At 43.3% G+C, this 72,089-nt stretch overlaps 2 protein-coding genes and 3 long non-coding RNA genes across 5 annotated transcripts; 3 read left to right on the top strand and 2 right to left on the bottom strand.

The window, feature by feature from the left end:
* Nucleotides 1-21,835: 21,835 nt before the first annotated feature.
* Nucleotides 21,836-22,874, top strand: LOC115393975 (mitochondrial intermembrane space import and assembly protein 40-A-like). The gene is made up of 3 exons (XM_030099098.1): nucleotides 21,836-21,857; nucleotides 22,155-22,253; nucleotides 22,510-22,874. Exons 1-3 carry the CDS (start codon nucleotides 21,836-21,838, stop codon nucleotides 22,872-22,874), a joined length of 486 nt encoding a protein of 161 aa, XP_029954958.1.
* Nucleotides 22,875-29,619: 6,745 nt separating this feature from the next.
* LOC115393997 (uncharacterized) lies at nucleotides 29,620-60,953 on the top strand. The gene is made up of 3 exons (XR_003931994.1): nucleotides 29,620-29,677; nucleotides 60,618-60,728; nucleotides 60,898-60,953. It is a non-coding gene; the product is annotated as an uncharacterized LOC115393997 (long non-coding RNA).
* Nucleotides 46,524-49,042, bottom strand: LOC115394001 (uncharacterized). The gene is made up of 4 exons (XR_003931997.1): nucleotides 48,937-49,042; nucleotides 47,562-47,627; nucleotides 47,375-47,406; nucleotides 46,524-46,611 (listed from the first exon to the last, which is right to left on the bottom strand). It is a non-coding gene; the product is annotated as an uncharacterized LOC115394001 (long non-coding RNA).
* On the bottom strand, nucleotides 49,445-50,336 carry LOC115394002 (uncharacterized). Its single transcript, XR_003931998.1, has 3 exons — nucleotides 50,247-50,336; nucleotides 49,620-49,648; nucleotides 49,445-49,516 (listed from the first exon to the last, which is right to left on the bottom strand). It is a non-coding gene; the product is annotated as an uncharacterized LOC115394002 (long non-coding RNA).
* Nucleotides 60,954-61,452: 499 nt separating the features above from the next.
* On the top strand, nucleotides 61,453-62,985 carry LOC115393963 (NLR family CARD domain-containing protein 3-like; the record flags this gene model as incomplete). Its single annotated transcript, XM_030099082.1, has 1 exon — nucleotides 61,453-62,985. A coding segment is annotated over one exon (1,314 nt), but the record flags the coding sequence as incomplete, so codon positions are not given.
* Nucleotides 62,986-72,089: the final 9,104 nt, after the last annotated feature.

The following is a 72,089-nucleotide window of genomic DNA, read 5'->3' as shown; positions in this document are numbered from 1 at the left end:
TGCTTCGTCTCCCTCCTGCAGCCCCCAGCCTCTCCCCCTCTCCTCAAATGTAAACACAGCAGAGCAGCGGTAGCAGCAGAGCGTCTCGAGTGAACTAAACATGTCGGCGGTGGCCGACAACGACAGCGAGACGCTCTATCCTCACCCGAAAAAAGTGTGTTTAGCAACACTGACTGTGCGTTGAAGCTCGCTGGGTAGTAGTGGGGCCCCATTAGGTAGGTTCCAGACGTGTCATTGTAATGTGTCCGGGGGGTTTCAAGTTGTGTCGCTGATATCCGCCGTCTTCTCCGCCGGTTCCCTTCTAGCAACTAACCGGTGAGTACTCGGAAAAGGGCCCCATGCGGGGGATTTTCGACACGTTGTCGTTGCAGCGTCTCGTGTAGCGCCTTAAATCTGTCACTGAAATTGACTTGTGTCAGCCGTTCCTCGGGACCCCCTTCAGCTCGGGGCCTGAGCCAGTAGCGGCGCCTCTGGCTGGAGAGAAGCAGCTGCTGCTCATTCCGCCTCGGATTTAAACAAACAAACAAACAAACAAACAAACAAAAGTTCTCGGCAGTGTGGTGGTGGTACAGGACTTCACCCCAACAGGGCCCGTGGGTTTTCATAACCCACCAACCCTATGTAAATTACGCTTCTGCTGTGGATCCTCTGTTAATCAGCTCATCAGATTTTAATTAGTTGAGTGTAACTACACTTTTTGTGTGCAGTTGTACAGTCACTGTTCTCATATTGTTTCAACACCTCATTTGACAGGTATTCTGAATGTAATTAATCTGGGAAACGAGAGAAAACAAACAAAAATAAAATTAAAGATGAATCTAAATGTTTGTACCATTATTAGTTAAATTTTTACTGATATCGTGATAATATCGTTATCGTAATATTTTTTGCCCACGATAATCGTCAAGAGAAAATTTGATATGGTGACAGCCCTAGTTCTAATATATATAAATGACATCTTCAAGATCTCCACAACACTTAATTTTGATTTCTTTGCTGATGATACAAATATATTTTGAACAGAGGAGAACCTGGAACAACTCACAAAGGAAATGTCAGAATTAGATCAATTGAAAAAATGGTTTGATACAAATAAACTGTCATTAAATTTGGATCAAACACATTTCATTTTGTTTGGTTCCTGTAAAGAGAACAAGGACATTCAAGTTGTCATAGAGGATGTAGAAGTGGAGATGGTGAAGGAAATTAAATTTTTCGGGGTGATAATCGACCAAAGCATTGGCTCTAAACCTCACCTCTGCCAAGTTCAAGTCAGCAAGGAGCTGAAAATGTTCCTGTCAAGTCCTGTCAATGATCTGTCCTGAAGAAACGTGGCTCAGCACTGTGTGTCAGGCTCTGGATGCACTGATCATACTTGATGAAGATCAGAGCTCAGTGACGGTTTATATCTCTTCATGAGGTCTGATTATTAGAAGAATCCAGAAAATGACCACAGATGATCATTTTGATTGAAGACTTTTGATTTGAACATTTTTAAACCAGAGAAAGAAACTCAGAACGCTGTGAACAGAGATCAGTTCAGTCAGAATATTAAACACACACACACACACACACACACACACACAGAGGTTCGTATTTCTATCCTTGTGGGGACCTTCCATTGACTCCCATTCATTTCTCGCCCCAAACCCTAACCCACACCGAAACAAAGTGTAGCCCTAAAGAAATGTTTTTGCACTTTTACTTTTTTCAGTAACAACAACATGGTCAAGAAAACACTGTTTCTCCTCATTAGGACTGGAAAAAGGTCCCCGCACGTCGTTCCAGGTTTTCCTATCATTGTGGGGACTTTTGGCCCCCACAAGGATAGAAATACGAGTATACACACACACACACACACACACACACACACCGTATTAGACTCAAACCCTCAACCTTCCTGCTCTGAGGCACTAACCTCTGCTCCACCTGCGGCCCGTCAGTCTTCACTGCTCCATGACTCCAGAACTCCATGTTCTCTCCTTCATGTCCACATGAAGCCAAAGTCAAACCAGAGAAGAAGATCTGAAGCTCTGATGTCAAACAGTCCAACAAAGTGTCCTCTCTCATAACGTCCTGTCCTCTCTGTGTCTCATTACAGACTTTATGACTGTGGACTCTCTGATTCTCACTATGAAGTGATCTCCTCAGCTCTGAAGTCTGACCCCTCCCATCTGAAACTTCTGAACCTGAGTTACAACAAGCTGCAGGATTCATCAGTGAAGATTCTGTGTTCTGGACTGGAGAGTCCAAACTGTAACCTGGAGGCTCTGTGGTCAGTTCACTGTCTGAAGTTAGAATCTGTTGAAGTCAAATGACTGAGAGGAGTTTAGGAGGATTCCAGATGTTGGAGGGACAGAGAGTGGACTGAGCTCTGCAGCATGTTAGTGATCAGCATGTTGATGAGAGCTCTTCTCCTCCTGGAGGCTTCAGCTGTTTGGACTTTACATTTCTAAACTCTTCCAGTCTGAACCTTCTTCAGCTCTCAATGACTTCAACATCAGACTTTGTCCTCTAATCTCACTTCTTTCTCTCTTTATTCAGGTTGGAGGCCTGCAGTTTGTCAGAGATCAGCTGTTCTTCTCTGATCTCAGCTCTGAAGTCCAACCCCTCCCTCCTGAAACATCTGAAACTTCTAGACCTCGGTTGGAACCAGCTGCAGGATTCAGGAGTTGAGCAGCTGTGTGGTTTTCTGGAGAGTCCACTCTGCAGTCTGGAGACTCTGTGGTCAGTTGACTGTCTGTTACTGTTGTAGAAGGAGAAATGTTTGTCAGCAGCTGTGATCTGAGACTCTGATCCTGCAGTGAGAGAGTGGACTGAGCTCAGCAGCAGGTTCCTGATGTGTGTGTGTGGACATGAGGAGGTGTGTGACTGTTGTGTTGACGTCAATCAGTCAAACTTTATTTATCAAACACTTTTCATACTTTAAGCAGCACAAAGTGCTGAAAACAAGTTAGAATCTTGACATGGACAAAAATGAACAAAAACAAAACCCCAAGCATCAGCAACAGAGAAGCCATCCCTTCAACACTCCATAAACACACACACACACTTTCACTTTCACTGACTAACAGTGGAGAGATACGGCATGGCACTGGGGATCGTGAAAAACGCTACGATTTGGGGTCGTCCACACTGGGAGGGGTCACAGGTCATGACTGCCGGGGGCGTCTGCACCCGAGGTGGGGAGCCCCCCAACCAGCCGGGCCAAAGGGCCCCATGGACAGAACCCCCAGCAGCAGAGCTGATACAGCCACCAGTGTGGAGGACCTCCTGAGGAAACACTGGGGTCATAAAAGTATAAAAAACAATAAAGAACAGAATGAAAGGCCTAAATTAGGATAAATAAAATAAAGTGAGAATTTAAAAGAGTAAAAATAGATCAAGAAAATAAATACAATTTAAAGCTGAAATACGAAAATGACCTCAAATTGACATCAAAAATACACCAAAATAAACAGCAATAACATAAAATAGGAAGAATGTAAAAGGATAAATAAAAGCCTGTTTAAAAGGTGAGTCTTTAACCTTCTTTTAAAACTCCCAGCAGTCTCTGCAGTCCTGAGCTTCTCCAGCAGGCTGTTCCACAGATGGAGGCCATCGTGGCTAAAAGCTGCCTCACTGTGAGTTTTTGTTCTTCTTCTGATGTGGATCAGAGGAGCTGCTGGAGGAGCTCAGGATCCACGAGGGTCGATGTGGTCAAAGCTGATCAGATCAATAAGATGGAGCAAGGCCGTTAAGACATTTAAAAAGTAGTTCAAGAAGCTTAAAATCCACCCTGAAGCAGACAGGGAGCCAATGCTACGACTTTAAAGCTGGTGTCATGTGGACCCGCCCTCTGGTCCTCATCAGCAGGTGTGGCTGAGTTTTGCATGAGGATGATGTGAGTGATGAAGATCCACAACAACAGAACAGCTCATTGATCAGGACACAGTAATGTGGAGCTGCTCATTTCTCCATCAACACATCTGGTTGGTTCCTCCTCATTGATTCTGCTGCTTTCTCTCTTTATTCAGGTTGAGGAGCTGCAGTTTGTCAAAGATCAGCTGTTCTTCTCTGGCCTCAGCTCTGAAGTACAACCCCTCCCACCTGAAGGAGCTCGACCTGACTCGGAACCAGCTGCAGGCTCCAGATGTGCAGCAGCTGGTTGATCTCCAGCAGAGTCCAGACTGCAGCCTGCAGACTCTGAGGTCAGTAGATGGTTGGAGTGAGTCCATGCTGCTTTCAGCAGGTTTGTACTAAACACAGTCAGTGTGAGAACAAAGATCCAGTGTTTGACTCTCAGTGAGGCTGTGAGAGGAGAACGCTGAGCAGCTTCAGGATTGGACAGCAGAGGACACACAGTCAGCCAATCAGAGGAGCCACAGGCTTGTTGTGTTGGTGTGACAGTGGTGGTCCTTCATGAGCTCTGAGCTGCTGACTGCTGCTCTGAACAGGACTGAAGTCCTCGCTGCTTCACAGAGACTCTGATCATCTCCTCTCATCTCTCTGCAGGTGGAGCTGAGAGCAGAGAGGAAGCTGTGTGTCCTGAAGATCTACTGAGGAGAGCAGAGCTTCATCCAGACTGAGTGACAGAGGAACCACCAGAAGATCTGCTGAGTGTCAGTGGAGCAGTGTGAAGAGCTGAGAGAGTCCAGCATCGAACCAGGGTTCCTCTGGATGTGACGCAGAACCATCAGTGTGTGGACTGAACCTTCAGAGGACAATGAGACTCTGTAACCTTCAGAGAGTGAACTGGTCTGTGTGGAGTTTCTCAGCTTCTGTAAAGTGGACCAGGAGCTGCTCAACACTCCATCAAGCTGTTCACCACCTTCACCTCCATCAGCTGAGGATTTGTCCACAGCACAGAGAGTGAGCTGCATGAACAGAGACACTTCCTGTTCCAGTCGGCTCTGATTGTGTCTTGAAAGTGAAATGAATCCTCTGCTCCCCCAATCCTGTCAGGACTCTGTCAACATGGACGGCGTCAAATCCTTCCAGCTGAAAGTCCACATCTTTAGCCTCTTAAAGCAACAGATACTGGCTCGTTGAGCATCAAACATGAACTTCAATCAAGTCAACTTTTTGCCTTTACGTCAACATATATATGTGTATTTTTTGTCTTTTGATGAACTTAAAGGTCCATGTTGCTCTTTTGTTCTGCAACTTGCAATCCTAAAGAGTCTTCAGCAATCCTCAGTCAGCCTCTTCATCCTGGAACAACAGGAATCTTCAAACCTGCCCCGACTGAGAGAATACACACTTGAAGACAACAAAAGACAGATCGCACAAGATCTTCCTCTTCTGATCTTACAGTGTGTGGTGTGTTCCAGAGTGCTGATGTTAGCAGCTGGGAAATAACGCTCAGTTCCTGCTACAACATCTGGGAATAAATGGGTGATTCTGCAGAATGTTTTGAACAAACCTCTTAGAGGGGCTGAAGAATATTGCTGTTTTTCACAATGATTCTTTCTTTGTGTTTTTGTCCCGACTTGTTTTGGTTTGGGGTTACCAGAACTTATTTGGGTCTTCTTGTTTTCTTTTCATCTGTCTTTAAATGAGCTATATTGTGATTTTTGGGGACTGTCAAAGACAGCTTCAGGCAGTTAGAGGCTATTTTAGCAGCAGTGGCACCTGGGAGTGTTTTTGTCTTTTGAAATATCAGTAATTCTACACATCAACACAGAGGTCCAAACGACTCGACCTCACTGAACCAGGCCTTGGAATTCAATAAGGAGAAGTTCCTGTTTGCAGCCTGCAGGTTGGACTGACTGGTAGAGTCTGTCCATCTGGGGTCTTTAGTGTCGGAATCGCACCACTTTTAAGAGTCAATCTCACAGAATCCACATTGAAACTGGTCATGATTTGTGAGGCAGTCCAGAGTGAAATGTTTGTCAAACCAAAAGGAAATAAAGGGTTTCTTGTGGTATACTCTGCAATAAAATAATCTGACCACTTTTGAAAACAGTGCTTTTCTTTTGAAGGGGAAAACAAATGTGTGTATTTGGCACTTCATTGTTGGTGCCAGACATTTGAAGGGAGGGTCGAGCTTGGACTGAATATTCATATAGTTTACTCAAATATATGTGAATGAAGAAAAATATTGACTTCAGTTTTTCTGATCTAATCACACACTAACAATGTTAAAAGCTCATAAAAGTCCATTTTTCATGACGGGTTTCCTTTAACATGTTCACTGTGTGAATGTGCAGGTTCCAGTCAACATGTTTCTTTTTCTGAGTGTTTTCTTCCTCCCAGGTGAGCTCTCTGTTATGATTTAACATGTTTCTTCAATGATTTGAAGGTTTTAAATCAGTGATTCAGATGGTAAACTGCGCCCACAAGTTATTTGGTTTTCCAGCTGTTTTGGTTCATTGTGCCGGTAAAGAAGCCCGTCTCTTCATCACTGCACCGAAGAGTCTGGAAGCAGTGACTGGATCCTGTTTGATGATCCTGAGTAGCTTCAGACCTGCTTCAGAGGAAGAGTTGAGAGTATTGATTCGAGTATTAAACAGAGTTGATGTCTGTTTCCATTCTGAAGATAAATCAACTTGTATTGAAGCTTCATATTTCTCTGTACATTTACACAAGTTTTATCTCAATTTATTGTTGCATTTTTTTCACTTTGTGCTGGTTTCACGAGCTTTACATCTCCTGTAATGAGCATGGAAATAATGAAGACAGAAAACGTAAATATCTTTTTCCACAAAATCATGGTGTTAATGCTTAACAGAAACAAAGTTTTTTCTTTGACATGAAGTCATGAGAATCTGTGAAGTGATGAAAGTGAAACTGATTAAATGGAAAAACTGCTTTAATTTTTTTCTGTCAAGACAAAAGGTTGTGAACTGCTGCTGCACAGGAAGCATGTATAATGTGTTAAAGTATGGACCCAAACACAGAACCCTGCAGAACTCCATTTAGTCTGAGCTGAAGAGTCATCAGCATGAAGGAAGTGGAATTTTGTGAGACAGACCAAACAAAACAAACTAAAAACAGTAATACAACTGTGATTGAACTGAACTGTGGAACGTCTTGGTCTGGGGATGCTCTGGTCCTGGTCTTCACTGCAACATGAAAGAGGATTCTTCCTTTGCTTTTGTTTTTCTCAGGAGAAAACCTCACACCACTAGAGGGCGTCAGAGTCCTGGACTTGACAAGGTGAGATCAGTTATTGAAACATCACTGATATGTCAGGATGTGTGTGTTCTGGCCGGTCTCCTCACCATTATGAAACTCAGTCGCGGAGCTGTCTGTGGTGCTGAAACGTCTCTCTCTCTCTCGTCCACACCCGAGATCCACGTTTCATGAAACATTACCTGAAAGCAACAACCAAAAGAACCGAAACAGGCCTATTCTCAATGCCCTCCTTCACCTATGTGTCCTGAATTCATGCCATTCACACAGTTATCTGGTGGGAGCTGAGTGACCGAAAGGCATTGTGGGACATGTTCTTTAGGGGGAATTGTTCTCTTGGTTTACAAGCCATTGTGTTATAGTTCTTAAGTTGTTGTTTTGTGTCATGATCAGTTCAGTTATTCAGTGTTTATAGAGTTACTTTGGCCGGGTTCTGTGGTTTATGTTATACCAGGACTGATTGTTGGTGCTGCTGCTGCACAAGATCTGGTGATGCGTTTGTGTTCCAGAAATAGTTGGAAATGTTACATTTCAAAACGTTCTTTATTTCACCTGCACCAACAGTACAGTATATTAGACTAGTGTAAAACAGTGCACCATGAAGACATGAACAGACGGATGACAACAGACACACAGTTATGACAGGCAGTGAAACAGAGTTAAAAAAAAAATGTGTTTTTGGAGAAATGTCTGATCACCTGCTTTTCTTCTGAGCTTAGATCCAAGTAGTTAAACAGTAACTGAAAGGCTGTTCAGGAGGGCAGGTAGGATAGAACTAAGAGTAACACTGTATTACTGGCTTTGTCACCATGTTCGTAGACCTGGGTCTGAGTTTGCTGAAGAAGTTCAACTGTATGGTGTGTCAATATGGCATCAACTTCAGCTTGTAATAACAGACGTTCTTTATATATTTCTGGATCTTGGTAATTAGCATAACATTGGTCCAATTGGGTTATGCGTTTTCTGAGTTGAATCAATTTTTCCTGTCGAATTTTCTTCTCATAACTACAATAGGAAATGATCTCCCCTCTAATATATGCTTTTAGAGTTTCCCAGAGTAAGGACGCTGAAGCTTCTGGAACTTTGTTCTGACTCACAAAAAAATCAATTTGATAAGATATAAAGTTAAGAAAATCTTCATTTGATAATGGACGAGAATTAAAACGCCAGGATCTGCGTGTTGAGACTAAATCCTTGAAAACTATGGTCATAGAGATTGGGGCATGATCTGAAATGCTGATGACATCATAACTGCATTCAGACACAGATGACAACAGTCTGTCATCCAGTAGAAAAAAATCTATGCGAGTAAAGGTATGGTGGACATGTGAAAAAAAGGAATACTCCCGTTTGGTTGGATTACAGAAACGCCAAACATCAGCTACTCCAAACTCCCTCATAAAAGATTGTATTACTTTGGACGATTTGGAGGGTGGACATGATTTAGGTGAGGATCGATCCACCTGGGGTTCCAGCCAACAGTTAAAATCTCCTCCTGGTATTAGATAATTGGTGGACATATCAGGCATGTTTGAAAAGAGGCGTTTAAAGAAACCATCATCGTCACAGTTGGGGGCATCGATGTTGGCTCAGATTACAGCAGTGTTCTGAATATGGCCTGTAACTATGATAAATCTGTCATTAGGGTCAGAGATGGTATATGAGTGAACAAATGAAATAGACTTATGTAGCAGAATGGCTGCTCCCCTAGATTTTCCCTGAAATGATGAATGATAGACCTGGCCAATCCATCCTCTCCTCAGCTTCAGTTTATCTGAAGCTTTAAGATGTGTTTCCTGCAAAAAAATCACTTGGGCATCCAGTTGGTGCAGAAAATGGAGCACCTTGCTGCGTTTTATAGGGTTATTAAGACTCTTACAATTAAAACTAACAAATTTAATTTTGCCCCCAGTTGAAATCTTTTTCAAGTTAGGTTGAGTCATGGTTGATGCATCGGCCTAAGACTGACATATTAGACTGCAGTGTGCTGAAAAGCTTTGTCTGACTGTGGCCAAAACAGAGAGAGAATAGAGAAAGAGAGAAAAAAAAGGGAAGAGAGAAAAAAAAGAAAAAAAAGGGACAGACAATAAAAACAAGCTGAGAAATGAAAAACAAAATGAAAAACCAAAAAAAAAAGAAAAAAAAACACCCTCCCACAAGAACATTGGCAGAAGCATCTCCATACGGGATGCGTGCTCCCTCCCCTCCCATTATCTAAACAGAAAACCTCTGACATGCTCTGTAGTTCCATTAGCAACTACTTAGTGACCGAATGAAAATCCAAAGCTACAACTAAGGCATTGGGACTGTGACAGAATATTCAACAGTTTAACAGTGCACATTGTGAATTACTTAACTATGTAACTTGATTAGCCAGAAAATGAATCTAATTACAACCAAAACGCATTGCCCACTGGCAAGAATACACCCAAATATAACTGTACCCACGAGCATCTATTTATTCAATCAGTCACACAATAAAGGATACAGAAACAAAAATTAAAAAGAGGAATAAAAAGAAGAGAAAGAAAAAAGCAAGTAGAAGATAAATGTTCTAGACTAGCACAAAATTAGAATAGTCTTCTGAAAATTTTACACTTTACTCTCCTTTGAATGCTTTGTAAATAAATGAAAAGTGCAGAAATATTTCTAGAATATATACATACTCAAATATTCTCATAAGGACATTAAATTTAGGTAAAGAACATCATAGAAGCTTTTGATATCACAAAATAGGGTGCGTTATGGAGTGATGGTTCTTATAGTATATTGATTATGCCATAAAGAACAGCAATATCTTGAACCCTTAAAGATATTAATCACTGGAAAGGAGTGTGAACAGTTCAAAAAACTGCACCACTGTAAGGGGTGTGCATAAGCATGAACAAGTAACAATATGGATAATTATGAGTCAGAAAAACAATAAAGATCAGTCTTTTCGAACAAATGACACCGTGCCGCGCTTAAACGCCCGAGTTTTATCGCTGGTGTGTGAATTCATTCGCGGGACGCGTCACACTGGCAACACGGAACATCCTGCAGAAACATCACAGCTCCTCCTCACCGCCTCCTGCAGCAGCAGAGGACAGGACTCTTCTGATGTCTGTTCCACAGTCGTGTGTGTGTGTGTGTGTGTGTGTGTGTGTGTGTGTGTGTGTGTGTGTGTGTGTGTGTGTGTGCGAGCGCGCATCCTGATCGATGGTGCGGGTTTTGTTCATTTTTGTTTTTATGACTGTTTTTACTGTTCAGCACTTTTATGAATATCAGAAGTGCTTTTACAAATAAAGATTGAGATTGAGATGCTCCGCCTGCCACCGTCGCTGCTCTCTAATCGGCATGAGGAAGTCTGGTCACCTCCGGCTGCGGCGAGGCGGCGGCATCGCCTCTGGCTGCCTGCTGCGCTCCGGAGGCGGTCTGAGCTCGGTGAGTTCCACCGTCTTCTGCAGGAGCTGCGCCCGGACGGCCGGTTCCGGCGCTGCTTCAGGCTGACCCGGTTTCCACCAGAAGCGGTGAACAAGTGAGATCGCGCACGCCGCTCGCCTTGGCATCACGCCAACTGTTCTGCGTGGTCGGAGTCCTGCTGCCCTCTGTCAGCACGTCCGTGAAGAGCTCCACGCTGACAGGCTGTCCTGGCGCCAATTCGCTATTTCAACCAACTCGAGCGACGAGCAATGGAGCGGCGGGTGGCAGTGCAAGCAGTGTTGCCAGATCCTCATGGTAGTTTCCAGCCCAAGCACTACTGAAAACCCGCCCATTTTTATAAAAACCAGCCCAATTCGGCCAAACCCATGAGATAGCACCAAAACATTACACACACAACAGAAAACACTTCCTAAAGCATACAAACCTTCATATAGTGACCATAATGAGGATAAACAACTGTATAAGACAACGCAAGTAACACCTCTCTGTTGCCACAATACAAAAACAATGCATTTCAAAACCAGCTCCTGCTCTCTCTCATGTGCACAGTGCGGCTCTCACATGCACGCACGCCCGCGCGGACACACACGCACATCCGAATGAAATTATCTTACCTTCATGAAGAATCGGGCTGAAGTTCCATTACTGCTTTTTTATTACTTTGAACGTTGAACTCGCCAATTAATAGGGAAACCAGTTCTTCCAAAACCCCGGCTCCGCTCCGGGTTCTGGACGCTTCTCCTCCGCCAGTTAGCTGCTGCGTTCAGGTGACTGGAGCTGCTGCGGAAAACTGAAACTCGGTCGTTCACATGAAGGCAGCGGAGACAGCTGGACTCAGGAGACACGTGAAGGAAGCGTGGACAATTTGCACAAAGGAACGGCTCTCAGACAGCTGTGAACCGGCTCTCATCGTTCACTTGAACGTCACAGCACTAGTAACAGTCTGTGGAGGATGGCAATGGTTGCTGCAGACTACTGGTTTTTCGTATCTGCCGCCTTGCAGTCGTCTCAGCGTGGTACACAGTGGAGGGGGGCGTGTCGCGTTTCTGCACCGGCCGCGGAAGAGCGGACAGACGTGATTTCCGTGAAAAATTCTGCTATTGCGGAACTTGGGCTCCCGCCCAAGTCTGATTTTTCCAGCCCAAGGAGTTAAAACCAGCCCAATTTTTACATGCCCGCCCAAGGCTCTTTTTCCCAGCCCAATGACTTTTAAAATAGCCCAATTGGGCGGGAACCCGCCCAATCTGGCAACACTGAGTGCAAGTCGACGGGCGCTCGGATTTTTCCATAGATATCATATAAAAACGAGATGCCTTAAGGCGGAGTCAGCAACGTCGTTCACTGGCGGCCATCTTAGGACAGTGGACCACTCTGGGGCGCTCTGTGTAATCTAAGGGAAGGTGAGGGATTTACACTAATTAAAATACTCAACTCACTGAATTCTTCATGGATTTACAGACAGTTTGATTCATTACTAACGTTACGTTGCTATGATGCAGACTAAATTTTAATATCACAACTTTTCTTTTTGCATGCAGTTAAATGCCGACATGTCTGACGTTTATAACAAACCAAGTCGTTTGAAAATCGATTGAAAATTGAGCAATCTATAGCTATTTCAAAGTTGACGCTCAATTGACATTAATGTGATGAGTGAGTGAGCGGCCCTGTACCAAGATGGCCGTCATGTGACGACGTTAGTCCCCATTGGGTTACAGCACGAATGAGCCATCTCGTGTGTATATATATATATATATATATATATATATATATATATATATATATATATATATATGTCTATTGCAACACAATGACAGATATCGCACTCAGGGGTGCGTGCGTCCGCTGGAGGGCTGGGGTAATGCGTGGGTTTGTGCGCGCGCGTGTTGGATTGAACGGTTCAGCGGGCCACATTTGGCCCGCGGGCCGCTAATTGCCGACCCCTGCTGTAGGAGCTGAGCCGTAAACTCCGTCAGGCAAGTTCCCTCGGCTCCCCCGGGCAGCCCCACCACACGAATATTATTCCATCTGGAGCGGCTCTCCAGGTCCTCGCATTTCTTAGAGAGGGCGTCGGTCAAGGTGGTCAGCGTCCCCGCCTTGGTCTCGAGAGCAGTGAGCCTGGTCTCGTGGTCGTTAGCAGACCGCTCCAAATCCGCGATGGTCTCACTTTGTGATGCTATAATGTTCTCGAGAGGTTCCAGAGCTGCTTTTGTTTCTCGTTCACTGAGGTTGAAATGATGGAATCAAACCGATTGATCAAGTCCGTGCACATTTCATCCATCATTTCCCTCTTACTTAGCAGAAGTGCAGCGTTAGCATCCGGAGGCTCGTCTGCGTCCTCCTCTGGGGATTGGCGAAGTTTGCCGCGGCCTGCCTCGGATGAGGCGGCTTTCTCTCGGCTCGTCATGTCAAGTTGCTTTTTTTTCCGGAGACAGTGTTGACAGATGCGTGAATAAAATTCAAAACTGGCAAAAAGAGTCAAAATGTGCGAGTTAAATATATATATAAAAAAAAAAAACTCACATTCCACGGAGCCGCTGTGAAACGTGTCCTCCATCTTCCTCATCCATCCTCCTCATCAGCTGTCTTCTTCTGAGTGTTTGTCACGTGACAACTCCGAGGACTCTGTGCCTTCAGAGCGACGTCGGAGTGGAGGTATAATGAAACTTTCTCTAATCAAATCTCAAAGTGTTTTTTCTGGTTTAAACCATCCAGTCTGGGGACAAAAAGAATGATTTAAGATATTTGGTGATTTTAAAAAAGTAGCTTTTATTTATCACAGACAGTTCCTAATAAATTCTACTGCTCCACTCTGGAGTTAAAAAAAACACATGCACACATTAATAAGCTCAATTATTATCAAATGTGGAGGGCAAATTATAAGAAAATCATTTCAAACTATGTTTTCCTCTTCTGTACTGTAACATTATGACTGGGTCCTCACAGTCTGCTCCGTGCGCGGCGGGGGGCGTTGAAGGAGCGATGCTGATATGAATAGGAATGAGCTCTGTTTTGTAGCCATTTTTCTACTTTAATATAATTTGTAGTTATTGTAGTTTTGTTACGCGATTAATGTTTTTTTTTGAGTTTGTGGTGAGATGAATCAAATTAAAGGAAGCCAGACAACGCCACCTTGGGAGTTGCACCCAAGGAAATAACTAGGACACTCGGGTTCGTGGCTTAAGAGGCAAGAGACGTGGGTTCTGGCTAACAGAAAATATCTTTATTAAATGTTACAAAACACATTCACTCTCATTTTTAAAAGAAGAGGACGAGGGGGGCCCAAACAGAAGCTGAGGCTTACCGGAGGGACACAGGTAGAAGGGGAAATGAAGGCCTGGGAAGGATCACCCCAGACACACGTGGACACTTTCACTGGCTGAAAATAAAGGTGAACACACTCAAACAAAAAAGGGTGCACAGCACATCACACGGGAGGGAGACCCACCACCCAGGGCCACCGATGCCGCCACCGTCACTCTCAGCTTCTGGAAGGGAGGGAAAAAGACAAGGGGAGTTAAAAAGGGTTTTTCCCTCACATTCATGCATTCAAAAAAAAGATTTAACAACTAACACGAGTGGGAGGGAAGCCACAACTCACAAGTAAAATAAATAAATGCAAACGTGTAACTGCCACACCCCAACAAAACAGTTTTAAGACTTTTGCTTTCTAAGTGTACGTGTGGAGTGCAAAGAACTTTAAGGTCCAAAGATAGTGAGTCAGCCCTGCTGCACTCACACTCTGCTTATTATTAAAAGTGGAGATGAATGTAAACACAGGAATGAAGGGAAACTGCGCAAAGTCACATTTGACTACATGAGATTTGGAAGAGTGAGGAGCGATTCTCTGACAGGATCTTGTAGTGTGTGGTCTGCTCCAGAGCAACACCACACACTACAAGATCAGGAGAGGAAGATCTGCTGCGATCTGTCTTCTGTTGTATGTGGTCTCTGTATCGGGGTATCAGAGACAGGTTTCCCCAGCCGCTAATTTAACATAAATAAGACAGTGCTATATTGAAGAGATGTGTTGAATTGTTCTTTAGTTGCAGACAAGTTTATTACAGGCAATCTTAAACTTATCTGAAAGCTAATGAATAAGCATTGAATTAAATGGTTAAGTAAAATTAAAGGAGCACAGCGCAGTTTGCTTGTTTTATGCAAAACACCGACCCCTGCAGGCCTTAGGCGTAACTGCAGCTTAGTGAAAAGCTCGTGTCTGTGGCTTGTGCCCATGTATGTGCACAGAAGAGGGGAACTCCTTCCTCGCTCTTTTAGCAGCGCTCGAGTAAAATGTAAGTTTCTTTTGCCTGGTGGGTCTGTGCTGGAGTTGTGGCAGTGCTAGAAGCCGGTCTTTTCTTACTTTCTGGAAGCTCCATCCTCAGTACTGCTCAGTTGATGCTGCTAAGCATCTGGCGGAGTAACGGCGGACAAAGCAAAACTTAAGGATTACCAGGCCAGTGGGAGCGCGCATTACGTCAGGCTAAGAGCGATTCGTACCCGATTCACTCATATTGCTGTGCCTTCAGTGCCCTGCACAGGAAAATAGGAGCGACTGCGATCTTGCAAAAATAACTCTTGCTGCCCATCAGGCAAAGGTGAAAACGTGTGTGGGTGTGAATAATTGATCATTTAATATTTAAAACTGCACTGTGCCCCTTTAAGTATTGTCTCGGTCTCAGTCTCAGTCTCAGTCTGTCTGGTCTCGGACTTGACTCGGTCTCGACCCCTCAAAGTCTTGGTCTTGTCTCGGTCTCGATACACTGTGTTCTCGGCCATGTCTTGGTCTCGGTTTAGGTGGTCTACAACACTACCGCACCGCACACTCACAAATCGCACACTGCCAGTGTAAACGCACGGCATACTCAATAAGTTAGTATGAGTAGTAGGTAAGTCCGCGGTGTCGAACACAGCCAATCTTCTCGTAAAAGTGCTGATTCTTATTCATTTATTATTTTTTCTTTTTCATTATTTTTTTTTAAAACATCTCGGTTCTACTGTTCAAAAAAAAGAAGAAGAGTATTTATGCTGGTTTGAAAAAGTTTAGACAAATCATGAGAGCGAGCACACCTTGTGAGCAGAGCGCAGAGCGAGCACACCTTCGACCCGAAGTTGGCGGAGAATTACGACGGGCTCAGCGGGCCTTTACTGCTGTCCGCTAGCGATCTGAAGCTAGTGGCGGCTGATTACATGATCGGTGGGTCCTCACTACCATCCGCTCGGGACCCGAAGTTAGCGGCGGCTGACTGCAAGAAGCGGGTGGTCCTCACTAGCATCCGCTAGCGATTCGAAGCTAGCGGCAGACAACGGCAGGATCCTGGACCCTCACTACTATCTGCTGCCGATCCGAAGCTTGAGGCGGCTGTCTGCAAGATCGGCGGGCCCTCACCACCTTCTGCTAGCGACCTGAAGTTGCGGCGGCTGACTGCGAGAAGCGGCGGGCCCTCGCTACCCTCTGCTAGCGAGTCGAAGCTAGCGGCGGCTGACGACTACATCATCGGGCCAAGCTAACGGAGGCTAAGCTATCGCCAGCTAAGCTATCACGAGCCTGCATTCCAACTGCCCGGATAGGAGCAGGCACGTGCCCACACCTCAGAGGTCTGCAGCTCTGAGTGCTATGCCAATTTTGCCACTGTGATCAGTGCCAGCACCGGTATCATCATCTTCTTCTTCTTCTTCTTTCCGGACCAGCACTAGCATGCCACCTAAGTCTAAACATGATACAAAACAGGATGAGGACTTTGTGTCACTCTCCCAGGTTACAGATCTTTTACAACAACAAAAAGACATGTTCACTTCACTATTGCAGCAACAACACGATAATTTCAAGGGCTTTGTGAAATTAATACTCGATACCTCCAATGCAAGACTGGATGCACTGTCCAGAGAACTGCAAGAGATTAAAACGAGTCTCCAGTACACCCAGAAAGAGGTTGATGACATTAAAGTTGCTGCAGCTAAGACTTCTGAAAACCATAATTCCTTACAGGGAGACTTTATGAAAATATGTGACAGTCTGCTGACAGTCACTGACAAGATGGAATACCTGGAGCGCCTGTCAAAACAAAATAACTTATTGTTTGACGGGATTGAGGAAACACCTGGTGAATCATGGGCTGACTCTGAAAGGAAGGTGAAAAGTATCATTGCTGAAAAGCTCAATATCCAGGGGAACCCAGAGATCGAACGTGCGTTCAGGACTGGGAAACTGAGGGATGCGAAGGACAGACCAAGATCTATCTTGGTGAAGTTCCAGAAATACAAGGACAAGGTGGATGTCCTACAGAAAGCCAAGTGTCTCAAAGGATCTAAAATATTCATCAGTGAGGACTTCACTGAGGCTGTTCGTCAGAGAAGGAAAGAGTTACTGCCAAAAATGCGTGCTGCACGTGAGTGTGGTGACATCGCCTTCCTGAAGTATGATCAGCTCGTCATTCACCCTCGAATCAGCACTCCGAAGACCCCCCTGATCTGTCGATCTATGTAAATATCTTCTTAATGGCTGATACCCAAGTTTTTATCTTTGGTCTTATATTTACTTTTTAAGATCTTATGGCTTTTTCTAAAAAAGGGTTATTAATCGCTCATTTAAACATATGTAGTTTAACACCCAAGGTATTTGAGCTGTCTAGATTAATTGACTTACATCATTTTAACATTATTGCATTATCTGAGACGCACTTTGAAGACACAATTGAGGACTCTGAGATAGCCATATCGGGGTTTAAGCTGGCCACACACTACAGGATGTTTTCAATCTTCCCCGATTCAGACACCACACACTACAAGACAGCAGAGGACAGATCGTAACCAATCTTCCTCTCCTGATCTTCTAGTGTGCGGTGTCACTCCGGAGCAGACCACACACTAGCAGATTCTTCAGCCGAGAATCGGCTCCTCACTCCTCCAAATCTCACGTCGTCCGACGTGACTTTGTGCTGTTTCCCTTCTTTGCTGTTTTTACATTCATCTCCACTTTCAATAATAAGTGGAGAACTCATTCGTTCCCTCAGTTCATTCATTCACATTGGAATCGCTCCTTCAGTGCAGACCCCCACCCGCCGTGCGCACGGAGCACGGACTGTCAGCACCTTGTTAGAAAATTTAAATGTTCCAGTACAGAAGAGGGAAACATAGTTTCAGATCATTTTATTATAATTTACATTTAATAATAATTCAGTTTATTAGCTAATCTGTTTGTGTGTTTTTTTTTTTTTTGTTTTTTTTTTACTTTTGAGTCCCGAGTGCAGCAGTAGAATAAAGTTATTAGCAGACCGTGTCAAATAAAAGCTACTTTTTAAAATCTTTTTTAAATCATCAAATATCTTAAATCACTCTTTATGTCCACAGATTTGATAGTTTAAATCAGAGTAAAAATACGTTGATTAGGAAAGTTTCATTATAGTCCGCTCTGTCTCTGAGGGCACGGAATCAGTGGAAAGTTTTTTTTTCTTTTATTATTATTTTTTTCTTCCCCATTCTTCCGTGATGGTTAATAACGGAGATTAATTAAAACATTGGGATTATTGCAGGACTGGCGGAGATGCAGATATTAGATCGGAGTTTGGGTCTGAATGGAGGATCCAGTTCATCCAGGAGCGATAGGATTAACCATCACTTTCTGCACGGCTGAGTTTAGAGCTCTGGCTTTTCTGTTTCACTGTCATATAGTGAATATATTTCACAGACATATATTCATCATCCAGCTCTGACAGCTGTGAGTGGATGTTTTTAATCAGCGGCACCTTGGTGAGACGGAGCTGTTCATCCAATCAGAGAGCTTTATTTCGAGGGTGTGGACAGCTCTACTCAGAGCTGATCGGCGCCTCTCGGAGCGCACCACACACTACAGGATTTGCGATCGGAAATATTGAACATGTTCATTATCTCCGATCTCCCCTTCCGACGCCTCCCGAGAGGCTCCGACCGGCAAAAATCTCTCGGAACACACCGCACACTACACGAAGATCGGACCCGAACTCATTTGCATACTCCTGACAATCGGACCCTGTCGGCCTCGATCGGGAGGAGAGGATCGGGGCAAAATTCGGCCCGATTATCCTGTAGTGTGTGGAGGCCCTTAGTGTCTATAGGAAAGACAGAAATAGGAGAGGAGGGGGAGTAGCCATCTATGTCCAAAATAATATTGCTGTTAAAATTAGACATGACTTGATGCTCCCATCTCTTGAATTGCTGTGGTTACAAGTTCAACTTCCTCATCGTAAACCAATGGTGATTGGCAGCTGCTACCGACCTCCAAGCGCTGCTGTTCAGTACACTGAAGACTTGTGTCAAGCGCTGATGAATGTTTCTGACAGACCAGGTGAAATATATCTACTGGGTGATTTTAACATAGATTGGCTCACTCCCTCTGCTCTAAAAGACAGATTGATTACTATCCTGACAAGCTGTAATCTAACTCAAATTGTCAATGTGCCAACCAGAATTTCTGCTTGATCATCTGGTGGAACGTCCACTTCATGCATTGATCATGTATACACTAACGTTGGTGAATTTTGAACTGATGTTGCTTCCCTCCCGATTGGTTTTAGTGATCACAACATTATCACCTTTTGTAGGAAAATTAAGGCACCAAAGGGTAACCCCCGAGTTTTATTACAAAGGTCCTATAAATATTTTATTCCAGAAAATTTTATTTCTGATATAAAGGCGTTGACTTGGCAGGCTGTGTTTTCTGAGAATGGTACTAGCGCTGCGCTTGAAGCTTTTAATGATATGATCCAAAAAGTGGCTGATAAACATGCACCTCTTAGGAAAATGAATATTAAAAAGACAATGGCACCATGATCCCGGTACATGGGATAAATATCGTAAACTCAGAAATTCTGTAACTAAAAAGAACAAACAACTAAAAAAAGCTTATTACGTCACTAAAATAAAGAATGCAAAACATGACGGAAAGCAACTTTGGCACGTTATTAATAACTTACTTGGAAGATCTAAAAGCCATGATTCTGCTACTATTGAAACTGAAGGAAAGTATATAACTAAACCAATTGAGATAGCAAACTACTTTAATAACTTCTTTATCAATAAAGTAAAACAAATACGGCTTAAGAGTGTAAAAACATCAAATGATCTAAGTGGCAGCTATTCTATTGAAGTAATTAAAAATGTAATAATGAAAGGTAAAAATTGTACATTTTCTTTTGATCCTATAGACCCTCAAGAAGTAGAAAAACTATTGAAATCAGTAAAGAATAGCAAACAATTTGGGCTGGACTACTTAGATGGGAAAATGATCTCATTAATGGCGAAATATATTGCCAAGCCTGTTTGTCACATTTTTAATTTGAGTTTAAAAGAGGGCTTGTTCCCCAATATTTGGAAATTGGCTAAAGTCATCCCCCTACCTAAGGATAATAAGCTGGCTCTTAGTGGGACTAATAGCAGACCCATTAGTATATTGCCCGTTTTGAGCAAGATTATGGAAAAGCTCATATTTGGACAAATATCACAATATTTTATGAATTTTAATATCACATCTGATTCTCAGCATGCCTTTAAAGAGAGCCATTCTACCTCTACTGCACTTGTCCATATGACAGACGATTGGCTAGGTGAACTTGATGCAAAAAATTATGTTGGTGCTGTGTTCTTAGATTTCAGCGCTGCCTTTGACGTGACAGATCACAACTTATTGCTGAATAAACTGTCTGCTTATGGCTTTTCTGCTTGTTCTCTTAAGTGGTTTAACAGCTATTTAACAAATAGATCACAGTCAGTGTACTTCAATGGTAGTTTTTCTTCTGTGCTGAAGCTAGAATGTGGTGTTCCTCAGGGTAGCTGCCTTGGCCCTCTGTGTTTTTCTATTTTTACAAATGATCTTCCTTTCATCTTAGATAGATCCCATGTAGCCATGTACGCTGATGACTCAACTATATATTACGGTTCAGAGAACCTGCAAATTTTGAATAATGTGCTTCAAAGTGATTTAGACCATGTATTTGAATGGGTAGAGTCTAACAGACTAGTTTTAAATGTTAGTAAAACGAAATGCATGATTCTGGACACTAGGAAGCAACCTAAGAACAGAAACTTTTTGTCCCTCACCGTAAATAATATACCCCTGGAGCAGGTGCAAAAGTTTGTTCTCCTTGGCGTAACTATAGATGATCACTTGAGCTGGACTAGTCACATTGGAAAGATTGTGACAAAAATGGGTAGAGCTCTTTCTGCCATCAGACGATGTGCTTATTTCATGACAGAATCATCAGTTAAATATGTCATTCAGTCTTTAGTTCTATCTCATCTGGATTATTGCTCAGTCATATGGTCGGGTACCACAAAAAAAGATATTCATAAACTACAGGTGCTGCAAAATAAAGCTGCATGACTAGTTCTTCGTTGCCCATTTCGGACTCACATTGACTATATGCATCAGTGCTTGTCATGGCTACATGTGGAGAAGAGATTACAGAGGAATCTTGGAACTTTTTTTCAGAATATACGGATAAAAATGAAAGCTAGGCCTCTAAATGAAAAAAACTATCTATGTTCATGATCGCCACTCTCATTTGACTAGATCCCATGTGGCAGATTACATATCGCTTCCAAAGGCTCAATCTGGGGCAATGCGAAGAACGGTGATGTACAGGGCAGCGAATCTGTGGAATAGTCTACCTTCTACTGTAAGAAAGGAGAACAACATAAAAGCTTTTAAAACCATGGTCACGAAAATCCTCAAAGCATGATTGCATTGCAGGTGCATTCTTAGTTCTTGTTGTATGTCTCATTTGTATCATTGTCTTGTTGTATCTGGTTTTCTGGTCTTCTATTTAATTGTGTGTGTATATTTATTTTACTTCTTTTTCTTATTCAATTGTTTAATGGTCTTCATGCACTGCGTTTTATGAGTAGTTGTTTTATCCTTTCTGCTCACTGTTTTATGTACTATGCTTATGTTCTTATTTATAATTGTTGTATGTAGTTATGGACCCCAGGAAGATTAGTTGTCACCCTTGGTGACAGCTAATGGGGATCCAATCTTTAATAAATAAATAAATAAAAAGTTTTAATGTTATTACTTTGAATTTTCCATAAATGTTCTCTGTTGTAAAATGCTATACTCTGAAAATAAAAACAAGAAAAAACCTTGTAAAGTTTAATTTTTTATTTCTAAAAAATAAATGGTTACGCTCATTCGGTGACGTCATGACTGTGCCCTGTGCAGGTCAGAGGGCTGTAACGGCTGGACTATCGGAGGAAATCTCCCCGGTAGATCTCACTGGTCGTCTCTTGTGGCGGACATTGGGTCTGACAGCAGACAGCAGACATGTCTTACTGCAGGCACGAAGGTAAAAATCTTCTTTTATATTTGATTTGTGCCTGTGGCTGAGCGAAGTCACCACACAGCTATCATGCTAAGCTAACAGACAGCATTTCGTTTCGTCCGTGTTATCCGGTGAGTGTTCCTGTGAAGTTTTAGAGGGCTGTGACCGTCTTAATGCTACTTTTAAAGTTTCAGAGCTGCACGGTGTCCCGCACTCACAGCTGCTATTTTAATAAAACTAAAGAAAAAGGGGTTCTTCAAATCACATAACGCATTTGTTATGAGTGGAACCTAATCACTTTGTCTTTTGACGTCACTGAAGGAAAAGATCGCATCATATTTGTGACCAAAGAAGACCAGGAGGCACCCAGCAATGCCGAGCTAGTAGCAGATGACCCCGATGATCCTTACGAAGAGCAGGGTGAGTGCCTCCGCCTCTGAACTGTCCTTTAAACAGTCCCCCAAGGTCTAATTCCACTTATTTTCTATGGTCATAGTCATTTAAAAGCTTCAGAAGATTTAGGTAGTTTTTTTTTTCTTTTTAATTAAGCTCAGCAGTGCCCTTGTTATCTATTAAATGTTTCTCAAAGTCAGTACTTCATCAGCATTTTATCAATAAGTCAAGAGTGGATATTTTATTAGTCTGTTGTTTACTGATAATTGTGTGGTTGCTGCAGGTCTGATCCTGCCCAGTGGAGACATAAACTGGAACTGCCCATGTCTGGGAGGCATGGCCAGTGGACCATGTGGCTCTCAGTTCAAGGAGGCCTTTTCCTGTTTCCACTACAGTGAAGAAGAGGTGAAGGGCTCCAATTGCCTTGAAAACGTCCGTAACCTGCAGGAATGCATCCAGAAGAACCCCGAGCTCTACCCCCAGGAGGAAGACGAAGACGTCGCCACTCAGCAGGAGTCCGACTCTGCTCTGACCTCCGCCGCCCCACCTGACACTTCTGCCTTATCGCCCGAGAGTGAACCATCTCCGGCTCCTTCTGCGGTCACGCCTGACAGCTCCTCAGCCACAGACGGCCAGACTGCCAGCTAAAGTCACTGATGTTTAATTTGGGCTTTTCTGCGGTGCTTGAAGTGACGCTTGCCCCCCACCCCACCCTGTCATCAGTACTCAACACTTCCCGTAATTCACCAGTTAACGCCAAGTGTGAACAGGGCCTCTGTCTCGTGAACACCTAATCAGATCTGTTTCAGATCTCGAGTCTTGTTAAAATTTGGATCCTATTAAAAAAAGTAGTCTCTGCCTATCGATAGTTCTATTGATGCCTTTTATCAGTGGCAGAAGACAGTGGATCAGGTTATAGGAGTGGATTATTCATTTATCGCAACTTCTGTCTACAAGATTGAGGGAAACATTGGTTGGTTTTGTCACCTGTGTGTGTTTGTTGTTGTTTATTCACAGTGACAGCAGTCTGGAGGTGCACCAGGTGTGTTAAATGGCAGCCACAGGTTCCAGAGGGGCGCCGATTAATTCGGGTGTTAGAGATGATACAGTTTTTATGCTCATGCAACTGTTGTCTTTGTTTGTTATATTTGGAATCTTTAGTTTGAGCTATAATATCATCTGATAATTTCAAATAAATGGGAACCTCCCCCAACATGGACAATGACTTTGGATGAGTTTTCTTTGAAGTGCGTTCTGAGCGGATCTCTCCCTGCTCCCAGCTGAGTGCCTCATGGTTCAGTCACTACATCCATGGTAATGGGGCCGGTCACAATACGCCATCCAGCTTCAAGGAAATGTCACTGATTCCAACTCTGCTGAAGCTGTGCCTCAACAATTCTTTTCTTTGTCACAAAGAAATGTGAATTTTCAAAAAATGGACAACAGTTGACATGAATCCTGTGGGTTTTGTTCTTCAAGGTTTCTGTATTTTTAGTGAACATGACTAAATTGTAATTTAACTTTAGACTCTTCATAGGAAAAAAACAAAACTATTGCCACACATTAAGATCATTTAATGCCTGCTGGTGAAAATGTTTGCACTGTGTTAAATGTACAATGTGCTGTAAACAAGGAAATCAGTTATAATACGACAGTCAGAGAGACATAAAATTTGCACAATCATTCCATTTCCAGTCGGTGTCAGCATGAACCTGAATATTGTTTTGGAGCCTCCTTCAAGCTTCCAGAATGGAGAAGTGTTTGAGCTTTAAAGTTTAAAACCTAAAGAAACCAGACCAGAAAGCCACTGAGGTATCTGAGAGAGTCGAGCCTCATGGAAATAATTGAAGCAGAGGTCGTGAACTTTGGGTCCCACTCCAGTGCTGTTCTGTCAAAACTGGCTGTGAGCTGGCTCCGTCTCCCATCCCCCATCAGGAAGGAGAAAGACCAGGTGAATTCAGTCACCTGACTGATGCTCCTGGCCAGCTGGGTGGGGAGGAGACCTGTCTTGCAGCCTTCCTGCATGGAGCAGGAGGAGGACACAGAACAGAATCTGGTAATGATCAGAAAAGTGTTCTCTGGATTTAACCTGTGCAAAAGAAGTCTTCGACCCGGCTGGACAGCTGGTAAGAGCTGCGGAATGGTGTCTGTTTAAATATCTCCACTGCCTTCAGGGAGAAATGTCTGCATTCAGGAACACCGGGGACTTTCCAGCTGCGAGTGAGAACTTTAAGTTTAATACTTTCTTTTCATTAAAGTGATAATAAGTTTGTCATTTACTATATTTAAGCAAGAATTTATTTTTATTCAAGATGATGACAAAGTTTAAGTTCAAGTTACTTGATGCTTTATGGTCAAAACATTAGTTGTTATTTAAAATCAACTTTTGTAAAAAAAAAATCTAAATACTGCTCCCAGGAGTATTGCAGGAGTTGAGTGGATGTGACTCAGTGAGCAGCAGCAGAGACAGAGCTGCATTATATTGTTGAGCAGCTGTTTCATGTGAGAGTTTAGGATGGTGATGCTCTTGGAAAGAAACAGTTTGCTGTTTGTCCTCACTTTAATACATCTGTGAAGCCTCTCAGAGGGCAACAGATCAACAAGCTGGAAACTGGATGTGATCTGTCCTTGATGAGGTTCTGAGTTCTGCTGAGGCACCAGGTGGAGTAGATATGAGGGAGGGGAGAGGACAGCCAGCCGTCCTCTCTGCTGATATGTGCCACAAAGCTTTTAGAACATACAATCATATTAACCTGGATTAAATGTATTTTTGTTTAAAAATCAAAAAATGAGAGACCCCATGAAGCCAAAGACCAAAACCATGAACCCAACCTGGATGAGCAGCTCCTCAAACCCTGACTGGGTCGAACTGTCTCTTTAAACCAAGTTGAAACTAAATAAGGCCGGTTGTTTGCAGTGCCGTCAGCAAAGCAAATATAAAACATGCTTTGTCTTATGTCACTCTCCATATGTATTCATTCATAGTTTTGATTCCTTCACTGAAAATCGATCATGCAAATAGTCATGACAATAAAGAAGAGGAAAAAAAAAACATTGAAGGAGAAAGTGTGTCCAAACTTTGGACTGGTCATGTTCCTCAGTATCAAACAACCACTGCAGCTTTCTGTCTCTGCTGTCTCTACTGGAAACATCCTGATTGGTTCTATATCAAAGAGTCAGACTCTGCTCTTGGCAGTTTCTTCATTCTTGCTCCAGACGAACCCAGTTAATCCTGTTAGATGTTAAACTCCTTTTGCAGGCAACTATTACGCCAAAGGAGTGAGAAAAAAAATGAATTTATTGATTTATTGAATTTTCACGTGATTTAAAGGTGCATTAAGGAGTTTTACAACCTTAAAAATACTTATTTTCCACCATAAATATGTGACACATTTTTAATGATGTGTACAATGTGCCCTGACACATTCATTACCAGAACCTCTAACAGCGCTAAATTGTCACTTGAAAGTTGCAGTGCCGGTCCGACACCAGCACTTTTTTTGGGGAGAATTTGAAAGGAATGACGTAATGCGCGCTCCGGCTGGATAAGTTTCACTTTGTCCGCCATTACTCCGCCAGATGCTTAGTGAGCAACAACTGAGCAGGATCTTCCAGAAAGTAAGAACAGACTGGCTTCTAGCACTGCCACAGCTCCACACAGACTCCACCAGGTAGAAGAAACTTAAATCTTACTTGAGTGCTTCTAAACGAGCGAAGACGGAGTTCCCCCTCTTCCGTGCACTGGAGCCACAGGGACAAGTTTTTCACTAAGCTGCATTACGCCCAAGGCCTGCAGGGGGCGCTGTTTCCAATAAAACGTGCAAACTCCTTAAGGCACCTTTAAAACATGCAAACGATAAACACTTGCAAATTGGTTGGGGCAGAGTTTGGGATGGAGTCTTTCAATGTAGAAAGACTCCATCTACATAAATCCACAGGCTGACATATAAACACAGATAAGGAGGACTGATGTTCATCTCAGATCAGGGGTGGATCTAGGATTCTAGGAGATCAGGGGCTTAGCCCTGAGGGTGCAGATGCCAGTTTATTTTTTCCTTCATTTTTTGTGCCACACACACTACACTATCTTTATTTTATTTTATTTTATGTATTTTTTTTTTTACATCAACTTACCACCGATTCAAAGCTGAGAAAGGCACGGAGAACACTTAAAAATCAGACCCTTTAATGACGCAAATGTCTTACCACCAGAAGCCTTGAAGTCATTGTTTTATGCCTCATGTCAACAGAAAGTAAAAAATATGAAATACAAAAGTTATTCAGACTGATCATAAACTAAAGAAATAAAACACCTTATTTCCTTACTGCAGGCTACCTGTGATCCTGGCTGGCGCCTCTGCTTTCCTTTACTGCTCTGTTCTTCAATCCTGTCCTCAAGTCCTGTCTTCAATCCTCCTGTCTCTTCTCTCTTGCTTTCTCTGCACATTTTTTATGATTTCCTGTTCATTTTCCCCCTCACTATTTCACTCCTTCCTCTCTTCTGTCTCTGTTACTCTTTAAATACAATATTTCAGAGCTGTTCTCATGTCTTGTCATGCCTTTTTTTGAATGTTAAATGTGGGCCATCTCCTGTCTTTTCCTCTTCACTCACACATGAACTAAAATAAATAAAAATATTTAGAAATAAAACCTATGAAACATACTGATATATTGAGCTTAAATGTTTGAAATGTTTCTTGATGAGATTAGAAAATTCTCCCTCTTCTTTAAATAAATGAACAGTTTTAAACTCCCTTGGATTAGCTGGAAAATACATCATTAACCGTTGATTGAACCACCCAAAAGTGTACATATTACGTCGCCCTCGGGACCACGGAAAGCTTTTCTCATAGTGTTGTATTCTGCAGGCGTTTTTTCTGTGCTCTCCAATAAGAACGAGGCTCTGCTCCACCAGACCTCCTGGCGACTTGGCAGTAGTTTGATGACTCTGCTGCGTTGATCACCATCAGTTTAAAGTTGGTATCATAACTTCTCCTCTGTTGTTTGCTCAGTTGTCCAGCGTTCAGCCCCTTTGTTCCAGATGATCCGCCATTTTTCATCAGATCATTTGATCTCATTTCATCACTTCACTCGCTCTCTGGTCAGTGATACTTTGGCTTCATCTAGCGGCGCGGATGCGTATTGACCATCTACCGTAAGTCCGCGATTATAACACGACCCCACTTTTGAGGATGCAGTTTTTGGAAAAGAAAAACGTCTTACATTCGGGCCAATACGGTAGCTAAAATTAGGACAAGCTTAAACATCTGCAGTAGTAATATACAGTATAATAATCCAAAAACATCCTATACAATGGCAAAGCACTGACAGAGAGCACTTTTCTGCACAATGAATACTTTTATCATTTTGCTAGTAATACTTTTCATTCATATTTCATAAAGGTTTTTTTTTTTTTTTGTCTTATCCTGGAATGTAACCTTGATCTTGCTGTCTTTCATTTTCAGTGCGGTTGTGTTGTTGTTGGTATTAACAGATAATACTGACAGCCAGCCAGCAAAATCAGTCAAGAGTTTCACAAACCGGGAACATCAATCCGTGTAGCAGCTTCTGCGTCTGCTGCTGCTGCTGCTGCTGCTGCTGGTGGCGACGTCCGCTTTTTGAAAAAGCTTCTGATTTACTTCTTACTTGAGTTGACTCTGGTTAGCAGTAGAGTCAAGGAGCAGTGACTGGCGCGCATAGTCCTGAACGTTTCTTCTTCTGGACAGGCGGCAGACTGCTGGCTGCTCTCCAGCGCATGCTGCCACTCTCTGGTGAATTCCAGTACTACACATTATACTCAGACCAGCTCGGATCCGCGATCCGGGGCTCTTGACAAAACATCCGGGGCTTGAGCCCAAGTAGCCACCCCCTAGATCCGCCTATGTCTCAGATTATACATTATTATTGAAGTCCAGAACAAGGGAAGTGTGGCCAAATACTGTTATATTTATTGTGCCTGCACTGGAGAGGAGAAACTGTCCGATCTCACTGTACACCGTATAACAACAATAAAACCATTCTGATTCTGGTTCTGATTCTGATTCTGATTCTGATGGCTCCAGTTTCAGTGTTTATGTGTGAAAATGAAGCATGATTCTTTTCTCCTAGAAGTTCTGTTTGAAATGTGTATTGACGAAGCCAGCGTAGTGCTGGTTTAATGATGTTCACATGGTAAAACATGAAAATAACATCACAATAACCCGCTTTTTTCAGTGTGTCCACATTTCTATTGATGGAGACATTGAGCAGGAACAGGGAGTGATGAGGAAATCCACACAGCGCGACTCCTGCTGGGCATTTTTTAAACTTCTTTCATGAAGTCGGGAGTCGAAAAAGGTCAGTTTAGCCTCGAACAATGAGGACCAAAGAGCAGTGAAGCACAGAGTGAGCTTCTTTGTGTGATACTAATGCAACTATTATGAGGTATTTACAGTACTGAGAGTAAAAAAGTATTGAGTAGAGAAATAGGAATCATTTAGACTTTGTATTTTTTTATTTCACTAATGTCACTGTGGTTTCTATCAAAGTTAGTGAGGAAGCTGTTTCTGAATCCTTTGATGATAATAATCATCACACACTTTCATTCCTAAAACATTTCACTGTTTCATTCACACAGATTCATTGCATTAAACTTTATGTTTATATCTGTTCAGCAAAATCAGTGTTTATTGTCAAGATGATCAACACCTTCATATTGTGATTAAAAAGGTTTATTCTTCTGTACTGTTCCCATCATGCACTGCTTTCTTATCAGCAGCTGCAGGCTGAGGGCCTGTGAGGTAAAGAAGTTGTCACAGTTATTCTGCTCTGCCACTGCTGAACATGACAACAAGATTCTATCAGTTATTGCACAAATTTACCTAAATATTAACAACGTATATCAGATGGAGGCTGAGCTGCACAGACAGGAGACACAGTCTCAACTCTACTTCATTTATTGTCTTTATTGAAAAAGATAAAACAATAAAGGAATAAAGTAGCAACAATAAACCAGGAGCAGAGTCCCCGTTGGTGGAGTTGGACTCTGGAAGTTTTCAAAAAGTTAATCTTTAGCCTTAAAGTCCAGCCTCAGTCAGAGAACTGGAGGACACGTCTCAGATTTCCTGTCAGCATAAAGGAGGAGGAGCAGCTGTGTTCAGGTGATCCAGGTACAATTATGTCTCTGAGGACAAGAGTCCAACCAGGAAACCAAGAAGTCCAGAGGACGACTTCCAGTCAGCGGTGTCAGAGGAGGAGAACCAGGTGAGAGTTTGTCCAGTTTTTGTCTTCTAATGTCAAAGAGTGACTGAGTTTTTTCTCCGTGGACGTCAAAAGAAATGATCTGTGCCTCTTGAACAGGTTTGTCCTGATTCTCTCTCAGCCTGACTGAAGATGAGTGATGTGGGTGAAGAGGAGGACAGAGCAGAGTCTGTGGACAGGGACGAGACGCCAGCTGCTCCTGCAGAGTCCAGGTACAGAATCCACAAAGACACCAAACACAAGAAGAGATGCAGCTCTCAGTGTTTCTGTTGGCTCAAAGTGAGCTTCTCTCAGTGTGAACGTCTCCACACTGCATGATCACCGAGCTCATGGAGCAGGCGTTCATGGTGAGGCTGGTCTGGAACCTTTGAACAGACACAACCATTAAAATGTGCTTCTGGAGGTGAGACTGAGTTCAAAGTTCAGCTGCATGTTGATAAAGTAAAACGTTTATAACTGCACACTTCTTTATCTGCAGGCCGTAAAACATGGAACAAAAGTTAATCTGTGACTGCAGCAATGAAGACTGATGAATATTTGGTCCGAAGTGATTCAAAGCTTGAATTTTATGCATGTTTTGTTATTTGCTGAATTTGGTGCAACAGGGTTTAAATTCATGTCAGTTTTAACATTTTCTCAGGGACAGAAACAGTGGCGGTGCCAGAGGTTTTTTTGTTGGAAGTTCCGTCTCTCAGTGGAGATGCTGGGGAGTTTAGGGATCTGTGGTTTATTTTCCACTGTAACACTGACAATACGTGTGCACTGCACCGTGCACGTAGCAACCACGCACATACAGGGAAAGTTTTGCAATTTAACAAGACACCTGAAATTCTACCGAAGTGATAAAGATGAACGTTTTACAAGTGTGAAACTCAAACACACCACTGACTGGAACCCTTCAGACATTTTGGTCATTGACAGGGACGAACAGATCAGTTCCAAGCAAAACACACAGCAGGTTTTCATTTCAGCCTCACACACTGAGACCACAAACTCCTGCTGCCAAATACTGAAACCTTCACTGAAAGAAAGATTTGGTTCAGTCGTTCTAATGACAGATTAATAAACATCACAGAGAGAAAACCAGAGGGAGTCACCATCTGGATCTCAACACTGAATAAACAATAATCATGGACTTACCGTTAGATGTCACAATAAAACGATTCGTCGGTTGTTGTGATTGAGAGTGAAGGCAGAGTTGGGGTTAAATCTCCTTCCTGTTCACTCTGTTTCCAATACGGGGACATTTCAGCTAAAAGCACTTCATGTTTTCTGACTATAAATAAATAACGCTCACCAGAAAAAAGTGCTCTCATGAACAGGAAGTAGCAAGTTCCAAGACTAATGAACCTTCAGCTCAGTGTGTGTTCTTGTGCTGCCGTGATCAGAGCCTCCATGTTTTCTCAGTCCAGTATTTTCTCTCCATTGGCAGATCTTCTTGATTTCATCCACTTCCTCTATCTGGTGGTGCTACATGCCCTGCAGCACAGCGGCCCCCAAACCTTTTTCAATCAATCAATCAATCAATTTATTTTTGTATACCCAGTATCACAACAACAGTTGCCTCAGAGGGCTTCAAGATGTTTCATTGATTGGTAAAAATGTCAAATATCGATAATGACTTTGATAATAACAATGAATCACAGTGTAGTGTCCATATAAACAGTCCACAGACAGAACAGAGTGAGAATGTTGACATCAGACCAAAAAACATGGTGGCATGAACAGTCCACAATAGCTCGTCAACCACCGAACCAAGCAATGTCACAATGTCAACACAATAAAAACAGTGAATAAGCATAATTTTAATTTGTCAAATTCACAGTTACGAGACAAAATGAAGCAACCACCGCCTTAGACCCTCACATCCGGCAAGAAAAAACTCCAAAAACCCAGTGGGAAAAGAAATCTTGGGGAGAACCACAGTAGGGAGGGATCCCTCTCCCAGGGAAGGACAGCTTTGGCAACAGCTAGCATGAGACAATAAGAAGTAAAGCCTAGGACAATGTTGAGTACAGTCCGTTGGACGGTCCAGCACAAGAAGCACGGATCCCAGAAGTAGAACCGAAGCCAGTCCACGGGCAGGACCGACAGGAGTGTCCTCCCGGTCCGGCCGGAGCTTGTTCGTAGGCCCTCGTAATAATGGAGTCAGCAACTGCAACTCAAGAAGACTCCCCCTCGAAGGGGGGGACAACAGGTGAAAAGCAATGAATGGACTGAAGGGAATAACATTCAGACATTAGAGGATAGGGCTCAGTGCACCGTACTTCCCACAGCATTCTAGCTCCTAGGGCAGCTTTGTGGATAGTTTAGTATTTAAACTAGTATTTAGTTAGTATAGTTTAGATAGGTTAGTTTAGTTTAGTGTAGTTTAGAGTCCCTAGCTGACCTGATCATAGGCTGCATCGAAGAGAAATGTCTTGAGCCTCACCTTAAATGTGGAGACTGTCTGCCTCTTTGACACCACTTGGAAGCTGGTTCCATAAAAACGGTGCCTGATAGCTAAAGGCTCTTCCACCTAGTGTCCATTTAGAGACTCTAGGAGTCACCAGTAACCCTGCATTTTGAGAGCGAAGTGCTCTGATTGGTTGATAAGGCGTTAAGGCATCTTGGAGATAGGTTGGAGCCGTCCCATTTAGGATTTTGTAAGTGAGGAGAAGGACTTTAAATCTAACTCTAAACTCGACTGGAAGCCAGTGAAGAGATTTTAGAACGGGAGTAATGTGTTCGCCTCTTCTAGTTCCGGTTAATAATCTGGCGGCCGCATTTTGAACCAACTGAAAGTTTTTTAATGCACTTTTTGGGCAGGCTGCAAGAAGGGAGTTGCAGTAGTCCAATCTAGTAGAAACAAATGCATGGATGAGTTTTTCTGCATCGCTTCCAGGTAGAATGTTTCTTATTTTAGCTATGTTGCGCAAGTGGAAATGTGCTGTTTTACAAGCCAGGTTGATATGTGTTTTAAATTAGATATCCTGGTCAGATAAGACCCCGAGGTTCCTCACAGTAGAGGAGGAGGATACAGTGACGTTATCTCAGGTGATAATCTGTTCAGATAGACACTCTCTCAGTTTATGGGGGCCTAGTATAATGACCTCTGTTTTGCCAGGATTAAAGGTGTAATACAACATTTTGATTTCCGGGTGGATCACCTAAATAATTGGTGGGTCTGTTTGTTAATCATTCTGACGAGCTGCTTTCGTAAGGCGGTTCTACGTGCTTGCGCCCAATCAGCTTCTCCCTTTTGCGCATGCGCATTCAGAGTGTTTATGTAGCCGGTGAGCTTCTGAGCTCGTACTTACCGATGGCGAGTCTGACATAATGAAACTGTAGCTGTTTCTGGAAAAAAAAAGCTTTATTTATGAGCGAGGCGGATCGCAGAAACTGTACAGAGCCGTGCACGCCGGAGAAGAAGAGATCGCGCTCGTACACTTCCGCGTTTTCTGGGAGAAGCAGGAGAGCCGGGCGGATGGTCTGGCGCATGCGCGTTGTTCAAAAAGTGAGTAACAGACGTGAGGCTTCGTCTTTTCGAGAAAATGTTGTATTTCACCTTTAAGACGAAGATAGTTCGTAGTCATCCAGGTTTTAATTTCTCTGATACAGTCATTGAGTCTGTCTATTTGATTAGTTTGATCAGGTTTCATAGATAAATACAATTGTGTGTGTTACGGGTACCGGGCTGCGGCTCCCGTGGGCAGTTATATGTTGCTGAAATGATAAAGACGAAGTGATCACACGGGAGCCGTGGCTTCTCCTTCTCCGGATCATGCAGCTATCTTTATTAAACATGTCATTCTATTTACTATTCATTGACATTGTCCATTTTCAAAGGTAACAGCAAATCACTGTTTCTTTTAATCTCTGAAGACATCTTCAAACATTCACAAAACATGTGTTTCTCTTAACCCATTTCTTTTGCATATCATAAACAAATCTGTCACATCTTTCAGTCATTCATCCAAAATCCACGCCAAATAATATCATGGTAGCATAATGCACTTGATATGCATCTCATTTAAATACTGTAAAGTATTCTCATGGACTTGTGCAAAACAGAATCATGTAAATAGACAACTTTCAAACTTTTTAACCAAATCATCTTTACAACAACATGAATTTGCTTCTTTTTAATCAACATTTTACTATTTAACCTCTTTTTAACAGTTTCTTTAAATGCACACCGATTAAACTTTATGAAATCATGTCATGGAGCCAGTCAAATCATGAAAAACACTCTTTACCCAACAGAAATGAGTCGTGCTGCCCATATAAAGAAATATAAAGATGTCTTTTAACTCTATCTGCGTGCCACACCGCCATCTTTGTCACTTCTGGCTGACATGTGGTCCCAAAAACACAAGATTAAGCACTCTACTGATCATCTGAGTCAATTGCATCTCGCCCAAACCAAACTCAAAATATTTACAAGTCTTATGGACACTTTCACTAGTTTTTGATCATGTTTCATACCTGAAATGATAAAGACGAAGTGATCACACGGGAGCCGTGGCTTCTCCTTCTCCGGATCATGCAGCTATGAGAGTGAACCGGAGGGTGAGGTGACAGATACCACAGGCTCACAGTGCCTCCTACTGGTTGGAGTGCTGCGACTACATGTCAGTTTCACAGATCATACCTTTTATAGGTCTTTTTCACAAAATAATAAACACATCAATGAGAAAAACTCAAATAAACACAAAAATATATTAACACAAGTGGGCACACACTGGTGGGCATCACACGCTCCCTGACAAAATAAAAATGGCTCCTGACATTTCAAAATACTCATAAAACTCTTTAAACCCAAATATTTATTGACCCAACTCTTTCAATTACTTACTCCTGACTTAATAACAAAACATCGTGGGTGGAATGTATGTGGCTGGTGGATATGGTATGTGTGGTGTCTGATTGTACCAAATATGATGAGAGTTTGGGACACAGATTGGTGACATCTGTGGTGTGAGTGAATGTGTAAGTGAAGTGTGGTGAGGTATCATTGCAAACACTGGGTATGGCACTGTATGAGCAGTTGCGGAGTTGACACTGACGCCTGACTGCACTGACGGTTCACCAAGTGTTTCATACGTGAAGAACTGTTTTGGTTTTCTGTCACGTGTAGACTTTCTCAATGCAGGCTGTGTATGTTCAGCAGGGGGTCGATTCTCTGTGTCAGGATCTGAGTGTTCATCAACTCCGTCTTCTTCAATACTGATGTCTTGTAAGTTTCGATCATCATCCTGTTTAGTCTGACTTTCAGTTGGTAATGGAGTAGTGTCAGGTATGTACTCAGGTACAATGCTGTCAGGTATGTACTCAGGTACAATGCGACTTTCTCTTTTCTCCTGTTCTGAAACATCCACGTCTGTTCCAGGGTTTTCAGTTGGATTCCTCTGAGTAGATTGTTCATGGGTATTCTCCATCCTCTCTATTGGTATTCTCAACCAATAACCTGAAGGGCAGTCATCATCTGAGTCAGTGTTTTCACTTTCATCTGCTTCCTTTTGAGTTTCTGACTGTTTTCTTCGTCGTTGTTTGTACTTTTCTCTCTTTTCAGGTGTTGTTGGAGTAACTTCGACAGGTAGGTCATTTACCAGCAAAAGGAGGTTGCGGTGGAGTGTTCGAGTTTTGCTATGATCTCCAGTTTCAGGACAGACTATGTACACTGGGTTCTCGGCAATCTGTTTCTTGACTTTGTAAACTGTCTTCTCCCAGTATGATCTTATTTTGCCTGGACCTCCACGTTCACTGAGGTTCCTGACTAGAACTCTGTCTCTGGGTTGCAACATCACTCCTTTGGTTTGTTTGTCGTAAGTTACTTTCCCTCTTGCACTTGATTTTCGGCTGTTTTCACTGGCAATCTGGTAAGCTTCTGACATTCTTTTAGCCCATCTTTCTGCATACCCTTTCGGTGAGTATGATTCCTTTTCTTCAGTTAATCCAAATAGCAGGTCGACTGGGAGATGCGGATGACGGCCGTAGAGTAGAAAAAAAGGTGAGTAGCCAGTCGATTCATGTCGAGTACAATTGTACGCTTGGACAACATGCGGGAGGTGATCCTTCCACCGCAGCTTCTCACTGTCAGTCAATGTTCTCAACATCTGTAGTATGGTGCGGTTCAATCGTTCTGCCGGATTGCTCTGTGGGTGGTATGGCGTTGTCCTTGAGTGACCAACTCCAGATAGTCGCTGCAACGTTTGAAACAGTTTATTTTCAAATTCACGACCTTGATCGTGATGCAATCTGGAGGGATATCCGAACCGAGGAATAAAGTCACTGAACACGAGCTCTGCAGCTGTCTTTCCACTCTTGTTCTTAGTGGGGTACGCCTGGGCAAACCTAGTGAAATGATCAAGCACCACCAAAATATATTCATAACCTCCAACACTGGTTTCCAAATGCAAGTAATCAATACATACTAGTTCCAAGGGAAAACTAGATGTGATACTCCCCATCGGAGCACGGACATGTGTGGCAGGCTTTTTGGCTTTAATGCATGGACATTTTCGAGTGACATAATCTTCTATTTCCTTTGACATAAAGGGCCAATAGAATCTCTTTCTTGCCAGATGTAGCACCCTCTCTGTGCCAACATGACCCATCTCATTGTGCAAATACTTCAGAGCGAGTGTTCTGTATTTGGTAGGGAGGACCAATTGCTTGTGCTCATTTGTTCTTCGGTAAAGGAGATCATTGTCAAGATACAACCTGTTCCACTCATGTAGCAGCTTTCGGGTTGCTCCACTCACACTTTTTCTTGTTTCATCTGTTAGTTTTGTGTTTGACGCCTTTAACTCTCTTATCTGATTTATTGCTTGATCCTCTTTTTGGGCTTTCACAAGATCTTCATGGCTGATGGTTGGTAGATTGGTGTGTGGCTGTAAGGACATGTCTGAGGAGGTGGTGTTGAGAGCTGCGACCCAGGCCATGTCTTTATGCTCTGCTGCCTGACTTCCATCCCATGTCGCATGCACTACCTCATCAGAGAGTTTTTCTGTACACACACTTTCATATTTCTCCAGATCGAGGGGAAGGCGGGACAGTGTGTCAGCGTCCACATTTGCTTTTCCAGGCCTGTATCTGATGTCGAAGTGAAAATCTGAGAGCTCACCCACCCATCTATGACCCACTGCATTTAACTTCGCTGTGCTCATGACATAAGTCAGAGGGTTGTTGTCGGTGTAAACGGTGAAGTGTGGAGCATAGTACAGGTAATCTCGGAATTTCTCACACACCGCCCATTTCAATGCAAGAAACTCCAGCTTCCCACTGTGTAGATGGTAATTTCGTTCGGCTGGTGTGAGTGTCCTTGAGCCATATCCGATAACTCTCAGTTTTCCATTCTGGCGCTGATATAGAACTGCTCCTAGGCCCTGGTCTGATGCGTCTGTATGCAGCGTGAAGGGGAGGTTAAAGTCTGGATATGCCAAAACAGGTGGATTTGTCAGGAGAGCAACAAGTTGTTCAAGGGCATCCTGATGTTCAACATCCCAGTTCACCAACTCTTTGGAAGACAGCTGTGGATGTTTGGCATTTCGACCTTTTGTAGAGAACTGGGGTTTTCCTGGTTTACTCTGAAGAAGCTCATAGATTGGTCTTGCAATTCGAGAAAAATCCTGGATGTATGAGCGGTAATAGCTCAGGAAACCAATCAGTTTTCTCACCTCTCCAACTGTCTGCGGTTTCTTCTTTGTCAAGGTTTGTACTGCTTCCATGTCACGTGGATCTATTTTTACTCCTTCAGCAGATACGAGACGGCCTACATATCTGACTTCATGTCTGAAGAGCTCACATTTATCCGGTCTCAGTTTCACTCCATGCTGCTGCAGAGCCTGCAAAACTTTTCGGACAGCTTCAACATGTTCATCGAAGGTTTTAGCAAAACAGAGCACGTCGTCAAGATATGGGATACAACATTCATCTCTGAGGGGTCCAAGCATCTCCTCCATGCTTCGTTGGAATGCAGCTGGGGCATTTGAGACACCAAATGGGATACGGACCCATTCATAGAGGCCCCACGGCGTAATGAAGGCAGTGAACTTGCGCGAACTCTCAGCTACAAAACCCTGATGATAGGCTTTGCCTTGGTCCAGGATACTAAACCATGCATTTCCCCCAAGGGTGTCCGTCAGGTCCTGTATCCTGGGCAGCGGATGTCGATCAGGGACAGTCTTGTTATTCAGGAGGCGATAATCAACGCACAGTCGTAGACTGCCATCTTTTTTTCTGACGCAGACCACCGGTGCAGCATACGGGGATGTTGATTTTGTTATCCAGCCTCTGAGCAGCAGTTCCTGTATGTACTCTTTAACTTCTTTGAAGAGCGGCTTTGGAATAGAAGCATATGTTCTTTGTACAGGTATTCCATCCTGAAGAGTGATTGACATCTGCAAGCTCGGTATGCACCCAATATCATTTTCATCACGCGCAAAAGCTCCCGATTCCTCACAAAGCATTTTTTTAACTACTGCCCTTTGCTCCTCATCAAGGTGGCTGAGGTCAACATTTGGCTGCCAGGGAGATGCTTCTGGGCTTTCAGGATTTAAAACAGCACTGTTTACAGTCACTTTGGGCTTGGGCATGTCAGATTGATCACATGGGATCACTTTGCCAACACTTTGAATGACACCAAGAGCCGTCATTCTTGGTAGAGTGATTGGGTGTTTTGTTTGGTTACTGACAGGGAGGGTCACATACGGTCTCTTTGGATTCTGTATTTCTAGTAGTCCCTCACTGACATTCAGCTCTGCTAACTGCACATTACTGTCGTCAGGTTCAAACAAAAAGACTGAGTCAGCCAAATCAAGGTGGGGTGGAACGTGGCACTTGACCCAGGTTACTTGGCCTGCTGGAATCACAGTGTCTTGTTTGTGTGTTCGGATACGCCCACATTGCATGGGAGGTTCACTGGCCTGGATGAAGTGTACGAGGAGCTCTGCTGTCTCTTCTGGTAACGACATGGCATTACAGAGCAGAGTGATGAGCATGGGGATTAGTTTTTGAGATTGTTCTTGGATCATCTCCTCCAGTACATTAAAACCAAGCAATGGTCTTTCCAGAGTCAGACTACTCACAAGAAAAGGCACAGTGATTGACAATTCTGGGTTTTCATTCCCCTTTAAGTTGACTGTTAATGCAACCCAGCCGTCAAATGGGATGGTGTCGCCATTGACTGCATACACTTTCAACTCCTCTTCATCATCAACAATCTCACTGAGTGGGTTAACAGTAGTGTCAGGGAGATATTTATTTTTCCATTCTCGATCGATCATGCTCACTTGGGCTCCAGTATCCAGCAAAGCAGTGATCGCTAGACCATTCAGATTACATTCAGTGAGAGCTTTTCTCCCAATAAGTTTAGCTAGTCTTTCACCTTTACTGCTCGGGAGGGCATGAGACGTTTCACTGGATGTCCGTTTTGTCTGTCTTTGACTCTCTGTCACATTGTCTTTGTCCTTGATGTTAAGTGTTGCCACACTTGTTTTGTCAGACTCACCATAATGGCAGGTGTTGGTTTGGGACTGCAGGGACCCGGTCACTGTCCGTCCCCTGGCAGAGACCGGCGAGAGTTTCCCTGGTGCTTCGGATTCTTCAGACAACCAACTGCTCGGTGGCCATCTCCACCACAACAAAAACAGTGAGTACAGTCAGGCAGATTCAGCTCGACACATTTATCACAGCCATAGGGTCTCTCTTTTCTGCCATCCATTTTGCTTCTTCTTGGGTGACTGGCTTGCTCTGATTTTTGGGTGTGTATTGACTGTTGCATGAGTTCGACAAGATTGGTAAGTTTCTCAACTTTCTCTGTTAACTCCTGAATCACATCTGTCTTTGTTTTTTTTTCCAACATTTTCCTCTTTCACATTGAGAGCCTGAGCAGCGTTTACTTCAACCTGAGCACTGTGCACATTTGTTGGTTTGTGACGGGTGGCTGAACCTAAGCGTCTCTGTCTTTCATTTTCGTCACTTATTATTCTCTTCATTTGCTTTAGGATGGCTTCATCTGTTACATTGGGATCTGCAAGCAATGATTTGAGATCTCGGCGGACATCATCATACTTGTGTGCAAGCCCTTGATACACAGTGTGAAGAAAAATATCTTGCACTGTACTTGCATTATACTTTACATCTGTGTCATCACGTTTTGAAGCCAGCAAGATCTTTTGTTTAAGTCCAATGACTCTGTACAGGAATTGTTGCGGTGTTTCACTGTCCTTCTGTTTAGTACACATGAGTTCTTGGAAAAGTTCCATGTTGCTCTGCTCACCAAGGTGGGAATGGAGGAAGCCTTTGAGCTCTCCAACCGTTAAGTCATCCTTATTCATTAACATGTCCTTGAAGTTCCCAGGTTTGATTGCTCTTAGGACAGCCCTCACAATTTCTGCTTCACTGAACTGCTCCTTTACTCCTTCCTCAATCTGGCGGCATACATTGTTGTAGGTTATGTCTGACCCTTGATCTCCAATCTGACCCCCCAAAATCTTAAACTCTCTGCGATGGAGGTAAGAAAGCTCTCTTAAGGAGACCATTTTGTCATGGGTCATGGGTGTGGAATGCTCTTTTTGACTGTTGCTGTTTGATTTGTATTGTGGTCTTGTAGATGACTGAGAAGTGGACTGCAATGTTTGTGGGGGAATGTACTGCCTGATTTTCTGACCTAGCTCTTGATAACTTGCAAGCATTTTCTGTACCTCAGTATCACACACATCCTTAACTGTAGCTGAGGGGTGTCTAGTAGCATTAGCATTTTCACAATCACTATCCCCATCATCATCATGTACAACTGGATTGGCAGAAGCATCAACTTGATTTTCTTCCTCACTTACATCATCAACATGTTTGTCTGGAAAAGAACCAGGGGGAACACCACCACTTGGTGCATGTGTTTGCAAATCAGACCTGTGTTTCTGCATAGCCTCTTCAATCTGATCTTTCAAATATAACAAGTGAGCAATACCTGTATCCTCAGACTCTAGCAAAAGCTTACTCTGCATATAGCTGGTGATGTACTCAAAACTCGCCTCTTCATCCTCTAATGACAGCCTGGCTTTGTCCCATCCTGGCACTGGACCCAGCGTTGTGGCGATCTCGAACAGTTCATCTGGCGGTAGGGCAAGCAGGTTCTTCTTGATGATCCACACCAACTTCTTCCTGTCACCATCCGCCATGGCTGCTTCTCTATCTCCCACACCTGGTCACGCAGTTCTGGAGTTCTGGAACCGATCTCTGCCTCTGTCCTCGACGAATGGCGACGTCAGCACAACACCACGTTCACTCTTCCTTCTTCACAGGTGGCATGCTGTTGGTAGCATCACATTGCTTCTGGTCCAAGGTTTCCATATCACTGGATCAGCTTCCGTCATGGCAGTGGAAGTGATCCCGGACGAGCCCCCAATAAACTGTTACGGGTACCGGGCTGCGGCTCCCGTGGGCAGTTATATGTTGCTGAAATGATAAAGACGAAGTGATCACACGGGAGCCGTGGCTTCTCCTTCTCCGGATCATGCAGCTATCTTTATTAAACATGTCATTCTATTTACTATTCATTGACATTGTCCATTTTCAAAGGTAACAGCAAATCACTGTTTCTTTTAATCTCTGAAGACATCTTCAAACATTCACAAAACATGTGTTTCTCTTAACCCATTTCTTTTGCATATCATAAACAAATCTGTCACATCTTTCAGTCATTCATCCAAAATCCACGCCAAATAATATCATGGTAGCATAATGCACTTGATATGCATCTCATTTAAATACTGTAAAGTATTCTCATGGACTTGTGCAAAACAGAATCATGTAAATAGACAACTTTCAAACTTTTTAACCAAATCATCTTTACAACAACATGAATTTGCTTCTTTTTAATCAACATTTTACTATTTAACCTCTTTTTAACAGTTTCTTTAAATGCACACCGATTAAACTTTATGAAATCATGTCATGGAGCCAGTCAAATCATGAAAAACACTCTTTACCCAACAGAAATGAGTCGTGCTGCCCATATAAAGAAATATAAAGATGTCTTTTAACTCTATCTGCGTGCCACACCGCCATCTTTGTCACTTCTGGCTGACATGTGGTCCCAAAAACACAAGATTAAGCACTCTACTGATCATCTGAGTCAATTGCATCTCGCCCAAACCAAACTCAAAATATTTACAAGTCTAATGGACACTTTCACTAGTTTTTGATCATGTTTCATACCTGAAATGATAAAGACGAAGTGATCACACGGGAGCCGTGGCTTCTCCTTCTCCGGATCATGCAGCTATGAGAGTGAACCGGAGGGTGAGGTGACAGATACCACAGGCTCACAGTGCCTCCTACTGGTTGGAGTGCTGCGACTACATGTCAGTTTCACAGATCATACCTTTTATAGGTCTTTTTCACAAAATAATAAACACATCAATGAGAAAAACTCAAATAAACACAAAAATATATTAACACAAGTGGGCACACACTGGTGGGCATCACATGTGTCATCTGCATAGCAATGAAAATTGATATTGTGACTTCTAATCATGTTCCCTAAAGGAAGCATATATAACAGAAATAAAATTGGCCCGAGCATGGACCCTTGAGGAACTCCATAACTGACCTGGGAGCACAGTGAGGACTGTTGGTTAACGTGAACAAATTGGAACCTATTGGATAAATAGGATTTGAACCAGCAGAGGGCTTTTCCTCTGATGCCAACCTCACATTCTAACCTCTGCAGGAGAATATTGTGGTCAATTGTATCAAAAGCTGCGCTGAGGTCTAACAGAACCGGGATTGAGACTCGACCTGCGTCAGCCGCCAACAGCAAGTCATTAGTGACTTTAACTAACGCAGTCTCAGTGCTGTGATAAGCTCTGTATCCTGACTGAAATTTCTCAAATAAACTATTGTCCTGTAGGTGGCGGTAAAGCTGTTTAACCACGACTTTTTCCAGAACTTTTGAAATAAAAGGCAGATTTGATATTGGTCTGTAGTTGGCGAGAATATCAGGATCAAGATTAGGTTTTTTCAGCAGTGGTTTGATTACTGCGAATTTAAATGACTGTGGCTCATAGTCAATTTCTAGAGATGTATTTATTACAGTTAAGATTGTATTTAAAATAACTGGAAGAATATCTTTGAAAATCTTAGTTGGAATTGGATCTAGGAGACAGGTCAAGGTTTTAGAAGACATTACAATCGAAGTAATCTCAGCCTCATTTACTGGTGAGAAACTATCTAGTATTTCAGGTATTTCAGGTGGAGGCAGTGGCTGGATTCCCTGAGCTTGATCTGAGGAAAGCTCTTCATTGATTTTACCTCTGTTGGTTATGATTTTATCATTACAGAATTTCAGGAAATCATGGCAGTTTAAAGATTCTGGGATTACTGGTTCCACTACAGTATGACTGTTTTTCAGTCTGGCTACAGTGTTGAACAGAAACCGAGGGTTATTTTTGTTTATTTCTATTAAACAAGAGTAATATAATGTCTTGGCTTTAAAAAGAGTTTGTTTATAGCTTAGCAAGCTACATTTCCAAGCCTTCAGAGATTGTTCCGATTTAGATTTATGCCACAGTCTTTCTAATTGCCGAGTTTTTTGTTTGAGAACACGGGTTTCAGAATTAAACCATGGAGCAACGCGCCTGGGTCGATTGGTTTTCATCTGCAACGGAGCCACTACGTCAAGGGCAGATTTTAGTGAGTGCATAGCACTGTCAACTAGTCAGTAAGCTCATTTCTGTGAGTTCACAAGATAATGCAGCAAATGCAGGCTGGATCATTTCTTTGTTCCGAGCCACAGATTTTTCAGATAATGTCCGTATCAGCTGAATTTTATCTTTTGAGCAGAGTAGTCTTCAATCAAAACCTGAAAAGTAATTAAAAAATGGTCTGAGAGTATGGGGTTCTGAGGGAGAACATTTAGGTCACTGACCTCTATCCCATATGTTAAGACCAGATCCAGGGTGTGCTTGTGACTATGAGTGGATTCATCAACATTTTGAGTGAAACCAATGCTATCTAATGCTGCAATAAACGCATTACTCAAACTGTCACTAGAATCATCCACATGGATGTTAAAGTCACCTATAAGAATCTTGTTATGAGCCAATACTATATTGCTTAAAAACTCCGAGAACTCAGTTAAAAAGGGCCATCAGAATAATTAATAAAGTAGCTCCAAGAGAGCACACCACAAAACTGTTTCTGAAGTCAGGATTATTAAAATTAAAGGATTTAGTTGATTTACAAACATTAATGGTTATGTATAAGGCAAAGCAGTATCTGTTACCTCATCAATTGCAAATATTTTTTACATTAAACAGTGAATCAAGTAGAAGAAACTTGGACTTTAAACCTAGAGGTGTAAGGACAACTCTCAAAGACATGTCTGTCTCAGTGATTGGTGTCACAAAGTGGAATTCATTAGACAGGACATTAAAATGCTGTTCAACCATTAATCAATTTAAATGCAAATATAAAGAAAATGCATTTATCCGATATGAAAAGGAATAAAATGTGTAAGCAAGTCCATATGTTTTTTAATGTATGCAAGTATGTTTTTATTTTAGGTGATTTCAATATTCATATGGACAATACCACAAATCCTCTTTCTAAAGATTTTTCATCCTGTTTAGAAAGTTTTGGTTTGCAGCAATACATTAACTTCCCAACCCACTGTAAAGGTCATACTCTGGATTTAGTCTGCTGCTCTGGTATCACTCCTTCTGACTTTACGCCTCACACGCTGCCATATTCTGATCACATGTTAATTACTTTCAATACTAGCCTCTCTTTATCCAAAGTTATCCTCCCCCGTACCATATCATTCCGCAATATCAAAAACATAAATGTTGACACCTTTTCTTCAGACATTAATAAGTTCCCAAACACACTTGTCAGTAGCTCACCTGACGATCTGGTCTCCCACTACAACAATAGCCTCCATACACTCCTGAACAGTCATGCTCCACTAAAAACCAGATCCGTCTCTTTCTCCCACTCTTCACCCTGGTTCACCCCTGCCCTCCGTCAACTCAAATCCCGAGGTCGACAGCTGGAACGGCTGTACAACAAAACTGGACTCACTATACACAAAGAAATGTACAATAATCATGTCATGCTTTATAAGGACCATATTTCCTCAGCTAAATCTGCTTACTACTCTGGTCTAATTCACTCCAATCAACACAACTCAAAAACCCTGTTCTCTCTTCTCAACAACATCACAAAACCCCCTGACTCTCTCCCCCAGCACATGCAATCTACTGATTTCTGTAACTCCCTTATGTCTTTTTTTGTTTCCAAAATCTCTGATATCCACCAGCAATTGTCTGCATGTGGTACTGCAGTCTCTGGAGTCTCTACGATCCCCATCTTGCCCATCGTAACCCCATTTTCTAGCTTTGTCCTCCCCTCAGTTCAAGTCATTTCTGAATTCATGCTTAAAGCCAAACCCTCCACCTGCCAGCTGGACCCCCTCCCTACAGTTCTTGTGAAAACCTGCTTATCTTCACTTGCTCCCCTCATCACCAACATCATTCATTCCTCTCTTATTTCTGGCACTGTCCCTCACTCATTCAAAACCGCTACTGTGACCCCTATTCTGAAAAAACCCGGCTTGGACCCATCGAATTTCAATAACTTTCGTCCTATTTCCAATTTACCCTTCCTCTCCAAAATCCTTGAAAAATCTGTAGCCTCTCAACTCCACAATCATCTCATCACCAATGACATCTACGAGCAGTTTCAATCCGGTTTCCATCCCCTACACAGTACTGAAACAGCACTCCTCAAAATCACCAACAACCTCCTTTTAGCCTCAGACTCTGGTTTACTTTCCATTCTCATCCTCCTTGATCTCTCAGCAGCATTCGACACCATTTCTCATAGCACTCTGCTTCTCAGACTTTCATCCATTGGCATCTCCCAAATACCCCTCGCTTGGTTCACTTCCTATCTTTCTGACCGCACACAATTCAGCCAACTTAAATCTCATAAGTCCAACACCTTCTCTGTCTCTGCCGGCGTGCCCCAGGGTTCTGTCCTGGGTCCCCTTCTCTTCATCATTTACATTCTCCCGCTTGGTCACATCTTCCGTAGACACAATATAAATTTCCACTGCTACGCGGATGACACCCAGCTCTACCTCTCTACCAAGCCATCTTCATCACTTCTTCCAGCCTCCCTCTCCCTCTGCCTACAAGAAATTCACTCTTGGTTCACTCTCAATTTCCTGAAACTAAATAGTTCTAAAACCAAAGTCCCCCTTGTAGGCACCCCCTCCACTCTCTCCAAATCCAACAGTTTTTCCATTTCCATCCACAACTCGACTGTCCCTCCCTCCCCCCAGGTCAAGAGCTTGGGTGTCGTCCTTGATAGTACACTCTCTTACCACTCCCACATCAATAATATTACTCGGTCTGCATACCCAGATAGCAACGATGTTTTGGCCCAGATGTGGCCCACATCCGTAGTCTTCTTACGGCCCACTTTCGGCCATGGTCGTGGCGTTCATTCAGGGGTGAGTGTGGCTGCCGGAACTCAGCCACAGGTAAACCGTACATGGACCGGATGCCAACATGTTGTGGGCCAGGTCTGGGCCAAATCTGGTCCAGATAAAATAACCACAGCGTCACCTTAATTGGGCAACATGTGCCAGATCAGGGCTATACAATACAATAATGACTACCTGCTTTTGCCTTGATGTACAATTTTATTAATATGAACACCAATTTTCTTTTCTATACAAAATTTTCCACATATACATTCAACCAAGTGCTCAAACTAGCAATTAGCAACATCAAATTGTCATTTTCCTACAAATGAATAAAACTCTGAAAACTGCATGTTACAGTTGCCTTGTCTGCAAGACAACACAGATAAAATGTATGACAGCTGAAGATAGTTTGCTATCTGGATGCATAAACTGTGTGTGTGTGTGTGTTTGGCTGTAAAGCCAACCTGCTTAAACATTTAAAACAAGAACTACTACTACAACAAGTAACATCAGAAATTCTTTCGGCAGAACAGTCAGTTTACTCGGGCCGCTGCCTGGCTCGGCGTCCTCCTTCTCTGTCCCCAGCAACATGGAGCCACCTTCGAATCCACTGCTCAATATCCTGGTCTGTAGCTGTGGCTGTCAATGGATTTCTTCTTACTGCATCTAAAATGAGACACAAGAAAGTTATTATCAATTTTGCATAAACGTAAGTTTTAACATTAATATATACGTACATTGAAGTAAATACATACTGCATATTACCTTAGTAATACCACCATGGGGCCACACACACACACACACACACACACAAGTCAAAGATTACACCTTAACTGGTTCTTAGTGTGGTAAGAATCAGTTAAGCTGTAACTAGCGGAAGGTTTCGCGAAACAGAGGAGCCTTCAGCAAGTGAGTAGACAGCAGTGATTTACAAGAAATGAATGTTTGCGAAGGAAAAAAAGAGCCAGCACAACTTTATGAGAGCTAAAAAGTGGATCCATGAAAGAGAAAACAATTTAGAAATGGAGATACTGTCGTCCTCTCCCGTTTTAGTAGGGGGAGGGGATTGCGAGTTCTCGGAGCAGGAGCTGCTGTAAAGAAAATCAACCTCAGACAATCACGCGTCTGATGAAAGACTGATTTAGGGGGAGGTTAGAGTAGAGAGTTAATTTATTGATTCCAAACTGGGAAATTCGGTTCCCAGGTTCCCAGTCAACACAGTCATGTGGGGTCCACATTCAATTTGCATGGGTTACATGGGCTTCAATTGGACAGTGGGCTTCTTAAGTTTATTATATGAATCCATTTTATTACTTAAATTCATATCATGGAGATTTTTTATAGAGCAAACTCCTGGGAAAGCTGGGGTTCATCAGCTTAAATGTTTGATTTTTTACATGTCTGTATATGCAGATGTGCGTGCACTTACTCTTGTCATCTTCTGATGTAAAACTTTGCCCGCTGGTCAGTGTTGTGCACAGGAAAATAATACGTTTAGAGGGGAAAAAAACAGGTTGAACACGATTAAAACAATTAAAAAAAAAAGGAAAAATAGCGCTCACTGACAATCGCTTCATGTATATCTCCAATCTACCATATTACAATTCAAAAATTACCTCCGCCAGCAGAGGTAAAGTAATCGTTGGGGTTTCTTTGTCCGTTTGTCTGTCCATCCGCCCGCCCTTTAAAAGTAAAGGAATACTTTCATTATACACTTACATATGGCACATTTCTGCCTACTGAACTATTATTTTTGTATTACTATACTCAAAACACCGTCACACCAGTTTTCCCACTGTCTGGCCTACTGTAATACAAAATGTGGGATGAATCAGAGTTGCTTTGTTCTGCATCCACTAGGGGTGAATCAGATATTAAAGTACTGTGGTGGTGGTGGAGTCTTCTCTCTAACCTTTAGGGAAAAGCATGCCATTTTGTCCAATAACTTGATTTAATCCATCAAAGTACCAAAAGTGCAAATAACTAGAAATGAGAAACTCTTTAAAAACTTCCAGCACATACTAGAGTGTCAGGACAGAGACATTTTATTCAAAAAGTGTTTTTTTTTTTTTTAATTGACCCACCCGCCACCCATACCCGCCCGCCCCAGCCCCTCCCAAATCCCGCACCCCAACACCCCACCCGTCCATCCCCCACCCATATCCCACCCCCAGGGGGGCCGACGGCCCCAAGCAGCCAGGAAGCCAGACACAGGGGCAGAGCACCCCATCGAAGGGACGGCAACCAGCCCATCACTGGACAGGCCGCCACCAGAGGCTGGCAAGAAGTGTTTAAAACGATGAGAACAACGTTACGCATGCTGCTTCATCAGACTCGCTCCTGAATGTCCACAGGTGTCTGCTTAAATAATCAGCGACACCTATACTGGGGTGTAGTTATATATTTTTACAGTATTCACTCTCTTTTTTGAGTTGTAGGAGTTGGTACAGCCTTGTGTATTTTGCATTATAGTTATCTCATTATTGTAATGGGTCTAACAAGTATTACATACAGTTATATGTATTTTGCATTTATAGTCGACCAAATCATTGTAGTGGGTCTTAACAAGTACCTAAACTAATTTCTTTTTTCTCTTTTATCTAAACTTCTCTCACTCTACCTCCAAAGAAGAGTTGCGATTGCTGCCTGTGTCTAATTAGTTGACCTGATTGATGTCCCCTTCTCCTCCCCCAGTGTAGGTGTCTCAGATTATTTAAGCAGACGCCTGTGGACAACCTGGAGTGAATCTGATGAAGCAACTGCGCCTTGTTCTCCCGGCTTTAAAACTTCTTGAATAAAATGTGTCTGTGCTGACACTCTAGTGGATGCTGGAAACCGTTTAAATTTTCACTGTCACATTTCTATAAGTTTAAAAAAGGCTTCATGATTCATTTTTTATCCAATCAAGATTTGAATCGTCATTTATATTGACTTCTTTTTTTTTTTTGTCTCACGGTACAATGTTCCGTTCTTAGACATTAGTGGCCTTACATTGTAGGATTGAGGGTGACAGCTTCTTTGCAGTGGCCATTTCTGGAGGTCGAGGTAAAGTAGATGCTCCCGACGTCTCATCTTCACTATCCGCATCATCTTAAATGTGACACCTCTTCCTGCATTAGAAAATAAATAGGAGAGATAGAATTGTGCAAGGCTGTAACTTGACTCACTTCATCTTTTCCCATTGTGACTCCATTGTTCCTTCAACTTACATTGTTCTCCGTTTGTGTCTCTGTGGCTGGTTTCTGAATCAGTCAAATCCGTGAATCTTTCAGGCTCTGGCAGTTTGACCCTCGCTTCCTCATAAGTAGCTGTGAATTGAGTGAACATAAAAAAAAAAAATTAGATGCAAAATACAGAGTGCAAATTATGACTTACTCCATACCTTTGCCTAATAAACGCGTACTTTGTACGGAATCCAACGTGTTCCAGGTTGTTCCTGTGATCTTACTGCTTTTACAACATCATCCCATTTGTATGGTGGCCACAGACAGGTGTTTTTTTTTTTAAACCAATTTGCTGGAACAACTTCCACTTCATTTGTGGAAGCTAATATGACAATGTGAAACATTTCCTTAAAACAAAAAGAACATAAACAGGTTAATAATTTCATTAAAAAGTTATATTTCAACATAAAACATTGAATTTGTAGAATACTGCATTGTTATTGTACTTACCACATTGATGTAAAGGAGTCAGTGAAAACCTAAGGATATGAAAGACTACATTGAAAACTAACAATAAAACAAATAAGGAACTCTTACAAACAAAACATTTTATTTAACTATGTAGAAAGGAAGACTAAAAACCAAGTGCATTACTCAATGCCAATGTTGGAAAATCAACCGGAAGTTCCGGCCGAAACTCCGAAAATAATCGGTTTCCAAACGTTTGCTCAAATTCAAATTCAAACTCTCCACGGAACAAATGCCTGAATTAGACCACGTAAGTTGGGAAAGTTTGGAGCAGTTAATCGAAAAATCTAGCCGGCCGCTATTAAATGAATGGGTTTAGCAACATGAGCTAACAGCTTGACGCCACCCCCTCCAAAAACGGGCTTTACAGGGACCTTTCAATACTCATGTGTGTCATCTCAGCTTACTCCTGAAAGAGTTTGATCAAGCCTATTTAAAGATAAGTTGGTGTTTTCCTCTAAAATTGCCAAGGAAAAGGGCTAGCATTATGTCAGCTAACAGCTAACCACAAAAACGCAATTTGATTCATCTTCAAACGTGTGCTACTAGACGTATATGTATTGTAGTGTGATTTTTATTTTTATTTTTTTAATGTCACCGTGCAATTACCCACCAAATAGTCGGACACGCAGAGCTGACCACCGAGCAGTTCCTCCAGCGAAAGACGAATACAGCCCAGTCCGCCGATAAGCAGTTTTCCCAGCAGGGGTAATGAGATGACTTGGCGCGCAGGAAGAATGAGCGGGAAGAAGAGAGGGATGCTGGGAAATGTAGTGAGGAGGGGTACTTCATTCACACACTGTCGAACGCTAACGGACTACATTTCCCAGATTCCAACTCTGCAGCGCTGTGATAGAATGTTGTGTTAGTGAGCCTGATGAGCCCCTGGATAAACAAGACATTCCCTCACGTTATTTTACTGAGAGACGCAATGATATTTTTTTCCTTTTTTTTTTTTTTTTTACAACTTTATTAACAGGTACAAACATTAAAGGCATAACACTTATCCAAAGTTGGGAACCAGTAGGATGTAAAACATCACCCCCACCCCCCACCCCCCCCCAAAAAAAAAAAACATCACACAAAGACAATAAGAGGGCCTTAATCCAATAGTACAAATGAGTTCAATAAAGTAAACACTTTCTGAGCCTTTTCAGTCTTTACCAAGTGCAAGGACTTTTTAAATAACTCTAAATTGTTTTTGAAACCAATGATCCGGGGTCTACTTTTCAAATACTTGCATTTATGAATGTAAAATTTGCAAAGAACTATTACATTGTTCACCAGGAAATCTGCATTGTTCTTCTTTAACTGGACTCCACCTTAAACAAATGGCGGTAACAAAAGGAGGTAATTTGTTTATAGATGTCAACTTTGAAAAGACAGCCATAATCCCAAAAATATATATGTTCTACAGTCTCAATGTTGCATTCACAGGAAACACAAGAGTTATTCTCCTAACTGAAGCTTAAGTGTAAAAAGTGTTAGAGGGGTAAATGCCATTCAAAAATTAAATATAATCTTTGTGTTGATCTGGAAAAAGTAGAAAATGTGTCTACTCCTTTTAGTTTCCGCAACTGAAACTAAACTACTATCATCACTCAAGATGTAATTCCTTATAGCCAACAGGGATGGCAACGAGTAATTAGAGCACATAAACTTATTTGAAAAATTGTTAACCACCCAAACATGCTCCTTTTCCAGAAAGCGGTCTCAAAATAAAACATTTGCATGTAGCAGTAGTTGTTTATCATTGATGTAAAAAGAGCTGTAGTGGCCTTAACACCTTATTGGACAGTTGAGGCTACCACATGCTGGGTGGATAATTTTATTAAATAGATATATTAGAGAGAAAAAAGATTAAAATCCATCATATACCCACAGCTTTCAATACACACTGAGATATGTTTATATGAGTTATATATTGCTCAAAAAATAAAGGAAACACTAAAACACACACAATGTAAAATATATAAAGTATGTATATATAACATTTAGATACAAGGAAAATAATAGTTTGACATGCTAAAAGGGGAAAAACTGTTATTTTATGCTGTAATTTTTTTATATTAATGCACTTGCAAAAAAATTGAGTATTGATTGAGTTGGGATTGAGTATAACAATAAGTAGAATACGGTGACTATGGTGGGCCAGACTGGCCCACGCAAGGTTCGCCGCAACCAACAAGGGGAGCACTGGACATCTGGGCCGGGCTTGGCCATGCACCGCTCGCCAAACCCCACGTCGAGCCCGGCGGTGGGATGTTTGGGCCAGGCTCGGCCCATGCAAGGTTTGCCACAACCAACATAAAGACCGGCGCGGGACATGCGGGCCAGGCTTGGCCCACACAAGATTTGCCGCAACTCACGGCAGGCACGGCGCAGAATGTCTGGGCCAAGCTTGGCCCATGCAATGTTTGCCGCAACCCACGTCAAGCCCGGCGTGGGACGTCTGGGCCGAGCCTGGCCCACTCAACACTGCCAGTGCCGTAACGGAGCCGTAAGAAGCCAAAAGTGGCCACATTAGGCCCAAATGTGTCTGCTATCTGGGACTTTCACCTGCGCAACATTTCTCGTCTCCGACCCTTCCTCACTTCTCAAACCACTGCCATCCTCGTCCACAGCCTTGTCACCTCCCGGATGATTACTGCAATGCACTTCTCCTTGGTCTCCCCAACAAATCCCTCAGAAACTGCAGCTCCTCCAAAACTCTGCAGCTCGGCCTCATTACCCAGACTCCCGTCATTCATCACATCACCCCCATCTTACAACAACTCCACTGGCTTCCAATAAAACCAGAGAATTAACTATAAGGACACTTCTCATTACATTCAAAGCACTCCATAACCTGGCCCCACCTTACATATCTGACCTCCTCCACATCGCCACTCCTGTCCGTTCACTCCGCTCTTCCTCCAGCCTCCAGCTTTATGTTCCCCCTGCCCGCCTCGTCTCCATGGGGCAAAAAAAATTAAAAGCCTTATATAAGCCTTATAATGAAGGCAACACATGCTGTATGTAGCTAAAGGCCCGGTCACACCGCCCGAACTTTGCTGGAGCGCTCCTGGAGCGGTGAAAAAAATTCATCACCGCTCGTAATCGTTCACCACCTTGTAAACGCTTGGCCACCGCTGATGTTACCGGAGGGGCCCTCCTACCGCTTCGAAGGTTTTGAGCTGCACAAAATATTCTGAGCGGTGAGGAGCGTTGAATTGTCCGCCCCCGGTCAAAGTTTGGCACCGCCAAACACAAGTTCGTGGACGTTCGGGTCCGCCAGGCCAACGCAGAAATCTTGAACACTGGACCACCGCTGCTTCACCAGCGTTGCCCGGGCGGCGATTAAATGTTGCACAAACTTCGGTGGAGCGGCTGTAAGCGTTCTATGAGTGGACGCAGGGTTGCTGGAATGGTGGAATGGAATAATAAATGAAAAAGGTTGAGGTTATGTACATAACAGTATTTTTTCACAGTTGTTAACACCAGAACAGCCGAGACATTCTGACGGACCGTTTGGGTTTTATAATTCAAATAAATCTGTTAAAATGATTCCCCTGTCCTCTAATTCTTTGACTTTTCCTAAATATGTGTCTTGTTTGTTTTTCTGAAGCAAATAAGGTTTCTGAAGCAAATAAGGTCCTAACAATGACACACACATAATATTACAAAGCATTTATACCTCCAAAGATAAAAAAGACGCACTTTGCGTGGCTTTTTTTCTGCAATTGATTTGTTTGGTTCATGCGCACATCTGAACACGGAGCTAGCTCTGACAGCAGACAATCAGACAGACGTCCAGAAAAATCAACCAAATCCCCCTCAAAAAAAGACAATAAAAAGAGGCATAAGAGTTATAAGGTGGAAGAAGCTTTAGCAATGATACAGGAGGTCAGTGATGGGGAATCGGATGGCGGAGACGTGTCGGACATCAGCGACCTTGACTGGAGTGAAGAGGAGGAACGTTCTGAATCACAGTCAGAACAGCCACGGGCCAAATAGCAAAAGAAAAATGTAATCCTGCCCCAAAATTGCCCGACAGCTGTTGTACAGTCCAGCACAGAACCTGCAGTGGCGCATGGAAGCATCGCATCACCTCCAGGTATAGAGAATTACTGGAGGCTACTGTCAGTTTACAACTAAATAATAATAACATAAAATGGTGTAAAAAATAAATAAACTAATGTAATAAATTTCAACACAACAGTGAATACGGTATTGACATCAGGAGCACTGCAGCGTCTCCAGATGTGCCAATTACAGATTCAGGTAAAATATTATATCCTCCATCAAAGTACAGCAAACCATGTGTTTTTCGTTTCCAAAAATTAATTTTAAAACGAACATATTTCCTCTGTCCTATGGAGCCTGCAGTTCCAGAATCAAATGAGCAGGGTGAGGACAGGGCCGTGTGGGAAGGTGTCCGTCCTGGTGCACAGCCGGGGAGACTTATTTTACTCATTTTAATATGTTCTTGATTATTATTGACGGTTAATAATACAACTATTTTGTGTGTGTTGGTGTGTGTGTGCGTGTTTATCAGGGAAATGAGTGTGCGGAGTGTGAAAGGTGACGCTGCGCAAATGCGCACTGTAAAAAGTTAAATACATTTTAAAACCTGATTTGAGCCATTAATACAGCAGACAGGAGGAATTAAAAGGTTTGCTGATCCTCTTGACTTAATATTTTGTTTATTTTCTTAATTTCTAATATATTAGATTACAGAAAAACAACCTGTTGGTGTGCTCCTGCGCAAAAACACTGCAAAATATATGACTGTCTGGCTGACTGTTGCGGCCTTTGGAGGGGGTGTAACAATATTTCTTGACACAACCAGTAGGCCACATCGGTTTACCTGACTCCATGGCTTCAGCTGCCTGCTCAGTAATGATCTTCTTGGAGGTTGCTGCCTTTCCTTCTCCAGCCTTCCTCTTCTTTTGTCCATGTCGCATGATGAACTTCAACTATCAACTTCTATCAAAAATCGATCAGAACTTGTATCAGCTCCGTAGTCACAGAACGCCGCTATACCAACACTCGCTACCGCTTTCTGCCGCTCTCTGCCGCAAAACCAACGCTAAAGCAACGAACGCTCCGGCAAAGCTCGGGCGGTGTGACCGGGCCCTTAGCTATATTAACCTATTATCAAAATGACTAAGTTGGTTACAAATACATAATGAGCCTTCATGATTAAATGTTTAATTTCCCTGCAGAGCATGTGGAGAATGACGCACCACGTGACTACTCTGTTGAAGGATATTTTTTTGTTGTTGTTGTTATTTGACAACTTCTCACGACAGAGCAAACATTCAGGCAATCCTTCCACATTGGCAATGAATGCAAATGATTCGGTCCAAGAAACGTTGAATCCTCTGTTCTCCTCAGTTATTTTTCTCTTTTTACCTTTGGGGTCCATGATCCATCACACAAGCACCGGTTTGTTTACAACAGCACCCCGCCTGGCATCCGGCCCTGCTGATGTGTCGCAGGCTATGACGCAAATCTTCGTTGACAGAAGTGTTGAAATTTGATATTTATTCTACACATTTTTACAGCATTGGAAAACGTTAAGAATGTTTGTGTAATGTTTGTCCTCCTACAGAAACCATATTAAAACAAAAAATATATTTACCTACCCCACCTTTTTCCATTTTCAAGCACCAGGGAGCCACTAGGCTGCGCTAAAGAGCCGCATGCGGCTCCAGAGCCACGGGTTGCCGACCCCCGGCCTAGGTAAACCTCCATGCTTGACTTGTAAAAATCCGGGAGCAGGATTAGTGACAGGATCAACAAGATCAACAGAGGAGCGTTCTACACGACTGCTCTGTGCCCGGGGCTCATCGCTGGATTGTCAATTTAGGGTACTAAGCCGATCAGCCATATTGTGAGCTAAAAGGGCTGCACCCTCCAAAGTTGGGTGGATGCCATCCCTGCGGATGAGCCCAGACTTTCCCCAGAAGGTGCAAGAGTTGTTTAGAAAAATAACTCTGTTTTCCTCACTCCATCTAGACAGCCAGCGATTGAATGATGAAAGTTGGCTATACATTTCATCATTGACCAAATTGGGGGGCAGGGGACCAGAGAATATTACGGCATCAGACATCGACTTAGCCAATTCACACACCGAGGCTACTTGTAATTTGAGCACCTCTGATTGTCTCCGCCGGGCATCATTACCGCCTGCGTGAATCATGACTCGACGGAATCTCTTACCTCCCTGTTTTAAAAGCCTAAGGTTCCCCTCGATGTACCCCACTCTGGCCCCCGGGTAACACCTAACCTTCACCGCTGGCAGCTTCACGTCTCTAACTATAGAGCTGCCAATCACCAGCGTGTCCAGTTCAGCCGGTGTGTTGTCGCTGAGGGGAGAGAACCTATTGCAGACACGAAGCAGTTCTTGGAGTGCTACGTGGTGGTGCTTAGCACTAGCCTTCTTCCGGACCGTCACAAACCGGTCCTGGTCTTGCCCCGGCTGCTCGGGACATGCTGCGGGGCTAGGCTTGCTAACACTCCTCTCACTGCAGGAGTGGGCTGCAGGCCCTGCTGCTACCTCGCTGTAGCTAGCACTACGCTGCCCCTCACATCTGCGCAGCCGCTCCTCTAACTCGGTTAGCCTGGCCTCCAGCGCTGTCAATACACTGCACTTTACGCAAATACCACTATCGTCAAGGGAGGAAGGGTTCTGACTCAACATACGGCATACTGAGCAGGAAAGAAAAGAAGATAGAGGGGAGGATGCCATAGCGGTCCCGGCGGACCAAGCTAGTTAGCACGCTAAGCTAGTTAGCACGCCGGTGGCGCTAACGGCGGAGAAGAATGTAATTCACGAGAGATCACTGGTCAGTCGGGGGCGAAAATAACCCCGGGGGCGTAAAAAGCCCCGATTTTTTGATTGCTTCGTGAATTAACAGTAATAGCAAGAGAGAGACCAGAGTTTCCCCTACATAAACTTTACTTGGGTGGCCCGCCCAAGTAGATTGACACCCGCCCAAGAAGATGAATTAAAAAAAAAAAAAAAAAAAAACGCGGTCTGTCTCTCACACTGGGTGTCAGGCGCGTACGCATCAACACGCTCCCCTCGGGCGGTTGGGGCCGAGGTGATCGGGGGCCGACTTGGCTTGGGTCCGGCGAAGTCAGTGACGACTTGAATTGGGGCCGTGGCAACTAGTTACCGGTAAATTCGGTATTTAAAAAAAAAGTCCACTTTGGCTGTGTAGGTGGGCTGTGTTCATGTCCCTTTAAGACGCTGCACTACGCGACTCCACCACCTCCTGTTTAAAATCACAGTAACCAGCAGAAGAAGCCCAAGACAATCTGCTCTCGAAGGAGCTGAAGCAGAGCAGACAGACGCTGTTCGACCCTCTGAACATCCGAACCAGCAGACGTGGTCTCTGGACACATAGCATGGAGACATGCTAGTTTAGCTGCTACCGGCTAAAGGCTAACAGCCTGCAGGCTGCAGATTGATGCTGGTCGACCGCCCCGGACAGTAAAACTTATAATCAGCTGATTGGCTGATTGTTCCTGCAGAAGCTCCTCCTGCTCTTTTATTGAACAGGCCGTATGTTCTGGTGTTGTGTTTGTTTATATCACGCTGCATGTGCAGGTCCTAGTCCGTGCTCTGTGTCTTCTTCTCCATTTTGGAGTCTCTGTGTCAGAGTGACAGCGCCATCTGAAGGCCTGGCAGGTGAACTACATCGTTTTGAGTTCTTGTTATGTTGTGTGGATGTAAATATTTCCTGAAGCGATGCTGTGTGGACAGGAAACTGAGGAGGAGATGTAAACAAATAAGTTGGGCTCATTTGTAATTCAGGGACAGGTAGACATCCAGTTGTGTTTCATTCTCAGCTGCTCATAACACCACATCACACTGGAAACATCTGGAACCACGTAACATTAAAAATTTCCCAGAGTCTTCCAGTCATCGGATTTTCCCTAAAGCCCACAGAAAAGACATTTACATTAACAGCAGAGTTCTGTCGGATTTGGACGTCTTTTGCTGTGAAAGTTAGATACATAGATATGTTTTGTACCCTAATCTTGATAAATGTAATAGCATTTCAAGAAAATTGACCCCATATAATGAGAAATAAAATAAGAATAATGTTTGCACCACTTGAGCCCATTGTAAACTGTCATAAATTTAATCCAGTACAATAAAAAGCTGTGATTAAATGCCCCCTCCAGTAGATAATTATCGTCCATTTATCGTTATCGAGGTGAACTGCTTAATATTATCGTGATATTGATTTGAGGTTATATCGCCCAGCTCTAGTAAGTGATTTAAACCATAATGCATAAGAGCACAATGTGAATAATTTCAGTTCATTTTCTTGTGCTCTTTTGCATTATGGTTATGCAAGTTTTTTTCTCGTTTAGAACAAAACTGAACTGAGGAACAGGCTGCAAGGGGAGCATCTTGCTGCATGCATGTGCATCAGCATAAATGAAATACATAGATAGATAGATAAAACTTTATTAATGTCCCAAGGGAGAAATTCAGGTGTCCAGCACAAATCATTCACATGCAAATAATAAATAACAACAGTACAATAAATAAAAGTGCTCGTAGTGTACTTAGTTCGGCTCAGGCACATCTGTTATACAGCCTGATTGCTGAGGGGATGAACGACCTCTTGAAGCGCTCAGTTCTGCAGCGCAATGACAGGAGCCTGTTACTCCGCTCACTTTTTTGAGCTGCAACTGTGTCGTGCAGTGGATGTTTGGAGTTCCTCAAGATACTCTGCATTAGAGCCCCCATCCTCCTCTCCAAGACTGCTCCAACAGAGTCCACCTTCCTCCCCATCACAGACACACACCTCCTGATCAGTCTGTCCAGCCGATTGCTGTCTCTTTTTGTCATACTGCTACCCCAACAGACAACCCCAAAGAAAACAGCACTTGCAACAACAGAGTTGACCTGACCCCCGATCCTTTCCGTACCGAAAGGCATTGGAGTTCTTTTTTACTAAACCAAGAAAAATTCACTGCTCTGACACTAACTGTCAGCTTTGCAACTAGCTTTGCAAGTAGCTTTAAATGGCTATTTTTCCTTAATTTTTTTTTTTCGTTTTTCTTTTGGGTTCTGTTTATGTTAAAGCAGGCTTAAGATGTATCTAGAATAAATAATACATGGTTCATAAGCCGGTTTGACTAGATTATTGTGAATGCACTTATCAAATACCGCAACGTCCTCCTACACCGCCCGACCCACCATCACAAGTAAATTCTCAACCTAGGGGAAACACTGGAGACAGCGAACACTTCAGTCGCTCGCAAGCTTCACCAACACGGAAAACACTCACCGGAAGTGACGTCAGCGTCAGGGTCCCTCCCTCCTTCCTTTCCACCACTGACCGGTTTTAAACAACATAGTTTTTCCAAGAACAGGACGGTGAATAAAAACACAACAATGAAGGTTGAATGATGCATGGATTTAAAAAAACTGTCAGGAGTTAAACACACGAAATAAGCTGCAGAAGTGAAGCGTTTTTCAAAATAGAACTCAGTACAGACTCATGAAATTTTGAAGGGACGCTTTCAAAAATAAACTTTATTGTTGCTTTGCAGCCCGGTACCAAATGATCCATGGACCGGTGTCGGTCTGCAGCCCAGTGGTTGGGGACCCCTGATGTAGAGGCCTGTCTCTCCATGTTTCCTGCTCCTCCTCATTCTCGTCGGGTTTCTGCTGTCTGATTCCTTCACTGAGTTTCTCATCTTTGGGATCTTCTTCCTGATATATTCTTGGATTTTCCATGTTTTATCTTGGATGGTGGCTCTGACTCTCACTCGTCCTCCACCTTCCTCTTTTTCCTTTTCCTTCCTCTTTTGAAGAGTCCATCAGTCCCCTGTTCTCTGTAAACATCCCGTCTCTCTGCGACTGCTGCTGTTGGAACATTTCCTCATTTCTGTGTTGGAAAAATGATGAGGAGGCATTCATCTGATGTTAGCAGTCAGAGTTAGCAGCGAGCATGATGGGAAGTGTTCAGCAGTGAGTTCCCTGCAGTATGAATAGCAGAGGATGTGCTGACGTTTCTGCTGCTGCTGGGTTGAGATTTACTCTGGAGCAGATTGAAAATGTAGCGTTGATTTAAAGTGATCACCTGCTGTGCAAGTATTGTTTTAATCCATTCTCATGAACTTGATTGATTGAAATTCGTATTCTGTGCAAATGCACTGAAATGATGTTGGAGGGTAATTCACATCTTACCTGAAGTCCTGAACTTTCATCTTCATTGTTTCATTGTAAGTCTTTCGCTGCCAGCTGGTTTCAGATCAGACTAACCTTCAATTTTGACTCATATTTCAAGACTCAGAATATTTGAGTTCCAGGATTGTGTAAACACTGAAACTATTAAATGAAAGAATAAACTCTCTTCTTTCATTAGGAAAAAAAATCTGGTTACTACCTTTTAGTGTTCTTAAGTAATCATCAGTACAACATCGGGTGGTTTCACCAAAAACACGTCTCTCTGAGCAAAAAATGGAGAAAACCAGTTTTTCTGAAAAACACATTTGAAGTAAAACAGTGACTCTGTTGGTCATATTGTTTGATCTCGGGACACTTCAATCATCTGAACAGTAGTTTCCTTCTATAAAACAAAGAAACACCACAGAAAAGGAATTTTTTTTTGTTTTTATTTTTTTATTTAACCTTTCTGAAGCCAGGAAGGTCCCACTGAGATTAAAACCTCTTTTTCCAGGGAGTCTTGGACAGCAAAATAATTTATTCACAGATATATATGACAAAAATGTCAGAACTTTTCAGTTTTGCATGTCTGTGTTGGGATTTACATTTGGTTATAAGTATTAAATTACTAAAACTATGGATTACCACGGGCAGTTGGTTACTTTTAGTAGTTTTATTAAATTGTAATTCTGAGTCATTGTGATTTTATGGTTAATAATTACTGTGTGTGTGTGTGTGTGTGTGTGTGTGTGTGTGTGTGTGTGTGTGTGCGCGTGCATGCGTGTGTGTGTTTACAGGAGCAGACACACAGCAGAGTCTTCAGGATCCAGCAGGTTGTCTCTGAAGAGTGACTGGTCCAAAGATTTTCCACCAAACTTCAGTGGTGAACCTGGACCTTCAGACACAAAGTAAGAAACTCTTTGTTTCCTGTTGTTTCCTCCAAACCAGAGTGAGAGATGTTTTGCTCGCGTTCAGATTGAGTTCTTTATTCTGAATCAGTGTGAGAGTTGAAGCTGGATCTTTGTGTCTCTGCTGTGTGTCGTGTTGCTCAGAGTAAATGTTTCTTGGTGTCCACAGAGAGAAGAAGAGCAGTGATGTCTGTGAGGAGCAGCAGGACCAGGGTTCTTCATCAGGACTGCAGCAGCTTCTAGAAGAACATAAGAAGAGTCTGAGGAGGAGATGTGAACGTGTGACTGAAGGAAGTGATGAAGCAGGAGGAGGAAGCCTCCTCAACAGGATCTACACTGAGCTCACATCACAGAGGGACTCAGTGAGGAGCTTCAGAGGGAACCTGAGCTGAAGCAGCTGGAGACAGCTTCCAGGAAGGAGAGCCTCCATCACACTGCCATCAGGGTTCAGGACATCTTCAAAGCCTCGGCCCAGCAGCTCAGACACATCCGAGTGGTTGTGACCAGCGGCGTGGCCGGCAGCGGAAAAACCTTCTCGGTGCACAAGTTCACTCTGGACTGGGCCGAGGGCCTGGAGAACCAGGATGTCAGTGTGCTGGTTGTTCTCTCCTTCAGGGAGCTGAACCTGATCAGAGAGCGGCCGTACAGTCTTCTCACGCTGCTCCATGTTTTCCATCCGGCGCTCCAGAAGCTGACGGCAGAGGAGCTGGCTGTCTGCAAGCTGCTGTTCATCTTTGACGGTCTGGATGAAAGCAGACTTTCTCTGGACTTCAGCAGCAAACAGCGGCTGGTTGACGTCTCCCAGCAGTCTTCAGTCAGCCTGCTGCTCACTAACCTCATCCGGGGGGATCTGCTGCCCTCGGCTCGGGTCTGGATCACTTCCAGACCTGCAGCGGCCAATCAGATCCCTCCATCATGTGTGGACAGACTGACAGAAGTGCGAGGCTTCACTGACGCCCAGAAGGAGGAGTACTTCAGGAGGAGGCTGAGTGATGAGGAGCTGAGCAGCAGAATCATCTCCCACATCCAGACCTCCAGGAGCCTCCACATCATGTGTGGAATCCCAGTCTTCTGCTGGATCACTGCTACAGTTCTGGAGCACATGTTGAGCAGCGAGCAGAGAGGAGAGCTGCCCCAGACCCTGACTGACATGTACTCCCACTTTGTGCTGGTTCAGACACACAGGAAGAAGCTCAAGTACCATGAAGGACCTGAGACGGGTCCACAGGAGCTGACGGAGGCTGACAGGAAGATTCTCCTGAAGCTGGGCAGGATGGCCTTTGAACATCTGGAGAAAGGAAACATCCTGTTCTACCAAGAAGACCTGGAGCAGTGTGGTCTGGATGTGACTGAGGCCTCGCTGTTCTCTGGAGTTTGTACTCAGATCTTCAAAAGAGAGTCCGTGATCTTCCAGAAAGCCGTCTACAGCTTCGTCCATCTGAGTGTTCAGGAGTTTCTGGCTGCAGTCTTCATGTTCCACTGTTTCACCAACAGGAAGACAGATGGACTGAAGACCTTCCTGACTTTATCTGGACAAGTGTTCAAGTTGTTTGGATTTGATAATTCTTTCCCATCTCTGGACAAGGTCCTGAAGAAAGTCCTGCAGAAATCCCTCAGAAGTCAGAACGGCCACCTGGACCTGTTTGTCCGCTTCCTTCATGGCCTCTCTCTGAAATCCAACCAGAGACTCTTAGAAGGTCTGCTGGGTCGGACAGAGATCAGTCCAGAAACCATCCAGAGAGTCATCCAGAACCTGAAGGAGATCAACAGTGATGAAACGTCTCCTGACAGAAGCATCAACATCTTCCACTGTCTGATGGAGATGAAGGACCTCTCAGTCCATCAGGACATCCAGAAGTTCCTGAAGTCAGAGAACAGATCAGAGAAACTCTCTGAGATCCACTGCTCAGCTCTGGCCTACATGCTGCAGATGTCAGACCAGGTCCTGGAGGAGTTGGACCTGAAGAAGTACAACACATCAGAGGAGGGACGACGGAGACTGATCCCAGCTGTGAGGAACTGCAGGAAGGCTGAGTGAGTCCACATGTCCTCATGATCAATGTCTCAGTGATGTTTGTAGAAAGTAGTTCCTGTAGTTCCTCTGTGGAGATGTTCCTCAATCAGGGCTCCATATTCAGGCCTGTCTGATCGTCCTGGAGAACAAAATATGTCGATCAGCTTGTTCAACCAGAGAAGTTGATCGTGCTGCAGAAGCTCCTGATGCTGTTTGGTTTAATAAGACCAGAAGACAAGCTGAACGTGCTGCCATGTCTTCTTCGTGTATTTCTGTGGTAGGGTTACAGCGCCACCTAAAGGCCTGGTGTATGTACTGCATTGTTTTTAGTTTTCATGATGTCCTGTGGATGAAGATACATGTAACCCCAACATTGTTCATACTGCAGGCACATTTAGGCTGAAAGTTACTTTTATTCAACCAGCAAGTGTCTTTTTTTCCTGACTAGAAATGACTCAGGCTTCTTCCAGAAGTTAATAAGATGATGTACAAGATGCTCTGTTGTGGGAAAAATATTTTTCAGCTTTAACTTGGATTTGAACAAAAAGTGGCATGTCCAAAATGATCCGTCCCCTTCTCAATAATCAATATAAAATCCTCTCTTAGCTATTACAGCAATCAAACTCTCCCTGGAAGTGCTGAGCAGCTTGTTGCATGTCTCCACTGGGTTTTTTTCCTCCATTCATTTTCAGCAGTGAGCTCCAACTCTTTCTGTTTGGAGGGTCTTTCCATCACTCTGATCTTTAGCTTCTTCACAGAATCTCAGTTAGATTCCAGTCAGGACTCTGGTGGGCCGCTGCAAAACCTTCATGTTTTGGTCCTCTCACCATTTATTCACCACTTTTTACTGAGATTTTTGGGTTGTTTTTGTGTTGAAATGTCCGCTGGAGCCCATGGCCAGGTTCCTCTGCAGACTGTCTGATGTTGTTGTTCAGAATCTTGATGTGTTGCTCTTTTTTCATGGTGCAGTTCACTGTGATCAGGTTCCCTGGTCCACTGGCTGAACCCCCCCAGAGCATTCAGTTCCCTCCACCATGTTTATCAGTGAGGAAGGTGTTCTTTGGGTTGAGAGTTTCTCCTTTTTTCCACCAAATGAAAGATAACTCATTGTGGCCAAACAATCCAGTTTTTCTTTCATCTGACCATAAAACAGAAGAGCAGCAGTCTTCTTTGTCCGGAGGAGCATTTCCAAAGGCCAAGCAGGCTTTTGTGTGTCTTCTGGTTCATTCATAATCCACGAGAAGCCGAGCAGAGTTCAGCAGCTCGGGGTGTCCTCGAACAAAATGACATTATTTTGTTCACACAGGAGCTTCTGGCAGAAGAAAGTCTGCGACCCCGGCACCCTCGTCGGGCGCTAACTTTCTTGGGCTGGGTGGCCTGCAAAGTCTTCTGTGATTGGTCAGATTTCCCTGGTTTACCTCGGCATTCCCAGGTAAACCAGAGGTCAGCAGAGGTCAGTCAAATGGAGCTGACTGAAGAGGCCGTGCTTTATTAAATGAAGCACAAAGCTGCACAGTTTTCCAACAATCACTCAGAAAGTCACCTGAATTCTTCTTCATGATTATTTAACTGTCCATGTGTCGATTTGTAAATACTCATGACATTCATTCCATTCACATTTGTCAGAAATTTTTATGAATCAATTTCTTGTACCTCGTTTTGTTTCACCAAATGTTATTAATGTTCAATGGAGAAGTGTGTCTTTTGGTTATTCATACATTGAAAATTAATTCTGAATTTGGATCGTGTTTGCAGACTGATTTTGTTTCATGGCTTTGATAACGATGTTTTTCAAAGAGATTGGCTCTATTATATATTGCCATAGATCCCACAAACACTTTATATCCCCTGAAAAAATGTAAAATACAGTTGTCAAATCTCATCCGCACATCTGTCAAAGAAATGAATGAACCAGAATTAACTACTGAACAACTGCTTGAACAGAGAGGGGAAGCCTGGTGGAGGAGAAGCCATTTATATGGACACAACACTAAACTAATGCATAAAGTGGTGCGAAAAATCACAACAGCAAGGAAGTGTGTGAATGCATTACAGTTGAAATCTCCATGGAAAAGAAAAGAATGTGACAGTGAGCTGCATTTATGGATCACCAGGTTCTAATATATATGAATGACATCTTCAAGATCTCCACAACACTTTATTTTGATTTCTTTGCTGATGATACAAATACATTTTGAACAGGGGAGAACCTGGAACAACTCACAAAGGAAATGTCAGAATTAGATCAATTGAAAAAATGGTTTGATACAAATAAACTATCATTAAATTTGGATCAAACATTTCATTTAGATAGATAGATAGATAGATAGATAAAAATTTTATTAATCTCCCAAGGGAGAAATTCCGGTGTCCAGCAGCACACAGATCATCCACATGAAAATAAATAAATAACAGTACACTAAATACAAGTGCTCGGATTGTTCTTGGTTTGGCTCAGGCACATCTGTTAAACAGCCTGATTGCTGAGGGGATGAACGACCTCTTGAAGCGCTCAGTTCTGCAGCGCAGTGACAGGAGCCTGTTACTCCGCTCACTTTTTTGAGCTGCAACTGTGTCGTGCAGTGGATATTTGGAGTTCCTCAAGATACTCTGCATTAGAGCCCCCATCCTCCTCTCCAAGACTGCTCCAACAGAGTCCACCTTCCTCCCCATCACAGACACACACCTCCTGATCAGTCTGTCCAGCCGATTGCTGTCTCTTTTTGTCATACTGCCGCCCCAACAGACAACCCCAAAGAAAACAGCACTTGCAACAACAGACTGGTAGAAAATGTACAACATGTCACCACACACGTCAAAGGATTTAAGTCTCCTCAGGAAAAACAGCCTGCTCTGTCCTTTCTTATACAGGGCCCGAGCTGCTCCGACCAGTCCAGTTTGTGGTCAAGGTGCACACCCCAGTATTTATTGGTGTGAACAACCTCAATACTCACTCCGTCGATGATGACAGGTTGATCAGAGGGCTTCCTGCCAAAGTCAATGATCATCTCCTTCGTCTTCGAGGTGTTCAGAATAAGACCATTGTCCCTGCTCCAGGTGGTGAATCCCGGGATGAGCTCCCTGTACTCCTTTTCATCCCTACCCTTCACACATGCCACAATTGCAGTGTCATCTGAATACTTCTGCACATGACACGCAGCAGATCTGTGAGCAAAGTCAGCAGTGTACAGTGTGAAGAGAAAGGGGGATAGTACAGTCCCCTGCGGTGCACCAGTGTTGCTCAACAGGGTCCCAGATACACCCCCCCCCGAGCCGGACGTATTGTGACCTCAGAGTCAGGTAGTTGTGGATCCAGCGAACAAAGAGAGGATCCACTCCCATCCTCTCAAGCTTCCCCTTCAGTAACTGAGGCTGGATGGTATCAAAGGCGCTTGTAAAGTCGAAAAACATCAACCTCACATAGCCTCCAGCTCCCTCCAGAAAGGAGAGCACCTGATGGACCATAAACAAGACCGCATCGTCCACTCCCATGCTGTCCTGATAGGCGAACTGAAGGGGGTCCAGCGCCCCCTCCACTTGAGGTTTGAGCAGCCGGAGCAGCAGCCTCTCAAAAGTCTTCATCACCACGGATGTTAGGGCCACTGGTCTGTAGTCCTTCATCCCTGCAGGCCTTGCCACCTTGGGCACTGGGACAAGGCATGAGGTCTTCCACAACGCAGGGACACGTCCAGTCTGAAGACTCCGATTGAAGATGGTTTGGAGAGGCACAGCCAGCTCTGACACACACTCCTTCAGCAGCCGTGGTGATATCCCATCAGGCCCTGCAGCTTTCCGTCCATGGAGCCTCCTCAGCTCCACACGCACCTCCTCCACAGTGAAGGCCGGCGCGTCAGCAGAGGTGGAGCAGCCGCTGGGTGGTGAGGAGGAGCAGGTCACAGCAGCAGAGGTGGAGTGGCCGCTGGGTGGACATCCGTTAGTGTGTGCGTGCGTTTGTACAGAGTCAAACCGGTTGTAAAAACGGTTGAACTCGTCCGCCATGTCCACATCACCAGGAGCTACACATCCCTTCTCCTTGAAACCAGTAATGGTTCTCATGCCCTTCCAGACCTCTCGGGAGCTCTTATCCTGCAGCTTCCTCTCGAGTTCTGCTTTGTACTCCCTCCTGGCCTGTCTCATGGCCCTCCTCAGGTCATGTTGAGCAGTCCTCATTCTCTGCCGGTCACCAGACTTAAAAGCCTCCTTTTTACAGTTCAGCAGATGTTTTGTGTCACTTCTGATCCACGGCTTGTTGTTTGGGAAGCAGCGCACGGTTCTCAGGGGCACTACTACATCCGTGCAGAAATTTATGTAGTCTGTGACACAGACCACGCTCTCATTGATGTCATTGTCCACGTCTGAACCCACAAGCAGATTCCAATCTGTGGATTCAAAACAGTCCCTGTTTGGTTCCTGTAAAGGGAACAAGGACATTAAAGTTATAATAGAGGATGTAGAAGTGGAGAGGGTGAAGGAAATTGAATTTTTCGGGGTGATAATCGACCAAAGCATTGGCTCTAAACCTCACCTCTGCCAAGTTCAAGTCAGCAAGGAGCTGAAAATGTTCCTGTCAAGTCCTGTCAATGATCTGTCCTGAAGAAACGTGGCTCAGCACTGTGTGTCAGGCTCTGGATGCACTGATCATACTTGATGAAGATCAGAGCTCAGTGACGGTTTATATCTCTTCATGAGGTCTGATTATTAGAAGAATCCAGAAAATGACCACAGATGATCATTTTGATTGAAGACTTTGATTTGAACATTTTTAAACAGAGAAAGAAACTCAGAACGCTGTGAACAAAGATCAGTTCAGTCAGAATATTAAACACACACACACTCACACAGGTTCGTATTTCTATCCTTGTGGAGACCTTCCATTGACTCCCATTCATTTCTCGCCCCTCACCCTAACCCACACCGAAACAAAGCGTAGCCCTAAAGAAATGTTTTTGCACTTTTACTTTTTTCAGTAACAACAACATGGTCAAGAAAACACTGTTTCTCCTCATTAGGACTGGAAAAAGGTCCCCGCACGTCATTCCAGGTTTTCCGATCGTTGTGGGGACTTTTGGCCCCCACAAGGATAGAAATACGAGTACACACACACACACACACACACACACACACACACACCGTATTAGATTCAAACCACAACCTTCCTGCTCTGAGGCACTAACCTCTGCTCCACCTGCGGCCCGTCAGTCTTCACTGCTCCATGACTCCAGAACTCCATGTTCTCTCCTTCATGTCCACATGAAGCCAAAGTCAAACCAGAGAAGAAGATCTGAAGCTCTGATGTCAAACAGTCCAACAAAGTGTCCTCTCTCATAACGTCCTGTCCTCTCTGTGTCTCATTCCAGACTTTCTTCCTGTGGACTCTCTGATTCTCACTGTGAAGTGATCTCCTCAGCTCTGAAGTCTGACCCCTCCCATCTGAAACATCTGGACATGAGTTACAACGAGCTGCAGGATTCATCAGTGAAGATTCTGTGTTCTGGACTGGAGAGTCCAAACTGTAACTTGGAGACTCTGAGGTCAGTTCACTGTCTGAAGTTAGAATCTGTTGAAGTCAAATGACTGAGAGGAGTTTAGGAGGATTCCAGATGTTGTAGGGACAGAGAGTGGACTGAGCTCTGCAGCATGTTAGTGATCAGCATGTTGATGACGTCTCTTCTCCTCCTGGTGGCTTCAGCTGTTTGGACTTTACATTTCTAAACTCTTCCAGTCTGAACCTTCTTCAGCTCTCAATGACTTCAACATCAGACTTTGTCCTCTAATCTCACTTCTTTTTCTCTTTATTCAGGTTGTGGAGCTGCAGTTTGTCAAAGATCAGCTGTTCTTCAATGGTCTCAGCTCTGAAGTCCAACCCCTCCCTCCTGAAACATCTGAAACATCTGGACCTGATTGAGAACCAGCTGCAGGATTCAGGAGTTGAGCAGCTGTGTGGTTTTCTGGAGAGTCCACTCTGCAGTCTGGAGGATCTGAGGTCAGACTCCATGTTTGAGTTTGTGTTGTGTGAAAGTTGTGTTGACACTGATCAAATCAGTCACAATAATTTTGTTTCATCTATTTTAATTAGTAAGTTCACAAAACATTCTGGCACTTACAAGAAATCACATCTGTACACATCGTTTTATCAAGTTTTATATATCGAGCAAATTAAAGATGAATAAAATAAAACAACAAAAAATGTGCGAAACAAAGTGTCAGACATGGCCCTCGTAAGAAAATCTGTAAAATAACATACAATAATGAATAATTGCAGGCGTGTGTGGAAATTAAACCTGAATATGAGCATAAAGTCAATGAATAGTTGACATTTCTTGTTACATTTGTTCAGCTCGCTCTGCCTGGAGAATCTCATTTTTTCTACTTTTTCAAAAACATCACCTCGTTGGTCCAAAGTGTGTTGGATGGAGCGTTTTGGGATTTCCAGTGAAGGAGGAGATGGCGTCTCGCTATCAGAGAAGTGAACATTAAAACCTCAAACTGCTCAGATGAGAAGTGAGAATGTTCTTCAGGAAACCCAAAGACAGCCATATGAGGAGAAATGTCAGTTGTTCTGAAAGTTTCTGAGACATGATGTCAAAGTAAGACGTCCTAATCCTGAATCAATCAGGGCTGGTTCCTCTACCAACACTCCCGACCCGTCTTTAATGTGAGGTATTGATCGTGAGGCTGCTTGGCGACATAACAGGTGAGCTGATAACCTTCCAGGATTTTCCCCAGATTCATAATATCTAGAAGGAGAGTGTAGTGAGAGACGTTCTGCCTGGTTGGTTGGAATCAGGTCCAGCTCTGTTTTTAAAGCCACACGTCGCTTTAACAAGTCTGGAGAAGGAGTGTCGGCCAGCCGTTGATCTACAGATTCGAGATCAGCTGAGAGCTTTTGAGGATTTGAAAGATGAATATTTCCACATGTGAAGAATAAGAAACAATGTGACTCTGTAAATAAACCTTTAAAGACTCCAACAAGAGCACAGTTGAAACAGGCTCAGACTCAGATTGGTTCAAAGAGATTAAATCTTCAGCAGAGTTTATAATAAACTTATGAAATTGATCATCAGATAAAAGTGAAATGTTAAATCTCCACTGAGTGGGATGTCGAGATTCAGGTGAAATTTGAATGTCCAGGGATGAAGGAGCCTGATCTGAAACCAGAATAGGATGAAATACAATATCAGTCACTTTGAGCATCAGTCTGGTGTCAATAAAACAATAATCTATACAGGAAAATGTTTGGTGGCCATGTGAATAAAAGCAATATTGCCTCTCAGTAGAGTTACAAAACCTCCAGGGGTCGATGTAGCTATGATTAGACATAGAACTGCAGAGAGCTTCAGCCATTTGGGACTGGATTAATCCAGGTTTGCAAGAATCCAGTTGAGAATTCAGAGCGCAGTTCATGTCCCCGCCAAAAATAAAGAATGTTTCATTTAGAGATTCAGTTTTCAGAGTCAGTTTTCAAACAGCTCGTTCATAAAAATATGGTTTTCAAATTTAGTGCATAAACATTGACAAGTAAAACTGGAAGAGGGAATATAGTCCCTAAAAGAATCAAATACCTGCCGTCCTGATCAGAAAGGATTCAGTTTCTACAACTGGAAGTGATTTAAATCAGGATTTAATTTATATTAGAACGGGAACTGCAACCACATTTTCGGATGAGCAAAAAAGAGAGAAAAAAACACTGACTAAAGAGTTGATCAGCAGCAAGAATCCCCAGATCCCCCCTCAGCGACCACAACCCCGTCCCCAAACAACAGGATACCAGAGCAGACTCCACTAGGAGCCAAGAACCAACTAACTTTCATGCTCCAAACGCAGCAGGAGCTCCTGCAACACAGACTGAATGAACGAATGTGTCGCTGGCTACTTGGCCCAGCTGCTACAAACGTGGCTCAGTCAGCTCTCCACGCAACTTTCAAGAGTCTCTGTCACTCTGGTGAGCTTCCATTTACATCTGGGAATGTTGTCATCCTGTCGTATCACGATGTCATCCACTTGTAGGTTTTTTGAAGCCTTTGCCATTTCTGTCGCTGTTGGAGATTTAACAATATTCTCGCCGCCATCTTTCCCAAAATTCATTTGCTAGAAACTGGACTTTTCTCCATCTTTTGTTCAAGTACAAATCATCCTTGCAAAATTGTCCAGGGGGCGGTAGAAAAACTGAAGATTTCATTGTCAATATATGGTTAGGAGTTAGTGGTTCTGGACCCGTGGGATCGTTTAGATGTTCAACAATTAAGGGTCGACTATTGATGATTGCCATGGTCTCATAAAGAAATGTTCTGAGACTAGTTGTGTCAGGTCTATGGGAAGATTTGTCAGGCATTGCCGTTAGTATGCTTCGCACTGTTCGAATTTGGTGTTCCCAAATGCCTCCCATGTGGCTAGCTGATGGAATGTTCATCACAAACTCACAGCCGATAGCTCTTTGTGGTTCTTGATCCATATCTTTCATTAACTCCAAAAACTCTCTCTTGGCACCCATAAAGTTAGTACCTTGGTCGCACCTTAATTGTCGGACAGGACCTCTTATGGCTATCAGAGTTCGAAGGGTGTTCATTGTTGTGGAATTTTTGGTGAATCAGAGCCAAAGATGACGAGTCAAGGTGTTGACGCTGCACAAGGAGGATTTATTGAGGATTGCAGAGGAAGCACACACAAATCAGCTGATTGAGAGCAAGGCTGTTGCTCCGGAGAGAATCCAACCCGACTCTGGCATGACTTCCGGCCATGCCAGGTCATATAGCTAGATCTCACGAGACTAACAGACGCTGTTTTCCAAGTGACTTCAGACAAAATAGAGCGGCCTTCACACTGTGTTCCTGAGAACTTTGAAACAAAGCATTATTCCACATCATCATGAAAGCATCTGTTGATAAGTCGTCGAGTGTTTCAATGTGTACAGCTCGTTGAACATAGACACGTAAACAATAATCCATATCTTTTGACTTCCTTTCTTCCTTCCCTTACAATAAATGACCGAAACAATCGACGCCACAATATGTAAAAGGAGGAGATGTTTCTGTTCTCACTTCAGGCAGATCTGCCATCTGTTGGATGTTTGTTGTCTTTCTGTATCTTCTACACTTTACACAACGGTAGATGTGTGAAGAAACAATATTTCCACATCCTAAGATCCAAATTCCACTTGCACGCAATTGATTCATAGTCATGCCTCTTCCTTGATGATGTACACGTTCGTGATGATGTTTCACAAGTAAGGCTGATACGTGTGATTCTTTTGGGAGAATTGCAGTGTGTTTAACATCATGATGCAGGGCTGATTGAGATAATCTTCCTCCCACCCTGAGAACATCTGACTTGTCCAAGAAAGCATTTAG

This window comes from Salarias fasciatus, chromosome 9, assembly GCF_902148845.1.
Source record: "Salarias fasciatus chromosome 9, fSalaFa1.1, whole genome shotgun sequence".
Classification (NCBI taxonomy): Eukaryota; Metazoa; Chordata; class Actinopteri; order Blenniiformes; family Blenniidae; genus Salarias; species Salarias fasciatus.
The sequence above is the reverse complement of the archived record's forward strand: the minus strand, read 5'-3'. Positions and strand labels throughout refer to the sequence as shown.

Coding starts and splice junctions, on each gene's coding strand:
- LOC115393975 (XM_030099098.1), top strand. CDS start 21,836: ATGTCTTACTGCAGGCACGAAG. Junction 21,858..22,154: donor GTCTTACTGCAGGCACGAAG/GTAAAAATCTTC, acceptor ACGTCACTGAAG/GAAAAGATCGCATCATATTT. Junction 22,254..22,509: donor TGATCCTTACGAAGAGCAGG/GTGAGTGCCTCC, acceptor TGGTTGCTGCAG/GTCTGATCCTGCCCAGTGGA.